This window comes from Lytechinus pictus, chromosome 9 (assembly GCF_037042905.1).
Source record: "Lytechinus pictus isolate F3 Inbred chromosome 9, Lp3.0, whole genome shotgun sequence".
Classification (NCBI taxonomy): Eukaryota; Metazoa; Echinodermata; class Echinoidea; order Temnopleuroida; family Toxopneustidae; genus Lytechinus; species Lytechinus pictus.
The window spans coordinates 27,472,524-27,544,612 of record NC_087253.1 but is presented as its reverse complement, the minus strand read 5'-3'; the positions used below and the strand labels follow the sequence as shown (position 1 = coordinate 27,544,612).

The following is a 72,089-nucleotide window of genomic DNA, read 5'->3' as shown; positions in this document are numbered from 1 at the left end:
GGTGTGATATGAACATGTTTTTTAGATAAGGTGACCAAACGTGCTGCAGCGTTCTGGAGCTTTTGGAGTTTAGACAACTGGGTGTTGGGTAAATTGTAAAGTAAGGCATTCCCGAAATCAAGTCGTGAAGAAATCAGAGCATGGACCAATTTTTCAGTAGCAGATTTAGACAAATATTTCCTGATGAACCCAATATTACGGAGCTGATACCTTACAGACCTACAAATGGTGGTTATTTGATTTGACATAGACATTCCACAATCTAACATGACCCCTAGGTTACGACACGTCTGGGACACATTAATGGTACATCCCGAAAAAGAGACCGATGACAACTTGACCTTACTAAGTTGAGCCCTTGAACCAAATAGAAGGAACTCAGTTTTGGACGGATTCAATTTCAATGAATGACTATCCAGCCAGGAGTGAATGTCAGCTAAACAATTCTCAAGAAGGGCGATTGCATTTGTTGCGTCAGCCTGGTTTGGTTTGAAGGAGAGATAGAGTTGGATGTCATCGGCATAGATATGATAATTTATGTTATGGCGTTGTAAGATATGTCCCAAACTAATCAGGTAAATCGAAAACAAAGTGGGCCCGCCCACAGAACCCTGCGGTACACCGTGAGAGAGAGGCATACTACTAGATTTACAGTCGTTGATACAGACAATCTGCGAATGACAGGAAAGATATGACTGAAACCATTCATATGCCTGACCTCTAACACCAAATGAACTGAGTGTATTAAGTAGAACAGTATGATTGACAGTATATATCAACAATTCTTATAAATAATTTATGCACATATACTTGCATTTTTATTCATAATTTGGCATATATCGTTAGTCTAAGATATCGTTCTATCTAGACATGATAATAATGTGTAAATGCATTTATTATCTTCATCAGATAAAGAAATGATCTGATCTGCTAATACTCCTCAATATTTTTTTTAGAAGTAGTTTAATATGAAAATGCAATTTTATATGGAATAACTCGGATGTGTAAAGCTAAAAAAAAACCACGTATTTGTATTTCAGAAAATCGGAAAAAATGGACAGAAAAGGCGTATTCAATGGATCTCATTTTTTTCATTTTGAACTTTGCTTATATCAAACATCATCTTTATCATGTTTATCCTATGTGAGGGAATTTTTATTTCTTGTATTTTAGACATAATGTCATTAGATTGTCATGAGAAATCAAATAATTCTCTGTTCATATATTTGACTAGTTATGACTATGGTGGCAGTTAGATTTTTACCATTGCTTTATTAAAGAGTGTGTATACTGTTTATGTACGTATGCTTGTATTTTAATGCATAGATGGGAATATATCGTGATTCTATGTTATGAATGTAGACATGACCATAATGAGTAAATATATATACATATTATATCATCTTCATCTGATACGGAAATGGTCGGATCTACACTCCTCGATATTTTTAGAAGTTGGTCAATTTGTTAAATGCAATTATATGGAATAATTCGAATGTGAAACACTAAAAAAGCTTGTATTGTATTTCAGACAATGGCACAAAAACATGTTTAGGAAAGGCATAGTCAATGGATGTTAATTTGTGTCATTATTTTATTCTAATTTTCTAGTTTGAAAATGATTTCTAAGCAAACGGTATTACATTTTGACAAGATACATTGGCATCTGCACAATAATATATAACTCAATTAATTTGTTTGGGAAATTATTCTATACTATAGTATAATTCAAATAACTTCATTGGATTTTTCTTTTAAAAGAGGATTCAATTAGGTAAAAGATCACGTCAGATATTTCTTGCTCTTAATGCGATAAAAAAAATCAAAAAATGAAATTTTCTATCATGCTTTTTGTATTTTCTAGAGGTAAAATTATTTTTGCATAAATTCTTTTTCATCAAGAACCATGCAGTATAACAAGAATATCCAGATTGAAGCAAAGATGTCACTAATTGGTGTTCCCATTGAGCAGGAAGATATGATCATTATGAATCTTTTATCTATAAACAAATATGATAAAAATAATGACGTACAAATCTCCTGAATATGATTTTGATCTTCATACAAATATGATCAAGAATAAAGATGTATAAATGTATAAATAATAGCATTTAACAATTCAATAACCAACACTATAGCTCTACAATACGATGCCGAATTTACACATAGAATCAGTTCAATAAAAAAAATCTATTATATCTTTTATCATTAATATTAAAAAAAAAATGTTCGTCAATTTGATGAATTCTAACCCTTTTCGTATGATATTTCTTGACTGTTAATGTAGAATTTTGTTTTATTTTTATAACTTATACCAAGATGCACGAAACGAAACATTATATTGCACACGATTTTAGTGGAAATTGCATAGAGGAAATGAAATTTTAAAATCTGGAAAAGAGTAACAACATCGAAGTAACAGAATATCATAAATTAAAAGCTTCTGTTTCATAAACACTGACGATTTATATTCAAAAGTCAAGTCTACCCAAGAAAAACAGATGATTTAAATAAAAAGTGATTTGAAATAAGAAAATTATGATATTGATAAATTTCGCTTATTTTCCACAAAACAGTTCTATGCTTAACTCAGTGATATGCAAATGAGAGAGTCGATGGTGTCACTCACTCACTCACTATTTCTTGTGCTTTTTATTGCTTTAATTATACAATATTTCCATTTTGATGAATTTTGCAATGGGGACCCCCTTGCTTGAACCACAAAATAATAACATAATGAAATTCGACGTATAAATTTATGGAGGGATGGAACTTTGTTTTCCATGAAAATGACGAGAAAATCAAAATATTTCATATTTCATGTAATAAAATACAAAATGAATATATATAGTTAGTGGGTTATATCATTGGTCCCTTCGTTTGCATACCGAACAGGGTGTGCATATTATTGTTTTGAGAAATTAAGTGAAACTTTAAATTGTTATATCTTTCTAATTTTACATCCGATTTTGATGAATTTGTTAGTGTTGTGCTTGTTTGATATTCCTTTTTATATTCAAATCAGCTTTTCGTTGGGTTGAACTTGTCCTTAAAGGATACATTCGAAGAATCAGAAGTATTTTATAATGACTTTATATGGTCATCATTGTAAAGGGGAAGTATTAATAATCAGATATATAACTTCACTTTTCAAAATAGTGATCAGAGTTTGCAGAAATCAGCTCTCAAAAATGATTTATTTTCATGCCATATTTCTGCCTTCCACCGGTCCTCTTGCGAGCTCCAGCTGAGTGACGTCACACAATGAGCGGTGAGCAGCTGAGCTGACAGTAGCCCATTGGAGAAGATCTTTCCAAACAGCGTTTTTTGCTCTTAGATTTGTTTATTCCTCATAAGATCGGTCTTGTTATATAGATAAATGTTTGAATTTACTGAACAGTGAAACGAAGTGCACATTTAACGTATTTTGGTAACCGATATTAAGCTTAACTTTAGTGGTAATTTTTTTCCTTTTTTTCAAGAAATATATGTGATTAAACAAAGCATATTTTCACTTAGAAATCACACTTGCGTCACATTAATATTATAATCGATATAAAGCATAGACATTCTTCTTCACGACTGAACAAAAATAATGAAATTTTATTGAGTAGCAAAGTCAGGAACCACAAAAAACAAGGCAATATCCATCGCGAAATGACTGAAACTGCAGTTGAATTGCCGCCGAAGCATTGTTAGGCAACAGCGGCGAGCAGACTTTGTTTTATATATCTTAAAAATCCTACATGTGTATGGGGATGGTCTGTAGCCAAATGCGTTGGCCATTGTTTTGTCGAGTGCGAGGACCCTGGTTCAAAACCACAACTCGGTAGACATCTGGGATTTTTTTTTATTCCGTCCCTACCCATCTTTTTTCTCTTTTATTTTCTTGTGAAATTCTATTCAGACCTGTATTTATCAAATCTTACTTCTTAATTGCTGCTTTTGATTTTCAAGTTCTTGATTCTACTCTTATTTGGGATGGGAGGGGTAGAGGATGAGTTAAAAGTCAAATCCACATAAACTAAAAATTATTTGAATAGAGTAATTTCCCTTGTTGTTTTTACTCAAAACAGTCATATACACAAAACAATCATATGCAAATTAGAGTTGTCACATCACATTCGTTTCTAATTTTTTGTGGCATTTTGTTTTTATTCTTTGCAGATTTGACGATAGGAAACTCTTCATCACAATAGGTTACATTTACAGAACTGTAACTCTAAATGTTATTTAGAGGAATTAAAATCCGTCCAAATTTTTTTTAAAGAAAATAATAAGAAAAATAAATATTTTATCTACATGTCATGTACATAAATCAAACAACAACATACAAAAGAACTTAGTGCGAGTGACATAATCGGTTAGTGTAATTTGCACATCGACACAGATGAAGCATATCATCATTTTATAAATTAGGCAAAATTGCTAAATGTTAAAATAGTAATTATATAAATTTGAATCAAAGTTTTTATGATATTTCTTGCACTATATTGTTATTTTTCTTTAAATTCAAATGATTTTCTGATTGTGTGGACTTCTCCTTTACTCTTAATGGAGGGAATGCATAGCAAAAATTATCCAGAAACAAAATTGTCTTAGAATATGCAAATCAGTAATTGGACACATGTTCACTTTTCTTTCATCCAGGCCACTTCCTCACATCCACCAGGCTTTCAGTCTTATAACAAAAATGATGAACCATCACACAACAGCACACAACATTCACAGTGCTTCACAATAAATATTTCACTTCTGTTCATACATGCAATAAATATTGTGGAAAACAAATAAAAGGCGTACTCATATTCAAATACCGTTTAAAAGGACAAATATATTATACCTGTCAAGAAAAATCAGCACGTTACATATCTGATAACAAAACATAATTATGGGGCACTGCAAGAAACTTATGTTCAATTGCAAATCAAGCGTAAGTCTCAAATTCAAGGGTAATAAGGTTGAGTTGCAATTGCAATTCAACTACTGTACATGTTTGTGTTTAATCAAAGGACTTACCCTTGATTTGGGACGTGTGATTGATTAGAAAATTTCTCGCAAAATGCCCTGGTAACATTAAAATTGTTCTTTCGTTTTAAGTTGTGTGTTCTTATTTTTGACAAGCTGTATTCCTGTCCAAGTCAAATTTCTTAGTTCTCTCCAAAACTAAGCTCAAAATTGTTTCCAAGATTAAGGACATGATGGAATCTCTCAGATTGAAGTAGCGTGCAGAGACCAGAAGTCACCAGCGTCAGCAAGTGTGCAGATCTGTGTGTAGAAGAGTGAGAAAAAGAAGAAGAAATAGTTTAAATAATCAAATCAAAGTATGAATTTTATTATCTTGATGATTGATGACATGCGGTGGCACGTCATTCCCGGTCAACAACAAATAATAGTAGGTTTAGACATCTGGGGCCCGTTGCAGAAAGAGTTGCAATCAATCGCAACTCTAAAAATCATGCGCAAGTCTCAAATGCGCGCTGTTGATTGGTTGAAAATCAAGTTGCGCGTGATTTTTAGAGTTGCGATTGATTGCAACTCTTTCTGCAACGGGCCCCAGAAATGTTCCACTAAGAACACTGGTGCTCTACCTCAAGTGATGTTTGTGTAGGCCCCACTCCACTTCACTACCGTACATGTACGCCACACCTAACCGAGTAGGTATGTAGCGTAGTGTAGGCTATACTTAGCGGTAGTGAAGTGGAGACTACACGAACATCACTTGAAGTTGAGGTACGGTGCTCTCTGTGTCATTACAAAGAGTGCATTTATCTTCATTGTTGAAGGCATTACGCATACATATGTAGCAGCACTCTAATCAGACTCTAATTTTGGCTAGGAATCAGCATGATCAGGGTAACCACTGCTAAAAATTTGTCTGGCTTCATGACATCGGCATTATGGTGATATAATTCTATAATTCCTCTGAAACTGCAGGTTTTCAGCCATGGTCCATGCTTCTAAATAATTTAATCGCCCAAGTCCTGACTAGCCTGGAGGCGTCTGGGGAGTAAAAGTCATACTCTACGTATGGTTACTCCCCTGATGCCTGGGAGCTATATTCACACATGTTTTAGGGCTAGATCTTTTAGAGGAAAAGTAGAAATCTCGGGGGCGAAAGTTTCAGGTTTTGTACCTGTGAATATAGCTTGGGCTCCCAGGCGTCAGGGGAGTAACCATACGTAGAGTATATGACTTTTACTCCCCAGACGCCTCCAGGCTAGTCCTGACCAGTTTTTGGAATCTGAAGAAAAAATCTGCTGGAATTGTGCAAAAACATTATTTCTAAAATAGACTTTTTAATTTTAATAGTAGTCATGCCAAAATGCGCATGATTCTAAAATTTTATCAGATCTGCCATCTGACCTGAATGCATCGTCAGAACAAGTAAGGTAAGAGCACCAGTATTCAAACCCGTTTGGAGAGTTTGCTCAAATATATAGAAATATAGAATTTACCTGAATTTCAGACCCGTCTTATTTCCAAGAGCAAATGCTGGTTATTATTTTTCCGTTATTTTTTCTTCAACCGGTTGACTGTGTGCGCGGGCGATCGAATTATCCGGCGACGGATTTTGGTACTAGTATTCAACCCGTCAGTACTAGTATTCAACCTAGCGATGAAAGATGGCCCTGTATCTCAATCTGCCCTTGTCCCATCCGACTATGGACTAGACATTTGAGATGAGACCAAACAGGGAATTAATCAAAGCCAGAGACTTACATAGATCTAGGCCTAGATCTAATTTAGCAATCTAAACACTTTTGAGATTTGCTATCAATCCTCACTAGGTTGAATATTAGTGCTATTCAGTGCAAAAGGCCATCGCCGCATAATTAGATCCTCCGCGCGTACAGTCGACAGATTGATAAAGAAAATACCGACAACAGATTACCCTGGAAATCTTTGACAAAGCAGGTTTGAAATTAAGAGAAATTCCCTTTTTCTAAATATTTTGGGGAATATGTCAAAATCTTTGAATTATGCCAGGTTGAATACTGGTACCCATACCGTACAGTTTCCAAACATGCTTACCTTGACTTTTGACTGGATCATACACTGAACAGCGTAACCTGCATCGGCAGCCAGTGAATGGGACCGTGCAGCTTGGAGTTTTTCAATAGGCTAGAGCAACACAACGAAGACTGTCGAGTGGACAAAATCGGCCTTTCCAGTTCACAATTCAATAAAAAACGGGCAAAGTAACACAGTTCTGGTTCCCTTATAGTCTGAAGTTGTCGAAAACGGAATTCGGATATCACAATACATGAAGAAACCGGCGGTAAATTCGAAGAAAAATAGAGACCAGGAAGGTGTATCAGTGTGTTATGCACAGAGAGATGATGTGCGAGTCGATCATGTGACGTCATCATTCTCGACTGTTTTCCACGGCGTTCTGGGGGCGGCTGGGGGGCTGAGAAGTGTCTCTATAAATTTCATTTCTTGCATTTCCACGACATCTGTAAGACTTTTTAGAGACATATTCGTGTATAAAAAGACAAGACCTTTCCATTCATATATAATTTGTCTATAATCATCACTTTCGTGAAATTTCTTTGTGTGTATCCTTTAAATGCTACTTGCTATTATTACTGTATTATTGATTTTTTCCCGATTTTAATGAAATAAATATGTCTGATGAGGACAAGATGAAGTTCTCTTTATCTACATTGTAGCATTCTGTATTATTCCATGTAAAGTGTTTGAAAAAAGAAAATCATCAATAGGACAGTTTAGTAATGACTTGTCTGTGATTGCATTCATGGCTTTGTGTGGTTTATGTGCATACATATACACCCCCCGACACATGCCCCCCCCCCCCCAATCGGCTGAACAAAAAAAAAACGGGGAAAGGAGAAAAAGAAGGAGAAGGAAGAGAAACGTAGTAGGAAAGAATAAATTGTTATTGTAATCGTACATAATTAACATTCTATCATAACTTTATGAAACATGATTTGCTCAGGGCCTATGTCTTCAGTGTTCCAGGTGCTAGCATTGTCTGTTTAGCGAGATATATAATCCTGTTGTACTAAAACCTCCCGTTTTCATTTGGTTAGTGAACTACGTATGGCCCTCGTGAATTCCTACAAACAAATGTTAATCATGATTACAAGTGCTTTATGTGCATGTTTAGATGTAATTCTAACAAAATCAGCAAGTGCTTATTGGCACTCGCATTAGATGACTATGGGAGATGTGGATACTCTTAATGGATTCCTAAAATTATAGTCCTTAAAATTTTAAGATCGCGCTCGCATTATTTGACCAGTGAGATACACATCCGTTTAATGGCCATGTCCTTAAAATGTCTCTAATCGGTCAGTATACCTTGCAACTGGGCTCGCTTCGCGCGCTCACTAAGTGACTCAATTTTTTTGCTGGTGCCCCCCCCCCCCCCATGTCGTGACCCACGGTACGCCACTGTCCACATTTACACACCCAGACACACATACACTCATTGAAAAAGTCATTGAAAAAGTTGAGTTTAGATCAGGAATGCCTTAAAAATTATCGCCCAATTTCGAATTTATCTTTCTTGAGTAAGTTGCTTGAAAGGGTTGTTTTTTCGCAACTGACTTCATATCTACAGGAACATGAATTGGTTGACCCACGCCAATCTGCCTATAGGCCTGGTCATAGTGTAGAAACTTTACTTGTCAATTTAACTGATAACATATTCAGGGAATTAGATTGTGACAATATAACTGCTCTTATCATGCTCGATATGAGCTCTGCTTTTGATAAATAGATCACGCTATTTTAATACACAGACTTACATCTTTAGGTATCTCTGGTACTGTTCTGGACTGGTTCACGTCATATCTCACTGATCGGTCCCAGTATGTCAGAATTGGTAATTTTGCATCCTGCAAAAGTTCTTTACAATATGGTGTACCACAGGGTTCAGTTGGAGGCCCCCTGCTTTTCTCTTTGTATATTCAACCTATCAGTCAAATACTTAAAGAACACAATATCAACTATCACTGTTATGCAGATGACATACAAATCTATCTATCATTTAAACCCTCTTTATCTTCTCTATCATTGGCTATAGGAAAACTTGAAGCATGTCTAAAAGATGTAAAATCATGGCTCACCTTGAATGGTCTTAAACTGAATGATGACAAGTCAGAGTTTTTACTTTTAGGTTCAAGAAAGATGTTAAGTAAGATCAATTATCGATCTTGTCGTCTCAATATTGGTAGCACCTCCATTACACCATCAGATCGAGCTCGTAATTTGGGAGTTATTTTCGATCAGGACATGTCTTTTCGCCATCATCTAACATATGTTCAACAAAGTGTCAGGTATCAACTTCGAAATCTAAGTTTCATAAGAAAGTGTCTTTCCAAACCTGCGGCTGAAATCCTCATTCACTCTTTAATTTCCTCCCGTTTAGATTTTGCCAACTCATTGTTCTGCAATTTACCTAAGAAGGACATAATAAAACTTCAAAGACTACAAAATTCTGCAGCACGCCTACTGACACTGACAAAGAAGTCTGATTCAATAACTCCCATTCTCCGATCTCTTCATTGGCTACCAGTTGATAAAAGAATTATATTCAAAATTTTGTTACTAGTTCATCACTCTGTCTACTCTGTTTCCCCCTTATACCTGTGCAACTCAATTTCTCGATATTGCCCGACACGAAGTCTTCGTTCTTCATCAGATACATTGTTGCTTCAGATACCAAGAACCAGACACACATGGGGGGATAGGGCTTTCTCTGTCATGGGTCCAAAACTCTGGAACGAACTCCCGCTACGAATTCGACAGTTGTCTTCTACAGAATCATTCAAATCCCAACTAAAAACCTATCTATTCCCCTGAAATGATTAATTCAATAATTTAATTTGCCTTGTCCAGGAGATATTTTATTTTATTATTCTCTCTTTTTCTCTTTCCTTTTTTTTCCTAAGCGCCATGAGCACCTTAATGTGGACCTGTGCGCTATACAAGTAACCACTAATAATACACAACACTACCTCACTCACCCAACCTTTCCCACACCCACACACGCATTAATATACATGGGTATATACATTTCATATTTCGTTTTCTTGTTTGCAGCACGTATTATTGAGGTTAAAAAAACAAGAGAAAGAGGGGGTGGGGATAGCAGAATAAGGGGAGAGGAAAATTTAAAAAAAGACAAAGTAGAAGAAGAAGAAGAAGAAGAAGAAGAAAGAGGAAAATAAGAAGAAAAAGAAAGAAGCAACGATAAATGAGTCACAAGAATAAGTAATTGTCAGAGAAGGAGTGAAAGTAAAAAAAAAACAGAAGAGAGGCTTGTGGGTGGGGATTAACAGGAACAAGAAAAAGAATAAAGACAAGAGAAAGGGTAAACAGGAGGAAGAAAGTCATTGAGAAAGAACCGTCACCAGGAGGTGACTAATTATTACAATGGTGAATCGTCTTATCGCCAAACGCTATTGATAATCGGTCCTTTCTTTTGTTGCTACAATGAAAATGTATTGCCTGTAAGTTATAACCATTCTGAATTTAGATTTAGATTAACACGAGGGGGACAAAATCTTAAGAAAAAAATTAATCATCTACAGTATTTTCCAAAGTCCTACCATTATAATTATATATATATATACGCAACAAAAAAGTAAGTCCCCCTAAATCAAATTGCTGTTTCTATTGAACTGAATTATTTTAGGCCATGATATTTCGTAGATGGTTTTCTACACTTATTAAGGAACTCATCGGGAAAAATGAGATTGATCAGTTGAGTCATGCATGAGTAATTAAAGACTGAATTAAAAATGACCATTTTTGAAAGTCACAAGAGTCGATTTTCAGATTGTGCAAATACAAAGTTGTTTTTAGGTGAATTTTATGGTGTTATGCTGTTTTACTATCCATCATTTAGCCACTCCACACACAATTTTGATATTATATGTTCATGGTCGAGTGAGCACAATGTATTGCAGGGGCCGCGGGAGCGAGGAGGGGGGGGGGGGAGGGGCTTCAGCCCCCACTTTTTTCCAAAAGCAAGTACAAAAATACCCAAATTTGAAATCCTTTCCGCGATCCTTCTATTGTGACGTATCATCATAGGGGTTTATGATATTATCCTCTACAACTTGTTAGATCATGTTAAAATTTGAAAATGGTGGTGGCTTCCCCGGTTATGGCCCCTCCCCCATTTTAAAATTCTGGATGCACCACTGATTTGTCCATAAATTAAACTGATCATGAGAAATTGTTAGGAAAAGAATACATTCATGCCGTATAAAGATTATTCATTCCTAAGTTTTCGAATGTGCTCGCTCAACCATGAAAAAGTTCGGAAAGTGTGTGTGATAGTAATGATGGATGATAAAAAACTCATTTGAAATGGAATTGCCCTCAATAGTCACTTTATTACCCTTTAAAATGAGTCTGTGACATTGAAAATACCAATTTTCCCACTTTGATGTGTGCTCACTCATCCAGAAACAAACATATCGATTTCATTTTTGCACAGAATTCTGCCCATATGTTGATAAACATTACTGCCAAATGACATTGCTAAAGACAGCCTTGAAAAAAAGTTCCACCATATTGAATAAGGGGATTTAACATATGCACTCATAATGCACCCAATTCTATGAGAGAGGAAGTCACAATTTTAATAAATATAAAATGAGGGTTTGTTTTATGGACGACTTTTGTTACTTCTGCCAAGGGTTGTTTCATGAAACTTCGCACATGGCTTCAGAGTAACACTATCAAAAAGGCACGCACACCAAAATAACCATTCAATACGACAAAGAGTGGGGCCAAGGCCTTTAACTTCTCTTCCCATTTGCATAATTTTCGAATATTGTTTGGTCACTGATGTATTAAACATTGGGATTTTCATAAAAATCAAATTAAATGATCTATGCAAGGAGGTTTGTGACAGATATCCATAGCTGCAAATTGCATTTTTTCCAATAACTTGAAAAAAGGCTGATCATAATCCGCATGTTCTTTAAGCGTGAATGTTTAATTAAACGCCTTTGAAACATTGAAGCATGTTAATTGGTCATGAACATAACGAAAAAGTAGAGAAAAGATCATTTTCAGTTACCAAAATGAAACAATACTTGCCTATGATATTTGAAAATCGTATTTTTTGTTTTCAATAAATGTGTATTGAACCGTGAAACGAGGAATATTGTTCAAGATACATATACTCTTCCCAAAAATAAGTGTCATCATATTCTATCATTTTTATTGATACAAAAATGTGTAAAAAATCAAATTATATCTAATCCGGACTTGTGTTTATTCAATCGTGAAATTTAGTAAAAAAAATTGCATCCTCTTTTAGAAAGTACCTTTTACAAGTCTTCTGTTTATTTTTCATGATGAGAATGTGGAATTAGGTCCAATAAAGTGAAACCAAAGTCATGATATTTGGCTTGTAACATTTTAAAAGTGACATTTTTGCCTTCTGACGGTGCTCATTGAAGCATGACGTAAAATACGTCCACGCTTATGTAAAAATATGTTAAAAACTCTCGTTGGTTTGGAAATTATTGACGTTTGTTTAAGGGGGACTTACTTTTTTTGTTGTGTATACTTTGTCACTTTCTTTCTTTCTTTATCGTTAATTATTGTGATCCATATTATCCAAAGGCGAACCAGTAATATTTTCAACATAATTACAATTTTTATTGTTATTATTATCATTATCATCATTATAATTTGCTTTGTAGTTTTATTGTTCTCAATATTGTTATTCCTCAATTAATTCATCTATTTATCTATATATTTCATTCTTTTGATCAATTCTCAATATCCGGGGGGGGGGGCGGGGACTGAGGTGTATTCATTTTATAAATCGATGCCTTAATTGGAATTACCAGTTAACTTGGTCCTCTGGTGGCTAATTTAGAATAATTCATGCTCTCTAGCAGTCAGGTCAAAGATTATCACTAAATCATCGTTCAGCTGGATTAGAGTATAAGTGAATACACAGTTTGTATATACATATCAAAGGTTGTTTTGAATTTCGAATCATTAAAATAGTCTGATATTGAACTCCAACTCGTTAACAACTGTAAATACCCACGCGATGCACGTACACCAATCATTAAGACCTGACGAAGCAACATAAATCGGCTAGAGCTAGACTACAAACCCGCAAAATATTATTGCTTTGTCTTTGATCAAACTGATCGTTTAAAACGGACGTGAAAAGATCAAAGTAAGTTGATTTTAACTGCACATACATTTTCAATATATTTTATATATCTGTTTTATACATTGAAAATGTCATTATATGAACCTGTTTGACATGTTTGATAAACGTGTTGAATTTGAAATCACACTCTGACTGATTATGACCAGTCTACAGGATTATCTTCAATATAACTTATTGTTTCTTTAATATCAAAGGCAAGAATTACGGGTGAGAAAATTATAATATCTCTCTGTATGATCAGACTATCAGCAATCGTTTTCTCGATAGCTTCCGGCAGAGTTCACTGGGAAAATAAAAAAAGTGGGAAAAGGAAGAGAAAGGGTAAGGAAAGGAAAAAGAGGAAAAAGGAAAAAGGAAAGGAAAAGGAAAAGAAAACTTACGAAAAAACATTAAAAGTGAAATAAATTGAACATGACAAAAATGTAAACAAATGTGGGAAATAATGGTAGAATGCAACGAGCTAAAATCTAAATTGGAAAATAAAGGGACAAGATAAAACTACCGGGCTGCCGATGATTGACGATAACGAGCGAGAACAAAGGTTGATGGTATATAGCATAATGTCGTATGAAAGTCTATCATAAACTTTCTAAATCTCCACAGCTACCGGGGGCTCTGTCCAAGACCCCATGCAGTGGGGGCTCTTCCTCTGTAACCTTTAAAGCGCGCTATAACGGCCCATGTACGGACCCTTCCAGCATTGAACTTTGCTTTGAAGCACGGATGATGTCATCCGATAACTATCCGATGGAATCATCCGATAACCATCCGATAGCCATCTGCAGTGCACATTTTTTATTTTGTTCATGGGACAGGATCAATCCCGTTAAATTTCATATAATTTGACGCCGATTTAGGGGTGATCAAACCCGGAATTAATTGAAAAAAAAGGTTTGATTATAATTTTGGAGACTCCTTGGAACATTATTTGGTAGCATATAGGGGAAGGCGGGGTAAGTTGAGCATAGGGGCAAGTTGAGCCACCACCCCAGGCCAATAATGAATGAGTCAGACATTGTGGTGGTGTCATTTATTGATGACCCATTAGAGGGAAAATACAACTTTCAGCCAAAAAAGTAAAAAAGGGAGTGAAATAGATATTAAAGTGCTTTTTACACGCACACGTCTTTAAATATAATAGAGACATAAGAACAATATTGTTAGTACAAGTATGGATCTTCATTTTTGTCGTAGTTTTTTACCTGATTGAAGCATAAGACATCCACTCATTGTGTGGATGCGAAATTATCGCATTAAGTTAGAACTTGGGTAAGTTGAGCAAACGAACATGGGGCAAGTTGAGCCATGGTAGTTCTTATGGTAATGTATATAAAAAACCTTAAAAAGCCATCGATATGGAGGCAGAAAGGAGCAAATATACATGACTGTTCTCATCCTTTTAGAGGATGTTGGTATTTATAGAGAATTTGCGAGTTAAAAGACTTAAAATAACAAAAAATTGACATGCTGGTTCTACCCCCATACATTTTGTACATAGTTTTTTGTGGCTCAACTTACCCCAGAAGGTGGCTCACCTTACCCCACAGATGGGGCAAGTTGAGCCATTTGACATCTCTTTTTTCAAAGTGACTTAAAGTGTGGGGGCAGAACGTTATATATAGGTGAAATATATTTTAGAAGAATTAGATTTTAAGGCCAGGTTATTTTTTTATACAAGATCTGTTGAAAAGCTGTACTTTTTCTAATGTAAACTAATAATAATAATAATAATAATAATAATAATAATAATAATAATAATAATGGGTATTTAGAGGCGCTAAAAACAAAAAGTACCATAGCGCGTACAATGTATGTGTATGCTGCCTGTTTTTTCTTTTCTTATTTGTTTATTCTGTTATATTTTAAATTACTCGTATTAATTATATGTGATTTGTTTTACAAAATTATGAAAACCCAATAAAAACTTAAGAAAAAAAAATCGTATAAAAACCATTTGGTCCAATCATCACTTTGTCTAATCACCAGTTCGTCTATTACCATTTCGTCTCATAACCAGTTGGTCTAATTAAATATCCATTTCATTTTTATTCATTTTTCCAATTAACACTAAGTCCAGTTAGACCAGATTTTGGACGTATTTGCTATTAGCCCAACTGGCTATTATATAAACTGGTGAGTGAAAGAAATTGCAATTAGACCATGTGGATAGTGGATTAGCTTATGTTAGACCAAATGATAGTAAAGGAGTTTGGTAATTGGATGAAATTGTATTAAGCTAATTAGAAATAAACTTATAAAAAATATATTCTTTTTAAAGCAATATAATTCCTAATACTCTTCTTTTCTTTTCACTCCTTTCCTTTCACCTTCCCAATTTATTCTCATCGTACCAAGCTCCTCTTCCCATTCCCCTTTCTCCTCTCCCCCTCATTTTATCATTCCCAATTTCCCCTTCCTCCTCCCCTTCCTTTCCCTATTCTAAAACCCAACGTGATCCTTTTATGACTCAGTGATGTAAGTCAAATGGCAGATTCTATGGTCCTTGCGTGTTTATTATTCTTCATTGTGTTTTGTAATAATTATTTTTCAGTCTTCTATTAATCCAACCATGGCTGAAGCATTAAAGACTGTCATCTCCCAGAGTACAGAGTGTCCAGTGTGTCTTTCTACCTTCACCGATCCCAAGATCCTGTCTTGTTCTCACACTTTCTGCAAGACTTGCCTGGACAACCTCTTAGAGTGCCAAGGTAACTGTCAGATCCGATGCCCTGTCTGCAGAGCTGTGACCCAGGTCCCAAACGAAGATGTCGGCAAACTACAGGTAAATCTTGCTTTGAAGAGTCTGATAGAGGATATGGAGGGCCATCCTCAGATTTGCACGAATTGTAAATCAAATGACAAGCCCCATGCTGCTGTCTACTGCCAAGACTGTGGCAAGTATCTTTGCACCTCTTGTCTTAATAAGCACTCTCAGTGGGAAGACTTTATCGATCATGAAGTCATTGCCATGAGTGAGATCTCATCAGGGAAGGTGTCTGTACGTAGATACCGGAAATGCAGGAAACACCCGAAAGAAGACGAGGATTACTTCTGTTCCACCTGCAGGAGATTCACATGCTTCAGATGTGGTGTGATGGAACATAAAGACGAGGGACACCAGGTCGTTGAGGGAGCTGCTTATGAGGACAAACACGTGAAGATCATCGGAGACCTGAAATCAAAGGTTGTCAAGCAACAGTCTTGCTTTCAGAAGTACATTGATTTCATAGATGAACAGACCAAGAGTGTTGACAATGCCAAGAAACAGTGTACAAGTGACATCAACAAAGCATATGATGATGTAGTCCGGCAGTTGTCAGAGAAGAGAGAAAGCTTACTAAGAGAAGTCAAGGAAACGACTGAAGGAGTAAAGAAAGAACTGGAAAGCATGAAGACCACGGCTCAGAAGCACATCAATCGGTTGGCGACCATGGCTGAAATGGTGATTAACAAAACAAAGATTCCATTAGATATGGATACTTTGGCTTCACAGGACACTCTGTGTGAAGAGTTACGAGAGGTCTGTGATCAAGAGGATCCTGACTACGAGCAGCCGAAGAAATCGGGCATAAAGGGGAAAACTGTCAATTTCGAGAGAAATGCTGGAGTTGATGAGCTAGGCCTTGGAAAGATTGTGCATGTAGTTGAAAAGAACGTCGCCTTACCCACTAATAAAACCTTTGATTTAAAGGACGTTTCTTTGTACACTAATCGGATTGTTAATGTAAAGAACGTTGCTTTGCCAGCTGAGAGTAGCATGAATGCCATGGTTAGTACACCAGACGGTAGGATGGCATTAGGATATAGTACAGGTGGCATCTCCATCTTCTCTCCTGATGGTCAGCTTCAGCAGACAGTTCTGAAGGATGTTAACGTGTTGGGGGTAGGGTTCCTCTCTGATGGTCGATGTGTTGTGATGGATACTTCAAACAACATCACACTGTACACACCAGAGTACACACAATTGAATGTAATGTTTAAGACTCTGAGTCGAGTTGAAGGTTGGGTTTCTGATCTCACTGTTGATGGTGGTGATCTGATCTATGTGGGCTACTGGAATGTCAGCAAGATCCAGGTATTTCCAGCATCAGGTGGGCAAGCAATCAGGGAGATACCATGCAACGGATATGAACCTCGGCGAATCACTAGTTACCATGGTTCTCTGATCACTTCATCATTTGATGCTATCAGATTGATAGACAAACAAGGTGCTGTGCAACATAACTTAAAGAAACCGGGTAGTCTCCTTTTCACTGCTCTATCTCAATGGAATACAATCCTGATAGCCAAGGTGAAGCATGATGAAGGTTTGGTGAGCATTGACGAGTATACAAATGAACTAAGGCACATCCGAAACATTGTTAATGGTTACAAGACTGAGAAGACTTGGATATGGTGTTACCTCCAGCAGTACCGATCAGGAGAGATCGCTTTCTGCACTCGGGAAAGACTCTATATATTCCGCTCGAAATAATTGATGCCATGATATCATAATTATTATCGCAGAATATGGGGGGGGGGGGAGTGTGATACCCACTTAGTTGCCATTTTCTGCTAAAGTAAGCTGCTATAATGTAGAAATACATGAAACAATTGTTGGATCATTTCTCTCTTGTTTCTCACCCATAAAAAGATTTTGGCTGCTTACATCTTTTTTTATTTCCAGCTTTGCATCTATCAAGCATCATCTTTATCATGTTTATCCTCTGTGTGGGGAAATTATCGCACTATGTTATGCTATTACATTAAGTTATTAAATATTTTATGACAAACCAAATGTTTCTCTATTCATATACATAACTGTACATAATATTTGACTAGTAATGATTATGGTGGTCGTGAGATTTTTACTATTGATTTTAAAACGTGTATGGTATAACTGTTCATGCGTGTATACTTGAAAGTTTATTCATAAATTGGAAGATATCGTGATTCTATGCTGTGAATCTAGACATTATAATAACGTGTGAATATATAAATATTATTTTCATGGAGATGGTCTGATCATCACTCTCCGATATTTTTTGAAGTGTGAAACACTTAACAAGAACTTATTTCATTTATGAAAATTGCACGGAAAATGCATCAAACAGCATAGAGTCAATGAATCTTAATTTTTATTTTCAGCTTTCCACTTATCAAGCATCATCTTTATCATGTGTATCCTATGTGAGGGAATTTCTCGTGCTTAAATATTAGACATAATGTTAAATATACATATTGTAACAGTATCCTGTTTATGTGATTTGTTCAACTGATAACCTATAATGTTTATTCAGTTAGAGGGCGCACTCTTGCTAAGTAATAAAGTACCCATTTCCTCCTGTAAGAAATCTCTAACTACTCTCTGATGTTCGAGTCAAGTAAAACAACTTAACAACCCAACCACAACTTGAAACATATATTTTATGGGAAACCAAATGTTTCTCTATGTCATATGCATGTATATAATATTTGTATAGCAATGACTATCGTGGCAACGTGATATTTACCATTGATATTAATGAGTGTTTGCTATACTGTTTATGGTTTTATGCATAAATTGGAATATATCGTTATTCTATGCTATTATTCTATCTAGACATGATTACACTGTGTGAATATATAAATATTATCTTCATGGAAATGGTCTGATCTACGCTTTTCAATATTTTTCGAAGTATTTCAATTTCCAAATGCAATTATTATTATTACTTGAATGTGAAACAAAACAAACAAATATTGCCGGCATTTAAGAAAATGGCACGAAAGTGCATAAAAAGCAACGTCAATGGATTATATTTTTATTTTGAGCTTTGCTATTATCAAGCATCATCTTCATTATGTTTATCCTGTGTGGGGAAATATCTAGTTCTTGTATTTTAGACATAATGTTATTAGATATATAATGATAAATCAAATAATTCTCTATTCATATACATATACTTAATATTTAACTAGTAATAACCATGGTGGAAGTGTAATATTTACCATCCATTTTAAAGATGGTATGCTGTACTATGTATGTATTTACTTGTAATATTTTTCATCAAATTTGCTTTTTGGTCTCAATGTATATAATTTTAGTAGCTCTATAAGATGATAACAAAGAAAAATTGAAATTCCCATTAAAAAGTAAGCTAAACTGGCAAAGAAAAATCACCTTTTTTCAAAAGGGGTTAGGTCCAATTCAGTTTTGTTGCAAAAGGGGTTAGGTCCACACATAATTTTTTTTGGAAAAGAATATCAAAAAAAATATGAAGACAGGTGGATTTCTTTTATACCCAATTTTATGTTCACATGATAGGGTAGTACATCACGGCAATTTAGGTTCTCATGAGAGTATTGCAGTAAGTGAGAATAAAAAACATGGTTTTTCTCGGAATGGTAAAAAGTGGACCTAACCCCTTTTGCAACTAAACTCTTCATATATTCGAAGAAATTTACTTTGAAAAAGCAATTATATGGAATAACTCGAACGTGAAATAGAATAGCTTTAAGGAGAATAGCTTATTGTATTTCAGGCAATGGCACGAAATTTATAGTAAAAGCACAGTTGTAATGAGTCAATGGATGTCGATATCTGCCATCCATAGAAGTCTGACGAACTTTTCATTGGTCAATCACTATATTAAATCTATATTTTTATATTATTTTGCATATATTATAACTTTGTAAAAATAAACGAAATCAAATGGAGCGAAATGAAAATTTTTGAGGGGGCAAAATTCCTAAAAAGCTGGGAGCGAGCAAAACAGTGCAAACATGTAATTTTGTGATAGATTTCGACATAATATTCCGACAATGATATGTTTAGCCTTTTAGTTTCATTTACTTTTCTTCTTTTCCCCTTGGTCGTGAAAATCTTGAGGAAAGAACAATACGTGTATAACTCAATCAAATTGTTACATTCTATCTAAGTTTGGAAAATTATTCAATAATATAATTTCAAATTTCTGCTTCAGATTTTGCCTTTTAAAAAGGATTCAATTCGATAGAAGATCACATCAGATATGACTTGCTATTACCGTGGAAAAAAATTAAACTATAATATCATAAGTAGTTGTATTTTCTACAGGTATACATGTACTTATTTTAGCAGAAATTCTCTTTCATTAAGAATCATGCAGTATATCCAGAATGAAGAGAAAACATCATTAATTAATTATACAATTGAGAAGGAAAGTATGATCACTATGAATGCAATTGTTTATATTTGCACAAATATGATCGAGAACAGTGATGTGCAAATGTATAAATATAATAACATTTCAGTATTTAAGAACCAAGTTCACACTATACATATACAGCTCTACAATAGGATATGTCGAGTTTACAAGTAGAATCAGTTTATCAAAAGGTAAATCAATTATGCTCTTCATTTTTAGGAATTATAAAAGATTTGATCATCAATTTGATCTTAGTATACATAATAATTTTTAGAAATTTTCTTGAAATGTACGAAACCAAACATTATAATGTCAACGTTGGAAAGTGAATAAAGAAAAAGCAATTTCAAAATCTGTAAAAGAGTAATAATATAATAATAATAGAATATCATAATTCATATTTGCTGTAATTTGGCAGATATTATTACTGTTATTGTTTTTTTTTCTTTTAGCGATTTAATGAAACAAAAGGCTTTGATGACGAGAAGACAAATTCTTCGTATATAGTCTATTAATCAATAAAAGTTTTTAAAAAATAGTAATTTGTATGTCACTGGTATAGTATTGACATGTTCAGAAAAAAGAATAGAACAAAAAAAGGGAGAAAGAAAGGAATGAAGGAAAGAAGGATGGAGATTTTTCATTAGATAAATATGGACAGGAGGAAACGCTTTCTGGAACTTTGATAATCTATTGAAAATGCCTGTCAAATTACAATGGACAGACTAGAGGTCATTGTCGAAAGTTGGTGGACCGTGACAGTAGGCCTACATCGTCTTAAGACTCGGACCGGACGAAATATGACTAATGTGCCGTTTGCCTAGTCAGAGTCCAGTACGACACTGTTGATTTGATTCACCTATTTTCGACAAAGGCTGTTTTGTTATGAAGAGCTATGGTCAAAAGATTGTCTTTGTTATAGAAAGCGTCTGTGAAGTGATAGCGAGAATGACCTAATCAGGCGCGCCATAGAGAAGGATGAACGCCTCATTTGCTATCTCGTCTTTCTCCAATCCAACATGTCCAATGGCATTTCTTCTTACAAATATAGTTTGATTTGCTATACTTTGTTTTCCTTCTTTTATATCATCTTTCTCTCTCTCTCTCTTTAGTTTCTATTTCTTGCCCTTTTCTCACTTATTTTATCCTGTTTTACTTAATCCCTTCGTGTTTTACCTCTTCCCTCCTATTCATCTTCCCCTCTTCAGTCTTTACTTTGTTTTCTCTTTGTTTGTTACTCATCTATCTCTATCAACTTACTATCCTTTCTACTACTACCCTGACTATCTTACAAAATAAACCTAAATCAGGATTCAATCTAATTGTTAACATTCTTGGATTAAAACATAAAATATTTCATATATTGAAAAAAATACACAAATTCGGAAAGGTGATGTCATCGGCTTGCTCATTGCACAAGACGACATGCATTAATAAACTGTTTCACCGAAATACTACAGACTTTAAAATGTCATGACGTTGTATTTCCTTGTACGTTTTTTATAAGATTTTCAGTATGTTCTTTTGTCTAATTTACTTTCTAATCATTGTATTTCAATCCTAGAGTATTACCCATTTAAGAATGTTGTAGTCATCAGTTGATCAGGGGCGGATCCAAGGGGAAGGGGCCCCATCCAGCCTCAGCCCCCTATTTGGGGGCAACCTGCAGAAAAAGGTGTCCTTTTTAAGTAGAGAGAAATGTTTAAAACAGAAAGAATGAAGTATCATACCCATGTTTAATTTACGACCTCGTAACGGCCGGCCCGATCCCACAGGCATACATGCACTGGGACCGCATTCCATTGGTTAACATGAACGCAAACCACGCTACCGGACACGTTTTAGCTGATATAAAAACACAACTTACTCATCACTAAAAAACGTATTTTTTTAGAATTAGTGACATTATATATGACATGTCTATATTGTATTTATTGCATTGGAATATTTCATTGGTTGACATCATGCATCCGATGTAAAGAAGAAGACTTGATAAGTCACGCCTACTCTACTATATCTACATTAATTAATGCGTACCACAATCTCACTTTTCTATTTCAGTCATCAAGCCCCTAGCGTCAACTTTAGGTCATAAAAACGATTTTTACTTCACGAAATCGATAATTTTTCACATAGAGAGAATAACGTCAGAAACGCTGAAATCGCAAACACTCTAAAAACACTGAGTAAAATCTTACCCAATATTGAGTAAAAAGGGAACATGCATGTTTGCTGGGTATTTTGTTTAACCCCATATTGGGCTATTTCAATGCAACATTGCGTAAAATATTTTTACCCAACCAGCATGCATGTTCCCAATTTACCCAATATTGTGTAAACCTTTTTTAGTGTGTACGATGAGGGGTTTAATTTTAACAAAATTTTCTTTGGGAGGGCCCCCAACGATCCCCCAACAGGACGTACCTGTGGTGCGTGTTACGCCCCCCCCCCCATTTAAAAATTCCCGGGATTCGCCCCTGATAATATCACCTTGAAAAGACGAAATGTCAAATCAGGATTAGTTTCCAGCCAAGTAAGATCAATTTCTGTTTTTTTTTACATTTCTCTTTTCTTTTCTTCTCCTTTCTTATATTCTTCCTCCATATTTTGCCTATTGTTTTCCTCTGGTCTCCTTTTATCTCTCACTTTCCTTTTTTTACTATCACGTTTTTCTTACTTTGATCTTTTGTTCCTTTCTCTTCTCGTTTTTTTTTTTTATTTGTTTCTTCTTTTCGGGCCCTCGTTTCTTTATCGATGTCTACTTTGTTTTTTCCTTTTTCATATTCTAGTTTTTCCTGCCTTTTCTTCTTTTCATCTTCTCTAAATTCTTTCTTTCTTTCTTTCTTCCTTTCTTTCTTCCTTTGTTTATTTATTTCTTTCTTCCTTCCTTTCTTTTTCTTTCTTTCTTTCTTTTTTTTTCTTTTTTTTCTTTCTTTCTTTCTTCCTTTCTTTCCTCCTTTGTTTATTCATTTCTTCCTTGCTTTGATTCTTTCTTCCTTTATTTCTTTCTTCCTTCCTTTCTTTTTCTTTCTTTCTTTCTTTCTATCTTTCTTTCGTTCTTTCTTTTTTCTTTCTTTCTTCATTTCTTTCTTTATTTATTCATTTTATCCATTCCTTCCTTTTTATTTTATTCTTTCTTTCTACCTTCCTTTCTTTCTTTCATTCAATCTTTCCTTTTTTTCTTCCTTTCTGTATGTTCGTTATATTTCCTTTCTTTCTTTTTATGTTCCCTTTTTGGTGCCAGGTAAAAATGGCAGAGGTAAAAATGGCAGACGTAAGAATGGCAGAGGTAATAATGGCAGAGGTAAAAATGACAAGTTAAAAGGTAAAAATGGCATAGGCAATAATGGCAGAGGTAAAAATGGCAAGTTAAAAGGTAAAAATGGCAGAGGTAATAATGGCAGAGGTAAAAATGACAAGTTAAAAGGTAAAAATGGCAGAGGTAAAAATGGCAGAGGTAATAATGGCAGAGGTAAAAATGACAAGTTAAAAGGTAAAAATGGCATAGGCAATAATGGCAGAGGTAATAATGGCAGAGGTAAAAATGACAAGTTAAAAGGTAAAAATGGCATAGGCAATAATGGCAGAGATAATAATGGCAGAGGTAAAAATGGCAAGTTAAAAGGTAAAAATGGCATAGGCAATAATGGCAGAGGTAAAAATGACAGAGGTAAAAATGACAAGTTAAAAGGTAAAAATGGCATAGGCAATAATGGCAGAGGTAAAAATGACAGAGGTAAAAATGACAAGTTAAAAGGTAAAAATGGCATAGGCAATAATGGCATAGGCAATAATGACAGAGGTAAAAATGACAGAGGCAAACATGAGGTAAAGATCAGGACGATTAGAAAGATCAGAAAGAGCCTTTCCGGTTAATATTAGTCATAATCATTGACCTTGAATGGACCCCTATCGTCGAAATGAGTATTATGAATTGATTAGATATTATTTAGATATTTTCATCATTTTCATCAATTAGTGAGTGATAAAAGGATTTATCTTGGTCAGTTCGTAGTAGAACCGCACTTCATCTCATACATACCAAACTAATGTGCGCCACCATTTACATGCTGAAATATACAATTCCGGGATTTCTCCGAACCACTTGCATATACTTTTATAACAGAAAAATAACAAAACGTTCTTTAATAAAAGACACTTTTCACATTTCAACATGATAGTGGATTCGAATAGATATTAGTATGATAAGTATATGGCGTAGGCGGATCCAGGGGGTGCCACCCCCCCCCCCCCCCCCCCCCCGCTATTGGCGGACCCCAAAAAATGAAAAAGGGGGAAGAAAGAGCAAAAGAAAGAGAAGGGGAAAGAACGAAAATGGAAAAGGAAAAAGAAGAGAGAGAAGAGGGAATAATAAGGTCAGGGAAAGACTTGGAAAATGATTTTTAAAAAATTATTTCATGTCACTTTATTAAATTTCCGGTCGCGCTTTGCGCTCGCATTGCTTGTTCGACTAGATACATATCTTGCTCAATAGGCTGAAATGTAGCTTAAAATATCAGGTTTTGAAGTCAATATACAAAACATATTTCAGCTCGGACATCGAACTTTCATTATTTTGTTTGATTTACAAATTGATTTTTTTTAAGTGCTCTGTAAAATATGTCCATTTTATGGTATGAATATCATTTGAAGCTTTTTGTGCTTTGCGCTCGCATTATGTGATTTGCCAAGTAGACCTACATATTGTCTGTGTTTCCATAAGATAATGACAAACTAATTAAAATCACCCTTTTATGACAGTTTATAAAAAATTCGTGTCGCGATTTGCGCTCTCATTAATTGTTGAAATATCAACTCAATTACTCAATCATTAGGCTTATTACATTAATAAATATGATAATAAAATTTTCAGAAATTCCTTATAACTAAATTGTCCCTTTTTCAAAAAGGAATATCGACAAGATTGTTTGTTTGTTTGTTTGTATGTTTGTATTTATTTCCATATAAAACAAATTATATACATAATAAAATTACAAAAAGAAAAAGAAAAATCGTCAAATGAAATATGGAGGATTGCCCATTTCAGCGGCATTAACATAAAGCCGCTGTTCTTCCATGGGGTCATGGGGTCCAAGATTCATATCGGTCTTAGGACTAGGAAGATAGTCATCATCATCATCACAAAATGTCCTTAGGCCTAGAATGCCCAGGTCCTATAGGCCAAAATAATAATTAAAATATTAGCTCTTGCATTGATTTTTATGATAAAAATGAAATGTATTCAGAATACCCAGATTTGATGGATTCCCTAAAAGCCTTATCAGTATCATTTTAATCATTTTCTGTTATTTTTACCATAACTTTATGTCAAAGTGAATTTCCCCTTTAATGAATTAAGTACAAATTAAGTACAAAATTTGAATATTAGAAGAGCGATGTGACATAAGAGTGTAAGTCCAGGAAAAAAATAAGAAAATACCAACTCAAGTGTTATTAATTTGTTGCAGAAGATCTTAAGTACATGTATGATTTAGAAGTCCAACATTATAATTTTTTATTTTCTTCTCAGAACGTTTCTTATTTAATCTAATGTACATGGAGGGGCTTTTGGATTTTTCGACATGGGGGTTTCAGACTGGATACCTCTGTCATTTTTTTCTCTGCCATTTTTACACCGAGCCCCTTTTTCCTTCCTACCATTTATTTCATTATTTCTTACTTTCCTTCCTACCATTTCTTTCTTTATTTTCTTCTTTCTCTATCTTTTTTTCGTTCTTTTCATTTTTCTCTCTAAACAAGTCAATAATATACTACAAACATTTCGATCATTTTCAATCAGGTAAAAAGAAAACCCGTGAATCAACCGTTACGCTGAATTGAAGTTCATGAATGCACATTTGAAACATGTCAAAGGTTACTGGGAATTCCCAATCACTAACAATAGTTTGATATTGAACTAGAATTCGTAAACAACTGTAAATTTGCACACGATTCAGTACGCACCACCATTGTGAATTGATGTAGACTAAATATCTAATACTGCTACTACTAGACCCCGTATAATATCATTGCTTTGATCAAACTGAGAAACATATCGTTTATAATGGACATAAGCAGTTTGATGTAAGTATATTGAATAATTCATGTATTTTCAAATGATATTCTGTATATATTTTACACATTCAAATGCCATATGTATCAGAAACGTGTCGAATTTGAAATCATACTCTGATTGATATGGCTTGTTTAATGATTGTATCTTTAATATCATTTGATTCCCTTTTTTCTTTAATAATAAGCAATTGTTACCAGTGAGAAATTGTAACATCACCATCTTTGAACAGACAGGATCGAAGCAACTAAATTATATATATATAAATATCGTTGTTTTAGGGGTGATCAGACTTATTGCCTACTCGTCTAATGCCAATTATTCCACTCACCACATGGTCTACCTTAATCTAGTCTAATGCCATTTGGTCCATCAACATCAATTTTTGTAACTGAAGAAAACGTAATATGCCTTTTTAGGATGGAATTTGTTAATCTTTAATAGTAGGTAAATCAAATGATTGTATTCCTCTGTTCTTGACTTTACTATACTATAGGGGATGAGGAATACAGAAAAGATACAAAGTCACTGCTTTTACTACATGTTTATCAAGTATTATCTGTTGATAAGCTGTACTTTTTCTAATGTAAACTAATAATGTGTATGCTGCCTGTTTTTCTTTTCTTATTTGTTTATTCTGTTATATTTTAAATTACTCGTATTAATTACTCGTATAAAATTATGAAAACCCGATAAAAACCTGAGAAAAAAAAACATTTCGTCTAAAAACCATTTGGTTCAATCATCACTACGTCCTATCACCAGTTCGTCTATTACCATTTCGTCTCATAACCAGTTGGTCTAAATGAATATCAATTTCATTTTTATTTATTTTGTCCAATTAACACTAAGTCTAGTTAGACCAGATTTTGGACTTAATTGCTATTAGCCCAACTGGTTATTATATAAACTGGTGAGTGAAAGAAATTACAATTAGACCATGTGGATAGTGGATTAGCTTATGTTAGACCAAATGATAGTAAAGGAGTTTGGTAATTGGATGAAATTGCATTAAGCTAATTGGAAATAAACCTGTACTCTTTTCAAAGCAATATAATTCCTAATACTCTTCTTTTATTTTCATTCCTTTCCTTTCACCTTCCCAATTTATTCTCATCGTACCAAGCTCCTCTTCCCATTCCCCTTTCTCCTCTCCCCCTCATTTTATCATTCCCAATTTCCCCTTCCTCCTCCCCTTTCTTTCCCTATTCTAAAACCCAACGTGATCATTTTATTACTCAGTGATGTAAGTCAAATGACATATTCTATGGTTCTTACGTGTTTATTATTCTTTATCTTGTTTTGTAATAATTATTTTTCAGTCTTCTATAAACCCAACCATGGCTGAAGCATTAAAGACTGTCATCTCCCAGAGTACAGAGTGTCCAGTCTGCCTTTCTACATTCACCGATCCCAAGATCCTGTCTTGTTCTCACACTTTCTGCAAGACTTGCCTAGACAACCTCTTAGAGTGCCAAGATAACTGTCAGATCCGATGCCCTGTCTGCAGAGCTGTGACCCAGGTCCCAAACGAAGATGTCGGCAAACTACAGGTAAATCTTGCTTTGAAGAGTCTGATAGAGGATATGGAGGGCAATCCTCAGATTTGCACAAATTGTAAATCAAATGACAAGCCCCGTGCTGCTGTCTACTGTCATGACTGTGGCAAGTATCTTTGCACCTCTTGTCTTAATAAGCACTCTCAGTGGGAAGACTTTATCGATCATGAAGTCATTGCCATGAGTGAGATCTCATCAGGAAAGGTGTCTGTACGTAGATACCGGAAATGCAGGAAACACGCGAAAGAAGACGAGGATTACTTCTGTTCCACCTGCAGGAGATTCACATGCTTCAGATGCGGAATGATGGAACATAAAGACGAGGGACACCAGGTCGTTGAGGGAGCTGCTTATGAGGACAAACACGTGAAGAACATCGAAGACCTGAAATCAAAGGTTGACAAGCAACAGTCATGCTTTCAGAAGTACATTGATTTCATTAATGAGCAGAGGAAGAGTGTTGACAATGCCAAGAAACAGTGTACAAGTGACATCAACAAAGCATATGATGATGCAGTCCGGCACTTGACAGAGAAGAGAGAAAGCCTGCTAAGAGAAGTCAATGAAACGACTGACGGAGCAGAGAAAGAACTGGAAAGCATGAAGACCACGGCTAAGAAGCACATCAATCAGTTGACAACCATGGCTGAAATGGTAACTAACAAAACAAAGATTCCATTAGATATGGATACTTTGGCTGCACACGACACTCTTTGTGAAGCGTTACGAGAGGTCTTTGATCAAAGGGATCCTGACTACGAGCAGCCGAAGAAATCGGGCATAAAGGGGAAAAGTGTCAAGTTCAAGAGAAATGTTGGAGTGGATGAGCTAGGTCTTGGAAAGGTTGTGCATGTAGTTGAAAGAAACGTCGCCTTACCCACTAATAAAACCTTTAATGAAAAGGACGTTTCTTTGCCTACTTATAATATTGATAATGTAAAGAACGTTGCTTTACCTGCTAAGAGTAGCATGGAGGCCATGGTTAGTACACCAGACGGTAGGATGGCAGTAGGATGTTGTAAAGGTGGCATCTCCATCTTCTCTCCTGATGGTCAGCTTCAGCAGACAGTTTTGAAGGATGTTAAGATTGATGGGGTAGGGTTCCTCTCTGATGGTCGATGTGTTGTGACTGATACTTCAAACAACATCAAACTGTACACACCTGAGTACACACAATTGAATGTAATGTTTAAGACTCTGAGTCGAGATGAAAGTGGGGATACTGATCTCACTGTTGATGGTGATGATCAGATCTATGTGAGCTACTGGGATGCCAATAAGATCCAGGTATTTCCAACAGCAGGTGGGCGAGCAGTCAGGGAGATACCATGCAACGGGTATGAACCTTGGCAAATCACTAGTTACCATGGTTCTATGATCACTAAATCATTGGATGCTATCAGATTGATAGACAAACAGGGTGCTGAACAACATGAATTAAAGAAACCTAGTAGGGACCTTTACGCTGCTGTATCTCAAGGGAATACAATCCTGATAGCCAAGGTGGAGGAGGATGAAGGTTTGGTGAACATTGACGAGTATACAAATGAACTAAGGCACATCCGAAACCTTGTTAATGATTACAAGATTGAGAAGTCGGGGATACATTGGTGTTACCTCCAGCAGTACAGATCAGGAGAGATCGCCTTCTGCACTTCGGATAGACTCTATATATTCCGCTTAAAATAGTAGATGACATGATATCATAATTATTATCGCAGAAGATGGGGGGGGGTGATACCCAATGAGTTGCCATTTTCTGCTAAAGTAAGCTGCTATAATGTAAAAATACATAAAACAATTGTTGGATCATTTCTTTCTCGCTTCTTACCCATAAAAAGCATTTCGCTGCTTACAACTTTTTGTTTTCAACTTTGCATGTACCAACCATCATATTTATCATGTTTATCCTCTGTGTGGGGAAATTCTAGACTATACTTGTATGTTTTCATAAATTGGAAGATATCGTGATTCTATGCTGTGAATCTAGACATTATCATAACGTGTGAATATTAAAATATTATTTTTATGGAGATGGTCTGATCATTACTCTTCTTTTCGGAATGTTAAACACTTAAAAAGAACTTATTTCATTTATGAAAATATCACGAAAAATGCATAAAACAGCATATAGTCAATGATCCCAATTTTATATTCAGCTTTGCACTTATCCAGCATCATCTTTATCATGTGTATCCTATGTGAGGGAATTTCTCGTCGTAAAATATAAGACATAATGTTAAATATACACATTGTAACAGTATCCTGTTTATGTGATTTGTTCAACTGATAACCTATTATGTTTATTCAGTTAGAGGGCGCACTCTTGCTAAGTAATAAAGTTACCTTTTCCTCCTGTAAGAAATCTCTAACTACTCTCTGATGTTCGAGTCAAGTAAAACCACGTAACAACCCAACCACAACTTGAAACACATATTTTATGGGAAACCAAATGTTTCTCTATGTCATATGCATGTATATAATATTTGTCTAGCAATGACTATCGTGGCAACGTGATATTTACCATTGATATTAATAAGTGTTTGCTATACTGTTTATGGTTTTATGCATAAATTGGAATATGTCGTTATTCTATGCTATTATTCTATATAGACATGATTACACTGTGTAAATATATAAATATTATCTTCATGGAAATTGTCTGATCTACGCTCTTTAATATTTTTCGAAGTATTTTAATTTCAAAATGCAATTATATATGATTATTTGAATGTGAAACATATCAAACAAATATTGGCGGCATTTAAGAAAATGGAACGAAAATGCATGAAAATCAACGTCAGAGATTTCATTTTTATTTTGAGCTTTGCTATTATCAAGCATCATCTTTATTATATTTATCCTGTGTGGGGAAATTTCTAGTTCTTGTGTTTTAGACATAATGTTATTAGATATATCATGAGAAATCAAATAATTCTCTATTTATAAACATGTATTTTATTTAACTACGTAGTAATGACCATGGTGGAAGTGTAATATTTACCATTCATTTTAAAGATGGTATGCTATACTATGTATGTATTTACTTGTAATATATATTTTTTATGCATTGATCAGGTAGATAAAAAGTGAGATAATGATCTTTACGGTAAAAACAACGTTCTCATTTATAGAACATGCTTATACCGTGTATTTTTTTTACCTGTATTTGATATAGAACCGATGGAATAACTCGAAAGTGAAATAGAAGAGCTTTACGGAGAATAGCTTATTGTATTTCAGGCAATGGCACGAAATGTATAGTAAAAGCGCAATTGTAATGAGTCAATGGATGTCGATATTTGCCATCCATAGAAGTCTGACGAACTTTTCATTGGTCTATAACTATATTAAATCTATATTTATATATTGTTTTGCATATATTATAACTTTGTAAAAATAAACGAAATCAAATGGAGCGAAATGAAAATTTTTGAGGGGGCAAAATTCCTAAAAAGCTGGGAGCGAGCAAAACAGTGCAAACATCTAATTTTGTGATAGATTTCGACATAATATTCAGACAATGACATGTTCAGCCTTTTAGTTTCATTTACTTTTCTTCTTTTCCCCTTGGTCGTGAAAATCTTGAGGAAAGAACAATACGTGTATAACTCAATCAAATTGTTACATTCTATCTAAGTTTGGAAAATTATTCAATAATATAATTTCAAATTTCTGCTTCGGATTTTGCCTTTTAAAATGATTCAATTCGATAGAAGATCACGTCAGATATGACTTGCTATTACTGTGGAAAAAAATGAAACTGTAATATCATAATTAATTATATTGTCTACATGTAAACTTATTTTAGCAGAAATTCTCTTTCATTAAATAATCATGATTTTGACATTTTTCCTCATTTCGGAATATTAAGTCTATAACGAGGATACCTCATATCTCTTAGTTTCTTCTGCTGAATTTCGCTGCACCACGAATAAATGCATAGACAACCACCGTAATAATCGAGGTCATTTTTCTGGCCTGAGTGCGCCGAGTCTGGCCCGGTCGCGCAGCTAGCTAGTGACGCTGATGATGCGCTGGGGCTTCAGGCGACTCGTCATAGATCTTCTAGCAACTTAGACAATGACGTCTAATTTGCCTGGCCTGATTTGAAGTGTAATGGCTTCAGGGCTGATGTTTATCAACGATGATTGTTCAAGGTTAGATTTCAAATTCTAAATGTCATTTGACTTTTAAGTCTATAAATCTGAAATAAAGGCGCTGTATCCCCGAAATCCGGGTCTAAATTTCAACTCCGAGTCCGAGACCATGGCATGGACGACGAAAAAACCCTTGCATCGGATGCATTGCATTGGCTGCGCGCTGCGCTGCAGCCGCACTACTATGATGATGGGTTCAGCGAAGAGCTCAGAGCAAATAAGGTGGGTATATTCAATCCCGAAATGCTTTGCGAGTGGTAACAAAATCGTCTCGGCGCAAATCACCGAATACAGCCGTCTGGTGAAATCGCTGAAAACAACAATCACCGATTTGGTAATGATTTTAGTTTCCTGAAACTTATATTTGTAAAGTTTTAAATATCAAAGTATGTTTTAATATGTATGTTTATCCCTCAACATATTTTTTAATGTTACCTTTGATATCGTTGTAGTCATATTCTTTCATATTCGTTTCTTGATCGCTACTAATTTGTTGTTGTATTTGATCAGCATTTGATTTCGTTGGTATGAACAATAAAATATGCGCGTACCTCAGCTGCATGCGCGTATCGAGTTGACCTTCCTTAGAGCAACACGCTTGTGTGTTGCTGCCCTCTACGTTCGTTGGGATACGCCCTTCCTTGTCACGGGGCCTTCCTATTGGCTAGAATGGCTCCCACTGGGAACTAACGATGATTTTGATTGGTTTGCTTCCGAAAAGATGGGCGGGAATTTATAGAGATATGACAGGGAAAAGACAATGTTCAGAATACCGATTTGTGACAATCATAGCAGTGTCACATCTCGGAGAGAAATGACAAAATTTATGACCAAAGTTATGACAGTGTTCCAGAATACCACCCCAGGATCCGCGCCTGGCTCCCTGTCACATAATTCTAGCAGGGCCTACTCTGATGAGAAGTTAAGCGAGATTGAAAGCATCAAAAGATTAAAATAGAAATCGCTCGCACTTCGCGCACGCATTGATTCCTTTTTTTTTAAGTGATATTACATTTATTCATGAACACATCATTATAAAACCATTATTCAATTGCTTCTTCTTTATGTGTCTATGAAATAAGATAATTTAACATGCATTTAAGGCACTTATGATTGCCTGGGGAAGGAGGGGCCGCCATTTTTTTCAGAAAAGTACACAGGGGCGCCAAATGAGGTCGAATTCGGGCCCCCCTCCCTACAAAATCCTGGATCCGCGCCTGCATGTAACTATGATTTGCCATCTACAACACCATTCTAGTTGTAATTCTTATTATTTAGCCAACATACCTGTGTCCTTGGGTACCCTATGGCATGCCCAGCTACCAGCGATCAGCTGCCCTCTCATCTAGTCTCCAAGTAGTTCCATCCCCAGCAACAAAGTGCGGTCTTCTTTTAACTGGCCTATGGCCTGTGGACGGGCAGTCAACCTCCTGAATACGAAAAGTCAACCTGCCCGAAACGTCGAGTCTCTCTACTACTCATCATCTCTACTCGCCGACTCAAGCCAGCATCTCCTCATTAGCTCTACTACTCAAGCTGTTCTCAACTCAACAATCTTTCCTGGTTTACAGTCCTTTTCAGGACTACTTTCAAGAAAGAATACTCTACTCTCAAATCTCCACTTTCTCGCCTATCCATTTCTTCTCTTCTTCTATCTACTGTTTATATAACACTTCACATGGTGTCCCGTAAACCATATAAGCGATTGTACATACCACCTTGCAAACCTTCAAACAACATCAGACTTCAGAAAGGCATTCGATCGAATTGATCACACCATAGCGTTACAGAAGTTAATAGCCTATGGAGTAGCTCCTGATCTTGTGCAATGGGTCATGGATTTTCTAACCAACCGGAAGCAGTGAGTTCGCTACAAGGGTTTTGTCTCAGATTGGACTACATTACACGCTGGTGTACCTCAAGGAACATTGTTGGGGCCGATACTCTTCCTTACTGTCATCAACGATGCTTGTGAAGGTGACCATCCATTACACTGGAAGTATGTACATGTAGATGATATGAGTATCATTAACACAAGATTTGCATATGATTCCCCGGAGCTCACTGTGAATGCCTTACGGAAGTTACAAGATTGGTCCCACCTTAACGGAATGACCCTCAACCCATTCAAATGTGAAGCAATGCAAATATGTTTCATGAAGTATCCTCCTGACCCCCCAGTGTTCAGAATTAATGGCCAGTCATTGAAAACTCTGGACACTGTTAAAGTTCTTCGAGTGAGACTTCAAAGTGATCTTAAGTGGCAGTGTCATGTAGACTACATGTTCCAGCGAGCGAATAGGAGAATGTACATGATCAGGATATTGAGGAGCCACGGTCTTTGTGTGGATGATCTGTGTGCAATCTACGTTGGTTATTTGAGACCCCTCCTGGAATATACGTGCCCTGTGTGGAACGGCGGACTCACAAAACAACAGACTGCTTCCCTAGAACGAATTCAGAGGAGAACTGTAAGAATTTTTTTATGTCCCCGCTTCACATCATATGACTCTGCACTAGAATCACTTCACTTAAAAACTCTTGCAGCTCGAAGAAAAGATTTATGTCTTTCCTTTGCACAGAAACTGGAAAAGAATGAAAGACTATCACACCTGATCCCTAAGCCGAAGGGTGTGGGCAGAACCCTAAGAAACAGTAGGGTCATGCAACAATTGAGATGTAGGACTCAAAGACTTCGACAAAGTACCATCCCTTACCTTATCGACTTATTGAATTCTATGTAACTGAAAATTTTCATAATTTTTGTTAAGATTTTGATTACTTTGCCTTTAGATAATTACTTTTCCCACACCGAACTGAGCTTAGATTTTTTTCTCTCTCTGTGGTTTAATTTTTCTTTAATGTTCATAACAACTGCATTAACGCACGTTTGCTAATCGTTCTTATATATCTAATAATGCATGAGTTCTCACAAAGTATTTTTTCATTGTCAAGCCTTCCGTAATTTTAAATACATCTGTTAGCCTTCCTACCCAATTATAGCATTAATTTTCCAGTTACTTTGACCTATAACTACTCACATTGCAACAATATGTAAACTGGTAGACTATGAACGAACATTTTTTTTATGAGTGTGAAAGCGTCAATGTTTCTCTTTGTGCAATACTTAATTTCGTATGATGATAATGTGAATAATAAAAGGATAGTAAAATGATATTAATAGTAATGATAAAAATACAATAATAAAATCTTAGATTAATCATGATAATGAATCATATAATAATTGGATATAGAATGAATGTATTACAATGATGATTGATTTCGCAATAACGTATGTATGTATTATTTACCTTAGGCATGTGATTATTTTTTTCTTCACGTATTTGATTGTGTTTCTAATTCTTGTTTTTCATTATGTTGTAATTTTTATGTATATTTGTGTATTTGCTTTTATGTCTGAAAATCTGTAATTCGGCCTTCGGGCCGCGAATGATTTTTTTGTTCAAATAAACCATTTCTATTTCTATAATATTTTGTATTGCCCATTCACATTATGTGACATGTGCCATCAGTATGTTCCATAATAATCTCAGCGATGATAAACATCCCACTGCACATTACATTACTTAATACGAATTCAGTGTATGGAACAAAACTGGAAATGTGTATACCTGTGTATACAGCACTGTGAAATGACTATGAATTTGATCAATGTTTGTGCAAACAAAACCTGAGCGAAGACCTTCCTTTGCATAAAAGGGGCGGCCGGCTATTGTCATCGCATACAATGCTTCGAGCCAGAGTTATTCTAGTGATTGTGTGATAATGTATAGAAATCTGCACAATGAACCAATAATTTCAACCCATCAAATTTATGGAGCTTTACCATGTGTGAGCCGTGAACACAGACAAATTTCAAACCTACTGCTCAACTTCATTATATAACACTTTATGAAAGCTCATTTTCGAGATATCCTCTATATCATTCCCGACAATTTTAATTGGCAAATTATTGGTGAAGGAGACAATACCTTTTGTATTGCATCATTTTTTTTAAATCCTACTCATCCCCCGCCCCCATTTCACAATTCCTTTCAGCCATAATAAGCATCGAAACTCATTGTTGCCAGCTTAATCAAAGTAATGACTCTCTGCGACTACTAGCTGAAAGCACTATTCGTTCCCTGACTTTGTTAATGATTAAATAGTGTTTGTGAGCAATTTTCGATCTGACATGTACATGAAGTCTTGTAAGTACGCATGAGAACGTGTCCGGTGTGTGCTCACATGCCCCCAATGGAGAGAGTGGCAGGAGCAAAGGCGTCGATCATGCGGGGGGGGGGGGGGGTGCAGGGGGGGGGTGATCGCCCCACCAATGAAAATATTGGGGGGCAAACATATCGTTTTGTCCCCTCTTCCAATAATTCCGCATGTGCAAAAAATAAAATAAGATTGTAATGTTACACAGAAGTCAGCAAGCGAGATTGAGATACACAACTCGTTCTTCATCTAAAATCGTGCTCAAAATGTCCGCTTTTCAGATTAGAATATAAAAAAAATTCAGCTCGCGTTTCGCACTCGCATCATTTCTGTAGCAAAAACCCATACTTTTCATGATTGAATAGGTGAATAGAATGCCCCGTTTTCAGTTCTAAACCTCAAAAGAACTCCCACTTCGATTTGCAATAATCTTTTGTTGGATATATATCTTGTTCTTTATTAAAAACGTCCATTAAACTCATTTTTTTCAGATCAAAATATCAAAATTTTCAGCTCGCGCTTCGCGCTCGCATCTATTTATTTTTTGATACCCATCTTAATCATTGGTACCAAAAATGCTTAGAATATCAAGCTTTCAGGTCAGAATATAAAGAAATTTCAGCTCGCGCTCGCATTAATTTGTTGGTGAGATATGTGTGTGTGTGTGTGTGTATATATATATATATATATATAAACGAAAAAATTACAAGACGATTTGACGTTGCTGAAAGACCACAATTTAATCGAGCTTTCGGCCTTAGGCCTTCTTCATGGGTTCTATAAACAAAAACGAACGAAACATAATCAATACTACAAAGGGAGGAACAGATGGACATATGGACATATAATACTGATATAATAACATATGTAACATAATCAATTGTACAGAGGGAGGGACAGATGGACTTATGGACATATAATACAGGTGTAATAACATATGTAACAATGACGTCGTACGTATACAATATATGCAAATACATACATATACAGAATACATGCACATAAACATCTACATATATATATATATACATACATATGTACATATACACATACATACACATATGATGTACAAACATGACGAATCTAATGTGGGGTAATTTTACCTGGGTCTTTGGGGTCTTTCGGGCTGACTCGGAGGTGTGTAGTGTCGTGCGTTCGGTTTCTGGTGTGTATATATATATGTGTGTGTGTGTGTATATATATATATATATATATATATATATGTGTGTGTGTGTGTGAGTGTGTGTATATATATATATAAGATTATTAAAATTGTGTATATATATATAAAAGATTATTACAATTTTTGAATAAATATAATATAATTTCTGACTTTCAATTTGGATTTCGCCAAAAACATAGTACATCTCATGCCGCTCTCTCATTTATTGACAAAATCACAAAAGCTATTGACAACTTTGAACTACAATAGGTGTTTTTCTGGACCTCTCGAAGGCTTTTGACACTATAAACCATGAAATACTGCTCTACAAACTTGAAAATTACGGAGTTCGCGGGAAGGCCTTGGAGTGGTTCAGAAACTACCTCGTAAATCGTAAACAATTCGTAAGCATAAATGAACAAAATTCGTCTCTACAAAATGTTAACTGGGGTGTTCCCCAAGGAAGCCTCCTAGGCCCTCTTTTATTTATAATCTATATAAATGACATCCAGAACTCCTCTGAAATATTATCTTATGTTCTTTTTGCAGATGATTCAAATGTACTCTACTCTCATTCTAACCCCGATATTTTAATTAATGTAGTGAACACTGAACTGGATAAATTGGTACAATGGATTAGGGCTAACAAATTGTCAATTAATGTACAAAAAACGAAATGCATGCTTTTTAGCAATTCTTTGGAACAATTGCCATTTAATATTAAATTAGACAATATAGACATTGAAGTTGTTACTACAACAAATATTTTAGGTCTCATAATAGACAACAAATTATCTTGGAAAACACACATTGACTTTATATGTCGTACAATTTCAAGCAATATTGGTGTTATCAACAAAGTTAAGTTTTTTCTTCCAACTTCCTCTCTACAAATGCTTTATTCAACATTAATTTTACCATATTTAAATTATGGAGCAATTGTTTGGGGAAATACACACTCAACCTACCTAGATAGAATATTGCTTTTACAAAAGAAGGAATTGCGTGTCATTTTCAACTTGTCCTGGAGATCTCACACAGATGAGTTGTTTTTTAACAATAACATTCTAAAAATAAAAACACTGTACCAATATAACTTAGGTCAATTCATGTATCAGTTAAACAATAATATGTTACCACCCATATTTGATTCTTCATTTAACAAAAACAAAACTCTTCACAAATATCCCACACGTCAATCAGATGAATTTCATTTACCACTACCCCGGACCATCCTTGCAAAATCAATTTTTACTTTTGAAGGCCCTAGACTCTGGGGGACCATTAATAATAACATCAAAGAATCACCAAGCTTTAATTCTTTCAAATATCAGTTCAAAAAATTTCTCCAAGATAACCATTGAATTTAACTCTTCATCACTCAAATTTTTGTATTTGTTTTAATTATTTATTTTAATCGAACATGATTATCATGTCACGTACACTTTTTCCATCTCTTTCGTTTTCCTGTTGATCGACGAGGTCCGTCTGTGAGTGCTGGGGCTGGATTCTGGAGACCTAATCTCTCTTATTTCTTTTTCTATTTTTATTTTAATTTCCCCTATTTCCTTTTAATTTAACTGGTTCATGCTCAAGTTGTAATTTTAATTTTTATATGCTATGTAACTGCAAGATTGTTTATTAGGAGGCTGCACTCTACAAGCTCCGCTTTTTAGCAGCCTCCTCCATTTCCAACCTGATATGTAATATTGAATATAATTTTTGTACAAGGATACTTGAAATATGTTTTGTTATTTATATGTCAAAATGTACAATGGAAACTGTAATTGTTGAAAATGGAAATAAACGAAATGAAATGAAATATATGTGTGGAGGTGCCGTGGCCGAGTGGTCTAAGACGCCTGGCTATACATAGAAAAGTCCGGGGTTCGATCCCCGCCCGCGGCAGCTATGCCCGTGAGCAAGGCATTTAATCTGCAATGCTTTTTACCTGCTTTAAAATAAATGGAAATGCTATATGCATTGTTGGTAACTAGGTGTTAACTTGATTTTTTTTTAAAGTGTATGTGCGTGTGTGAGTGAGTTTGTTTTGTGTGATCCAGCGCCTTTGTAAAGTTGATTCATGATTTTGCCCCCCCAATCTGAAAAATGGATCGACGCCCCTGGGCAAGAGTAGTGCCTCTTTTACTTTTGTGTCGTATTAAACTTTTTTTCTTATTAGTCAATCTAATCGTAGAAATCTTTTTTTTAACTGTCATATATTCATCATTATTTCTAACACTTCAAAGACTTCATTGTCTCATGTTCGCCTTGGTGGGGGGAATCCTGGTCTAGTGGTCATGACGTCCACCCTGCAATCTGAGGATGTGGCACAATTTAAACCATTGCGTGCCCCTTCTCAGCAGAAATTGCTGAGCTGCACCAAACCCAGGTGAGGCTAATAAAGCATGAGAATCTACATGTATTTATTAATACACAGAGCGCATAACAATCGCTCTGCAAAAGCCAGGGTGATTTTGCTACCTTACTACATTTCACTTAGACTCCCCATAAGATAGGCCCAAGTCTTAAGCGGTATATAAGCCAATATAATTATTTCATTAATCTGTTTATTTTAGTTTGTTTTATTGTCGATTCATAATTGTATCATTGTTAATAATATCATCTTGAGGAAAGGACAATACGTGGATAACTCAATCAAATTGTTACATTCTATCTAAGTTTGGAAAGTTATTCAATAATATAATTTCAAATTTCTGCTTCGGATTTTGCCTTTTAAAAACGATTCAATTCGATAGATCACGTCAGATATGACTTGATATTACCGTGGAAAAAAAATGAAACTGTAATATCATAAGTAGTTGTATTTTCTTCAGGTATACTTATTTTAGCAGAAATTCTCTTTCATCAAGAATCATGCACTATATCCAGAATGAAGAGAAAACGTCATTAATTAATTAAACAATTGAGAAGGATAGTATGATCACTATGAATGCATTTGTTTATATTTGCACAAATATGATCGAGAACAGTGATGTGCAAATGTATAAATATAATAACATTTAAGTATTTAAGAACCAAGTTCACACTATACAGCTCTACAATACAATATTTCGAGTTTACAAGTAGAATCAGTTTATCAATAGGTAAATCGAATCAATTATGCTCTTCATTTTCAGGAACTATACAAGATTTGATCATCAATTTGAACATAGTATACATAATAACTTTTAGAAATTTTCTTAAAATGTACGAAACCAAACATTATAATGTAAACGTTGGAAAGTGAATACAGGAAATGCAATTTCAAAATCTGTAAAAGAGTAGTAATATAATAAGAACAGAATATCATAATTAATAATTATTTGCTGTAATTTGGCTGATATTATTACTGTTATTTTTTTTCTACAATACAATATTTCGAGTTTACAAGTAGAATCAGTTTATCAATAGGTATATCGAATCAATTATGCTCTTCATTTTCAGGAACTATACAAGATTTGATCATCAATTTGAACATAGTATACATAATAACTTTTAGAAATTTTCTTAAAATGTACGAAACCAAACATTATAATGTAAACGTTGGAAAGTGAATACAGGAAATGCAATTTCAAAATCTGTAAAAGAGTAGTAATATAATAAGAACAGAATATCATAATTAATAATTATTTGCTGTAATTTGGCTGATATTATTACTGTTATTTTTTTTCTTTTAGCGATTTAATGAAACAAAATACTTTGATGACGGCAAGACAAATTCTTCGTATATAGTTGATAAATCAATAAAAGTTAAAAAAAATAGTAATCTGTTTGTCACTGGTATAATATTGATATGTTCAGAAAAAAAATTATAATAATAAAACATTGCTTATATAGCGCATATAACGATGATAAAATCATGTCTCTATGCGCTTAGAAAGAAGAATAGAAAGAATGGAGAAGAAAGAAAAGCCTGTTCACAGAGGAGCAAATATATAATCAATTAATAGGTACATGTATATCTTATTTTACAAAAAGGAATGTCTTCAAAAGGGACTTATAGGATTCTACATTATTAGTATGTTTAACAATATCAGGTAATTTATTCCAAACTTCAGCAGAGGACATTTTGAATGAACGAGCACCGTAGAATTGAGTGTTAATTTTGGGAACTACAAGGAGAGATTTGTTTTTTTACCTTAATTTTCTTTGGGGTACATACTATTAAATGAGTTCTTTGAGATAGAGAGACGATTGACCTTGTAAGCATTGATAGGTTAGGAGTAATATCTTGTATTCAATACGGGAATAGAAAAAAAAGGGAGAAAGATAGAAGGAAAGAAAGGCATAAATAAAGAAATAAAGGGAAGAAGAAAGGAATGAAGGAAAGAAGGATGGAGATTTTTCAATAGACAAATATGGAAAAGATGAAACGCTTTCTGGAAATTTGGGAATCTATTGAAAATGCCTGTCAAATTACAAAGGACAGACTAGAGGTCATTGTCGAAAGTTGGTGGACCGTGAAAGTAGTCCTACATCGTCTTAAGACTCGGACCAGATGAAATATAACTAATGTGTCATTTGCCTAGTCAGAGTCTAGGACGACACTGTTGATTTGATTCACCAATTTTCAACAAAGACTGTTTTGTTATGAAGAGCTATGGTCAAAAGATTATCTGTGTTATAGAAAGCGGCTGTGAAATAATTGCAAGAATGCCCTAATCAGGTGCGCCAGGGAGAAGTAGGAGGTACATATTATTTGTTTGCTTTTGTTTTCCATCTTTTCTTCTTTTATCATCTCTCTCTCTCTCTCTCTTTAGTATCTGTTTCTTGCTTTTTTCTCACTCATTTGCTCCTGTTCTACTTTACCCCTTTCTGTTTTATTTCTTCCCTCCTATCATCCTTTCCTCTTTAGTCTTTTCTTTGTTTTCTCTTTGTTTGTTACTCCGCTATCTCTATCCACTTACTATCCTTACTACCCTGGCTATTTAACAAAATAAGCCTAATCTAATTTTTAACATCCCTTGGATTACAAAATATAATATTTCTTATATTTGAAAAAAAATAAACAAAAGCGGAAAGACGATATCATCGGCTTCTCTTTGCGCAAGACGACATGTATTAAATTAAAAAACCTGTTTCACCGAAATCAGTGGCGTACCGTGGGTCACCAGCAAAAAATTGGAGTCCTTTAGCTCAGTTGCCATGTATACTGACCTAATAGAGACATGTTAAGGACAGTGCCATTGAACGGATACATGTATCTCATTGGTCAACTAATGCAAGCGCGAAGCGCGAGCTGAAAATGTTTGATATACAGACCTAAAAAGGGACATTATAATCAAATTTTTGTAATCATGATACGTATGACTCGCTAAACAACGCGAGCGTGAAGTGCGAGCAGAAATTTTTGTATTTATTGACCCCACACAGGGAGATTTTAAGGACTATAATTTAAGAATCCATTAAGAGTATACATATCTCACCAGTTATCTAATGCGAGTGCCAAGCGCTTGCTGATTTTGTTAGAAATACATCTAAACACATGAAGTACTTTTTGTAGTCATTGTAATCATGATTATCATACGCATCTCACTAATCAAATGTTGCGGGCGCGAAGCGCGAGCTGAAAATTTAGATAATTCAGACCTCGAGTGGGGCATTCTAGGGCTTGCTTGTAGGAATTCACTAAGAACCGATGTGAAGTACACTACTTCGATATATTCGAAGAAATTTAATTTGAAAATGGAATTATATGGAATAACTCGAACGTGAAATAGAATAGCTTTACGGAGAATAGCTTATTGTATTTCAGGCAATGGCACGTAAAAGTAAAAGCGCAGTTGTAATGAGTCAATGGATGTAGATATTTGCCATCCATAGAAGTCTGACGAACTTTTCATTGGTCAATCACTACATTAAATCTATATTTATACATTGTTTTGCATATATTATAACTTTGTAAAAATAAACGAAATCAAATGGAGCGAAATGAAAATTTTTGAGGGGGCAAAATTCCTAAAAAGCTTGGAGCGAGCAAAACAGTGCAAACGTCTAATTTTGTGATAGATCTCGACATAATATTCAGACAATGATATGTTCAGCATTTTAGTTTCATTTACTTTTCTTCTTTTCCCCTTGGTCGTGAAAATCTTGAGGAAAGAACAATATGTGTATAACTCAATCAAATTGTTACATTCTATCTAAGTTTGGAAAATTATTCAATAATATAATTTCAAATTTCTGCTTCGAATTTTGCCTTTTAAAAAAGATTCAATATGATAGAAGATCACTTCAGATATGACATGCTATTACCGTGGAAAAAAAATGAAACTGTAATATCATAAGTAGTTGTATTTTTTACAGGCATACTTATTTTACCAGAAATTCTCTTTTGAAAAGAAAATAAGTGTACAAATAATTTGCCATTGCTTGCCATTTAATTACATACGAGGCATCAAAACACATAGGCATTATGCCTAAATAACATAAAAGGTAACAGACATCAACACAATCTGAATAATGTCGTGAGACATAACAAAAGATGCATTAGAACTGTGGCGTACTGAAAGATATGGTCACGTGAACACCAGGAGGGTAGTAACTCCTCCCTGGGGATGTTGATCACGTGACCCATCCGCAGGATAGTAGTTCCCAAGGATATTTCCCCTAAATCTTGGTAATCAACATCTTTGGAACATGTACTTTGATATTAATATTGGTGATCTGTCAGGTTTCAAACAATTTGTTTCTGAACACAAACCTTCCACCCATTTTTCCCCCTTTGTATGTTACAGGAATTTGAGGCATACATCAGTTTGTCATGTTTGCAAATAAAGCTGCCCAATATATTGGCGTGGAGTTGCTTATTCCCAGCTCCCCGTATCCAAACATAAATTTACAGGAGTGCCCTATGCATTAATACAAACGGCTTGTAAGAGAACATTCCATATAATTTAACATTATCAAATTCCACCTGATACAATTATCTCAGGATTAAACACATGTAGTAAATTTGGAGGAACTGAACAAAATAGCTTGGAAAAAGCTTAACACAACATTCACAATCGTTTTCATGCATCCTTTAGGAGCGAGATTCTTCCAAGAAAATCAGTATCTTCACAAAAGGTATGTCCAAAAACAGTGTATTTTGTTCTCCTGTCTTAGTAGAAGTCCACGTTTTCTTTATTTTTAAATTATGCATGTCACCACAGGGACAGCCGCGCCTGGCGACTTCTGATTCTGTTTTTTTTTTTCATTTTTATAATTTCACTGGTAATATCCAGTGGTTAGTGGACATTTGGGCTAAGACATATTTGCTTGATTAATCCTAGAATAGATAGGGTTGTAATCACCCTAGGTGCATCCCCACTTATATGGAAAGTGGGGGAATCGGTGGACAAATGTCCTCCGCAATGGGAGGACACGTGGCACTGGGGCACGGAGGAGATAAGGGCAAAAACCAACCGGACTCACTTGGAGGGGTTATGCTGGATAAATTCCCTTATGGCCCACCTGTGTTATGGTAGGTGCGACCGAGACTTGCTCCACCACCGAACTACAGACCACTGTCCTACCCGGGGAATAATTGGATTCACTATATTGCACTTGTGTATTTGCAGATGATCTCTATTCTGAACTATGTTATATATGTACAAAACTACCAATTCTATGACCACATTCGAGGCCTTACAGAGATCCAAATTATGATATCTGACCTTTATTCGAACAAATAAATGCTATCTCTTGCTAGAGTTATGGTTGGTTCTGTGAATGGTAAGTTAGGTTACAGAACAGCCATTTTAAAAATGAAATGGGTACCTCAAGGAATGTCTCGTGAAAGGCCATGTCGGACGTTTCATCCGACCGAATCCTGTTTATCTAATTGTAGTCAAAGTAAATAAGGTTTCTTTTAGCTAAGCTTACTCAAGAGAAGTTGTTAAATTGGACCACATTTGGACCGCACTGTTGATGGGACACACCCCAAAACCTCCAATTCCGAATTTCATCAATCAATAAAAAATGTGACATTTCGGCTAAAGAAACAAATTCAAATTGGATGTTTCTCATTACCGTCCCGACCCATGGCTAATGGGTCCAATTCTCAGAGGATCAGACTAGCCCCAAAAATTATATTAGTGCTTACATGTAACTATGATTTGCCATCTACAACACCATTCTAGTTGTAATTCTTATTATTTAGCCAACATACCTGTGTCCTCGGGTACCCTATGGCATGCCCAGCTACCAGCGATCAGCTACCCTCTCATCTAGTCTCCAAGTAATTCCATCCCCAGCAACAAAGTGCGGTCTTCTTGTAACTGGCCTATGGCCTGTGGACGGGCAGTCAACCTCCTGAAGACGGAAAGTCAACCTGCCCCAAACGTCGAGTCTCTCTACTACTCATCATCTCTACTCGCCGACTCAAGCCAGCATCTCCTCATTAGCTCTACTACTCAAGCTGTTCTCAACTCAACAATCTTTCCTGGTTTACAGTCCTTTTCGGGACTACTTTCAAAAATGAATACTCTACTCTCAAATCTCCCTTTTCTCGCCTATCCATTTCTTCTCTTCTTCTATCCACTGTTTATATAACACTTCACATGGTGTCCCGTAAACCACATAAGCGATTGTACATACCACCATGCAAACCTTCAAACAACATCAGACTTCAGAAAGGCATTCGATCGAATTGATCACACCATAGCGTTACAGAAGTTAATAGCCTACGGAGTAGCTCCTGATCTTGTGCAATGGGTCATGGATTTTCTAACCAACCGGAAGCAGTGTGTTCGCTACAAGGGTTTTGTCTCAGATTGGACTACCCTACACACTGGTGTACCTCAAGGAACATTGTTGGGGCCGATACTCTTCCTTACTGTCATCAACGATGCTTGTGAAGGTGACCATCCATTACACTGGAAGTATGTAGATGATATGAGTATCATTAACACAAGGTTTGCATATGATTCCCCGGAGCTCACTGTGAATGCCTTACGGAAGTTACAAGATTGGTCCCACCTTAACGGAATGACCCTCAACCCATTCAAATGTGAAGCAATGCAAATATGTTTCATGAAGTATCCTCCTGACCCCCCCCCCCCCGTGTTCAGAATTAATGGCCAGTCATTGAAAACTCTGGACACTGTTAAAGTTCTTGGAGTGAGACTTCAAAGTGATCTTAAGTGGCAGTGTCATGTAGACTACATGCTCCAGTGATCGAATGGGAGAATGTACAAGATCAGGATATTGAGGAGCCACGGTCTTTGTGTAGATGATCTGTGTACAATCTACGTTGGTTATTTGAGACCCCTCCTGGAATATGCGTGCCCTGTGTGGAACGGCGGACTCACAAAATAACAGATTGCTTCCCTAGAACGAATTCAGAGGAGAACTGTAAGAATTATTCTCGGTCCCCGCTTCACATCATATGACTCTGCACTAGAATCACTTCACTTAAAGTTTCTTGCAGATCGAAGGAAAGATTTATGTCTTTCCTTTGAACAGAAACTGGAAAAGAATGAAAGACTATCACACCTGATTCCTAAGCCGATTGGTGTAGGCAGAACCCTAAGAAACAGTAAGGTCAGGCAACAATTGAGATGTAGGACTCAAAGACTTCGACAAAGTGCCATCCCTTACCTTATTGACTTATTGAATTCTATGTAACTGAAAATTATCATAATTTTTGTTAAGATTTTGATTACTTTGCCTTTAGATGATTACTTTTCTTACACCGAACTGAGCTTAGATTTTTTTTCTCTCTCTGTGGTTTAATTTTTTTTTAATGTTCATAACAACTGCATAAACGCACGTTTGCTAATCGTTCTTATATATCTAATAATGTATGAGTTCTCACAAAGTGTTTTTTTTTTATTGTCAATCCTTCCGGATTTAAATACATCTGTTAGCCTCCCTACACAATTATAGCATTAATTTTCCAGTTACTTTGACCTATAACTACTCACATTGTAACAATATGTAAACTGGTAGACTATGAACGAACATCTTTTTTATGAGTGTAATACAAAGCTTCAATGTTTCTCTATGTGCAATACTTAATTTCTTATGATGATAATGTGAATAATAAAAGGATAGTAATATGATATTAATAGTAATGATAAAAATATAATAATAAATTTTCGATTAATTATGATAATGAATCAAATAATAAATGGATATAGAATGATTGTATTACAATGATAATTGATTTCGCAATAACGTATGTATGTATTATTTACCTCAGGCATGTGACTTTTTTTCACGTATTTGTTTGTGTTTCTAATTCCTGTTTTTCATTATGTTGTAATTTTTATGTATATTTGTGTATTTGCTTTAATGTCTGAAAATCTGTAATTAGGCCTTCGGGCCGCGAATGATTTTTTGTTCAAATAAACCATTTCTATTTCTATTTCTATAATTTTTTGTATTGCCCATTCACATTGTGTGACATATGCCATCAGTCTGTTCCATAATAATCTCAGCGATGATAAACATCCCGGTGCACATTACATATGAATTCAGTGTGTGGAACAAAACTTGAAATGTGTATACTTGTGTATACAGCACTGAGAAATGACTATGAATTTGATCGATGTTTGTGCAAACAAAACCTAAGGAAAGACCTTCCTTTGCATAAGAGGGGTGGCCGGCTATTGTTATCGCATGCAATGCTTCGAGCCAGAGTTATTCTAGTGATTGTGTGATAATGTATAGAAATCTGCTCAATGAACCAATAATTTCAACCCATCAAATTTATGGAGCTTTACCATGTGTGAGCCGTGAACACAGACAATTTTCAAACCTACTGCTCAACTTCATTACATAACACTTTATGAAAGCTCATTTTCGAGATATCCTCTATATCATTCCCGACAATTGTAATTTGCAAATTCTTGGTGCAGGAGACAATACCTTTTGTATTGCATCATTTTTTTTTAAATCCTACTCATCCCCCGCCCCCATTTCACAATTCCTTTCAGCCATAATAAGCATCGAAACTCATTGTTGCCAGCTTAATCAAAGTAATGACTCTCTGCGACTACTAGCTGAAAGCACCATTCGTTCCCTGACTTTTTTAATGATGAAATAGTGTTTGTGAACAATTTTCGATCTGACATGTACATGAAGTCCTGTAAGTACGCATGAGAACGTGTCAGGTGTGTGCTCACATTCCCCCAATGGAGAGAGTGGCAGGAGTAGTGCCTCTATTACTTTTGTGTCCTATTAAACTTTTTTCTCATTTATTAGTCAATCTAATCGTAGAAATTTTTTTTTTAACTGTCATATATTCATCATTATTTCTAACACTTCAAAGGCTTCATTGTCTTATGTTCGCCATGGTGGGGGCATCCTGTCTAGTGGTCATGACTTCCACCATGCAATCTGAGGATGTGGCACAATTTAAACCATTCCGTGCCCCTTCTCAGCAGAAAATGCTGAGCTGCACCAAACCCAGGTGAGGCTAATAAAGCATAAGAATCTACATGTATTTATTAATACACAGAGCGCATAACAATCGCTCTGCAAAAGCCAGGGTGATTTTGCTACCTTACTACATATCACTTAGACCCCCATAAGATAGGCCCAAGTCTTAAGCGGTATATAAGCCAATATAACTATTTCATTAATCTGTTTATTTTATTGTTTTATTGTCGATATCATAATTGTATCATTGTTAATAATATCATCTTGAGGAAAGAACAATACGTGGATAACTCAATCAAATTGTTACATTCTTTCTAAGTTTGGAAAATTATTCAACAATATAATTTCAAATTTCTGCTTCGGATTTTGCCTTTTAAAAAGGATTCACTTCGATAGAAGATCACGTCAGATATGACTTTCTATTACCGTGGAAAAAAATGAAACTGTAATATCATAAGTAGTTGTATTTTCTACAGGTAAACTTATTTTAGCAGAAATTCTCTTTCATTAAGAATCATGCAGTATATCCAGAATGAAGAGAAAACGTCATTAATTAATTATACAATTGAGAAGGATAGTATGATCACTATGAATGCAATTGTTTATATTTGCACAAATATGATCGAGAACAGTGATGTGCAATTGTATAAATATAATAACATTTAAGCATTTAAAAACCAAGTTCACACTATACAACTCTTCAATACAATATGTAGAGTTTACAAGTAAAATCAGTTTATTAATAGGTAAATCAGATCAATTATGCTCTTCATTTTCAGGAACTATACAAGATATGATCATCAATTTGAACATAGTCTTAAGACTCGGATCGGATGAAATAATAACTAATGTGTCGTTTGCCTAGTCAGAGTCCAGTACGACACTGTTGATGATTTGATTCACCAATTTTCGACAAAGGCTGTTTTGTTATGAAGAGCTATGGTCAAAAGATCATCTGTGTTATAAAAAGCGTCTGGGAAATGATTGCAAGAATGCCTTAATCAGGTGCGCCAGGGAAAAGAAGGAGGAACATATTATTTGTTTTCTTTTGTTTTCCATATTTTCTTCTTTTATCATCTCTCTCTATCTCTTTATAGTATCTGTTTCTTGCTTTTTTCTCACTCATTTTCTCCTGTTCTACTTTACCCCTTTTTGTTTTATTTCTTCCCTCCTATCATCCTTTCCTCTTCAGTCTTTTCTTTGTTTTCTCTTTGTTTGTTACTCCGCTATCTATATCCACTTACTATCCTTACTACCCTGGCTATTTTACAAAGTAAGCCTTATCTAATTTTTAACATCCCTTGGATAAAAAAATTATTTCTTATATTGAAAAAAAATACACAAAAGCGGAAAGACGATATCATCGGCTTCTCATTGCGCAAGACAAAATGTATAAAATTAAAAAAAACCTGTTTTACCGAAATACTGCAGAATCTAAAATGTCATAACGTTGTTTGTCCTTTTACGTTTTTGATGAGATTTGCAGCATGTTCTTTGTCTAATTTTCCCTTATTATTATTTGTTCCAATCATTCTATTTCAATTCTGGAGTATCTCCCCCTTTTAGAAATGTGAAATATGTTGTAGTCACCTGTTAATCAGGGGTGAATCCAAGGGGGCATGCCAAGCCCGGGGGGCACTCATAGTGGGTATGTCCCGCGGAGGGGACCCCATTTTTACACTCAAATTTCCGTTCCAAGGCATAGCATTTTGTCTTATTGAGAAAAAGAACAAAGAAAGCCCCTCCAAAGCATGGCATTTTCTTATCATCGACAAAAAAAGAAGAAAGAAATCTGCTCCAAAAGCTTCGCATGTTTCTGTTATGCCGTTTCGGTTGCGTTGATCTGCTACAATGAGCCGCAATTTTGGTGAAAAGCGGTCGCAGAGCGCTGTCCGAACACTGCCTCCTCGCAAGCGCACCCGGCGCGCCTGCCACTTGCTACCACCGGGCTAGCTGCATGCATGTTCCATAGGGATGCATAGCCTACGCACTCTAGTTCTGAAGCCCGCTCCGAGGACCCTCCTTTTTACAATAAGCCCGCTCTAATTAGGCCCCCGTTTTTTGTCTCGCCCGCGGCACATACATGTTCCTACTGTTCCTACTACTTTTTTGTCGAGAACGGGGGGGGGGGGGGGGGGGGCAGCCAGCCCGAGCCCCTATTTTGGGGCAACCTGTAGAAAAAAGGTGTTCTTTTTAAGGAGAGAGAAACGTTTAAAACAGAAGAATGAGGTTTCATACCCATGTTTAATTTACGACCTCGTAACGCCCGGTCCGACCCCACAGGTCTACCCGCAATCTCGCAATGGGACCGCATTCAGTTGGTTCACATGAAGGCAAACTACGCTACCGGACACGTTTTAGCTATTATACAAACACAACTTACTGAAAGCATATTTTTTTTTTTTAGAATTAGTGATATTATATATGACATGTCTATATTGGGCCCCCAGCTAGATCCCCCCGACAGGACGTACCTTTGGTGCGTGTTACCCTTGAAAAGACGAGATGTCAAATCAGAATTTTCCTACAGCCAAGTAAGATCAATTTCTGCTTTTTCATTTCTCTTTTCTTTTCTTTTCTTCTCCTTTCTTATATTTTTTTCCTCCATATTTTGCCTATTGTTTTCCTCTGGTCTCATTTCATCTCTCACTTTACCTTTTTTACAATCACGTTTTTCTTACTTTGATCTTTTGTTCCTTTCTCTTCCCATTTTTTTCTTATTTGTTTTTTTTTCTTTTCCGGCCCTCTTTTCTTTATCAACGTCTACTTTGTTTTTCCCTTTTTCATATTCTAATTGTTCCTGCCTTTTCTTCTTTCCATCTTCTCTAAATTATTCCTTTTTTTCTTTGTTCCTTTCTTTCATTCTTTCCTTTTTCATTCATTTTTTCTTTTTCCTTTTTCTTTCTTTCTTTCCTTCTATCTTTTTTCCTTTCTTTATTCATTTCTTTCTTGCTTTGATTCGTTCTTTCTGTCTGTCGTTCTTTTCTTCTTTCTTTCTCTCTTTCTTTAATCATTTCTTCCTTTCTTTATTCATTTCTTTCTTGCTTTGTTTGTTTGTTTCTTTCTTCCTTTCCTCATTCATTTCTTTCTTGCTTTGTTTCTTTCTGTCTGTCTTTCTTTTCTTCTTTCTTTCTTTCTTTAATCATTTGTTTCTTTCTTTATTTCTTTCTTTTTTTCTTGCTTTCTTTCTACCTTTCCTTTCTTTCATTCTTTCTTTCCTTTTTTTCTTCCTTTCTGTATTTTCTTTATATTTTCTTTCTTTCTTCCTACCTTTTTTCTCATGTTCTCTATTTGGTGCCAGGTAATAATGGCAGAGGTAAAAATGGCAGAGGTAAAAATGGCAGAGGTAAAAAAGGCAGAGGTAAAAATGGCAGAGGTAATAATGGCAGAGGTAAAAATGGCAGAGGTAAACATGAGGTAAAGATCAAGACATGCTACATCAACAAGGAAAAAAGAGAGCCTTTCCGGTTAGTATTAGTCATATCGTCGAAATGAGTATTATGAATTGATTAGATATTATTTGGATTTTTTTTCATAATTTTAGGTCTAAACTTTATCGTTGATATGATGATTTTAATTAGTGAGTGATAAAAGGATTTATCTTGGCCAGTTCGTAGTAGAACCGCAGTTCATCACATATGTGTACATACCAAACTAATATGCGCTACCATTTACACGCTGAAATATTCAATTCCGGGATTTCTTCGAAACACTTGCATAGGCCTACACTTTTATTAACAGAAAAAAATACGTTCTGTGATAAAAGACACTTTTAACATTTTAACATGATAGTGGATCCGAATAGATATTAATATGATAAGTATATGGCGTAGGCGGATCGTAGGCGCCCCCCCACTATTGGCTGACCCCCAAAAAATGAAAAAGAGCAAAAGAAAGAGAAGGTGAAAGAACGAAAACAGAAAAGGAAAAAAGAGACAGAGACGAGGGAATAATTAGGTCAGGGAAAGACTTGGAAAATGATTTAAAAAAACTATTTCATGTCACTTTATTAAATTTCCGGTCGCGCTTTGCGCTTGCATAGCTTGTTCGACTAAATATCTTGCTCAATAGGCTGATATGTAGCTTAAATCATCAAGTTTTGAAGTCAATATACAAAACACATTTCAGCTCGGACATCGAACCTTCATTATTTTGTTTTATTTACAAATTGATTTTTTTTAAGTGCTCTGTAAAATCTGACCGTTTTATAGTGTGAATATCATTTGAAGCTTTTTGTGCTTTGCGCTCGCATTATGTGATTTGCCAAGTAGACCTACATATCATATTGTCTGTGTTTTGTCCATAAGATAATGACAAATTACTTAAAATCCCCCTTTTATGACAGTTCATAAAAAAATTCGTCTCGCGATTTGCGCTCTCATTAATTGTTGAAATATCAACTCAATTACTCAATCATTAGGCCTATTACATTAATGAATATGAGAATAAAATTTTCAGGAATTCCTTATAACTAAATTGTCCCTTTTTCAAAAAAGGAATATCGACAAGATTCATATCGCGCTTAGGACTAGGAAAATAGTCATCCTCATCATAATAAAAATGTCCTTAGGCCTAGAATGCCCAGGTCCTATAGGCCAAAATAATAATAAAAATATTAGCTCTGGCATTGACTTTTATGATAAAAATGAAATGTATTCAGAATCCCCAGATTTGATGGATTCCCTAAAAGCCTTATCAGTATCATTATAATCATATTCTGTTACTTTTACAATAAACTTTGTCAAAGTGAATTTCCCCTTTAATGAATTAAGTAGAAATTAAGTACAAAATTTAAATATTAGAAGAGCGATGTGACATGAGAATGCTATGAGTGTAAGTCCAGGAGAAAATAAGGAAATACCAACTCAAGTGTTATCAATTTGGTGCAGAAGATCTTAAGTACATGTATGATTTAAAATACCCTTTCCATTAGTCCAACATTATAATTTTTTTTATTTTCTTCTCAGAATCTTTCTTATTTAATCTACTGTACATGGAGGGCCTTTTGGATTTTTTCGACATGAGGGGTTTAAGACTGATACCTCTGTCATTTTTATTTCTGCCACTTTTACACCGAGCCCCCTTTTCCGTCCTACCATTTATTTCATTATTTCCTACTTTCCTTCCTACCATTTCTTTCTTTATTTCTTTATTTTCTCCTATCTTTTTTTTCGTTCTTTTCATTTTTCTCTCTAAACAAGTCGATGATATACTTCAAATATTTCGATTATTTTCAATCAGGTAAAAAGAAAACCCGTGAATGAACCGTTACGCTGAATTGAAGTTCATGAATGCACATTTGAAACATGTCAAAGGTTACTGGGAATTCCCAATCACTAAAAATAGTTTGATATTGAACTAGAATTCGTAAACAATTGTAAATTTGCACACGATTCAGTACGCACCACCATTGTGAATTGATGTAGACTAAATATCTAATACGGCTACTACTAGACCCCGTATAATATCATTGCTTTGATCAAACTGAGAAACATATCGTTTAGAATGGACAAATAATGGACATAAGCAGTCTGATGTAAGTATATTGAATAATTCATGTATTTTCAAAATATATTCTGTATCTATTTTACACATTCAAATGCCATATGTATCAGAAACGTGTCGAATTTGAAATCACACTCTGATTGATATGGCTTGTTTAATGATTGTATCTTTAATATCATTGGATTGCCATTTTTCTTTAATAATAAGCGATTGTTACCAGTGAGAACTTGTAACATCACCATCTTTGAACAGACAGGATCGGAACAATTTTTATATATAAAGATCGTTGTTTAGGGGTGATCAGACTATTTTCCAACCCGGAAGTAATGTGGAAAATGAAAAGGTAAATTGCCTATTCGTCTAGTGCCAATTCTTCCACTCACCACATGATCTACCTTAATTTAGTCTAATGCCATTCGGTCCATCAACATCAATTTTTGTAACTGAAGAAAACTTAATATGCCTTTTTAGGATGGAATTTGTTAATCTTTAATAATAGGTGAATCAAATGATTTTATTCCTCTGTTTTTTACTTTACTATACTATAGGGGATGAGGATCCAGAAAAAAGACAAAGTGACTGTTTTTTTACTACAAGTTTATCAAGTATTATCTGTTGATAAGCTGTACTTTTTCTAATGTAAACTAATAATGTGTATGCTGCCTGTTTTTCTTTTCTTAATTGTTTATTCTGTTATATTTTAAATTACTCGTATTAATTACTCGTATAAAATTATGAAAACCCGATAAAAACCTGAGAAAAAAAAACATTTCGTCTAAAAACCATTTGGTCCAATCATCACTTCGTCTAATCACCAGTTCGTCTATTACCATTTCGTCTCATAACCAGTTGGTCTAAATGAATATCCATTTCATTTTTATTTATTTTGTCCAATTAACACTAAGTCCAGTTAGACCATATTTTGGACTTAATTGCTATTAGCCCAATTGGTTATTATATAAACTGGTGAGTGAAAGAAATTGCAATTAGACCATGTGGATAGTGGATTAACTTATGTTAGACCAAATGATTGTAAAGGAGTTTGGTAATTGGACGAAATGGCATTAGACTAATTTGAAATAAACTTATAAAAATAATCAAAGCAATATAATTCCTAATACTCTTCTTTTCTTTTCACTTCTTTCCTTTCACCATCCCAATTTATTCCCATCGTACCAAGCTCCTCTTCCCATTCCCCTTTCTCCTCTCCACCTCATTTTATCAATCCCATTTCCCCTTCATCCTCCGCTTCCTTTTCCTATTCTAAAACCCCAGGTGATCCTTTTATGACTCAGTGATGCAAGTCAAATGGCAGATTCTATGGTCCTATGGTCTTGTTTTTTAATAATTATTTTTCAGTCTTCTATAAACCCAACCATGGCTGAAGCATTAAAGACTGTCATCTCCCAGAGTACAGAGTGTCCAGTATGTCTTTCTACATTCAACGATCCCAAGATCCTGTCTTGTTCTCACACTTTCTGCAAGACTTGCCTGGACAACCTCTTAGAGTGTCATGGTAACTGTCAGATCCGATGCCCTGTCTGCAGAGCTGTGACCCAGGTCCCAAACAAAGATGTCGGCAAACTACAGGTAAATCTTGCTTTGAAGAGTCTGATAGAGGATATGGAGGGCCATCCTCAGATTTGCACAAATTGTAAATCAAATGGCAAGCCCCATGCTGATGTCTACTGCCAAGACTGTGGCAAGTATCTCTGCACCTCTTGTCTTAATAAGCATTCTCAGTGGGAAGGCTTTATCGATCATGAAGTCATTGCCATGAGTGAGATCTCATCAGGGAAGGTGTCTGTACGTAGATACCGGAAATGCAGGAAACACCCGAAAGAAGACGAGGATTACTTCTGTTGCACCTGCAGGAGATTCACATGCTTCAGATGCGGTATGATGGAATATAAAGACGACGGACACCAGGTCGTCGAGGGAGCTGTTTATGAGGACAAACACATGAAGAGTATCAAAGACCTTAAATCTAAGGTGGACAAGAAACAATCATGCTTTCAGAAGTACATTGATTTCATTGATGAGCAGAGGAAGAGTGTTGACAATGCTAAGAAACAGTGTACAGGTGACATCAACAAAGCATATGATGATGCTGTCCGGCAGTTGACAGAAAAGAGAGAAAGCCTGCTGAGAGAAGTTAAGGAAACGACCGAAGGAGTAGAGAAAGAACTGGAAAGCATGAAGACCACGGCTAAGAAGTACATCAATCAGCTGACGACCATGGCTGAAATGGTAACTAACAAAATAAAGATTCCATTAGATATGGATACTTTGGCTGCACACGACACTCTGTGTGAAGAGTTACAAGAGGTCTTTGATCAAAAGGATCCTGACTACGAGCAGCCGAAGAAATCGGGCATAAAGGGGAAAAGTGTCAAGTTCAAGAGAAATGTTGGAGTGGATGAGCTAGGCCTTGGAAAGATCGTTAATGCAGTTGAAAGAAACGTCGCCTTACCCACTAATAAAACATTTGATGAAAGGGACGTTTCTTTGTACACTAATAAGATAGTTAATGTAAAGAACGTTGCTTTGCTAACTAGCATGCATGCCATGGTTAGTACACCAGACGGTAGAATGGCAGTAGGATGTGATTCAGGTGGCATCATCATTTTCTCTCCTGATGGTCAGCTTCAGCAGACAGTTCTTAGGAATGTTAAGATTAATGGGATAGGGTTCCTCTCTGATGGTCGATGTGTTGTGATTGATACTTCAAACAACATCACACTGTACACACCGGAGTACACACAATTGAATGTAATGTTTAAGACTCTGAGTCAAGATGAAGGTTGGGATTCTGATCTCACTGTTGATGGTGGTGATCAGATCTATGTGAGCTACAGGAAAGCCAGGAAGATCTTGGTATTTTCAACAGCAGGTGGGCAAGCAATCAGGGAGATACCATGCAACGGGTATGTACCACAGCATATCACTAGTTACCGTGGTTCTCTGATCATTTCATCAGATGATACTATCAGATTGATAGACAAACAGGGTGCTGTACAACATGAATTAAAGAAACCGGGAAGCAAACTTTACGCTGCTGTATCTCAATGGAATACCATCCTGATAGCCAAGGTGAAGCGAGTTGAAGGTTTGGTGAGCATTGACGAGTATACATATGAACTAAGGCACATTCGAAACCTTGTTACTCATTACAAGATTGAGAAGACTAATATACGTTGGTATAATTGGTATTGGTATTACCTCCAGCAATACCGATCAGGAGAGATCGCTTTCTGCACTCGGGATAGACTCTGTATATTCCGCTGAAAATAATTGATGACAGGATATCATAATTATTATCGCAGAAGATGGGGGGGTTATACCCACTGAGTTACCATTTTCTGCTAAAGTAAGCTGCTATAATGTAGAAATACATAAAACAATTGTTGGATCATTTCTTTCTCGTTTCTCACCCATGAAAAAGTATTTCGCTGATTACGACTTTTTATTTTCATCTTTGCATGTATCGACCATCATCTTTAACATGTTTATCCTCTATGTGGGGAAATTATCGCACTATGTTATGCTATTACATTAAGTTATTAAATATTTTATGACAAACCAAATGTTTCTCTATTCATATACATAACTGTACATAATATTTGACTCGTAATGACTATGGTGGCCGTGAGATTTTTACTATTGATTTTAAAACGTGTATGGTATAACTGTTCATGCGTGTATACTTGAAAGTTTATTCATAAATTGGAAGATATCGTGATTCTACGCTGTGAATCTAGACATTATTATAACTTGTGAATATATAAATATTATTTTCATGGAGATGGTCTGATCATCACTCTTCCATATTTTTCGGAGTGTGAAACATTAAAAAAAAATTATTTCATTTATGAAAATATCACGAAAAATGCATAAATCAGCATATAGTCAATGGATCTCAATTTTTAATTTCAGCTTTCCACTTAATATCAAGCATCATCTTGTATCCTATGTGAGGGAATTTCTCGTGCTTAGATATTAGACATAATGTTAAATATGCATATGTAACAGTATCCTGTTTATGTGATTTGTTCAACTGATAACCTATAATGTTTATTCAGTTAGAGGGCGCACTCTTACTAAGTAATAAAGTACCCCTTTCCTCCTGTAAGAAATCCCTAACTACTCTCTGATGTTCGAGTCAAGTAAAACCACTTAACAACCCAACCACAACTTGAAACACATATTTTATGGGAAACTAAATGTTTCTCTTTTCATACATGTCATATGCATGCCTATAATATTTGTCTAGCAATGACTATCGTGGCAATGTGATATTTACCATTTATATTAATGAGTGTATGCTATACTGTTTATGGTTTTATGCATAAATTGGTATATGTCGTTATTCTATGCTATTATTCTATCTAGACATGATTACACTGTGTAAATGTATATACTATCTTCATGGAAATGGTCTGATCTACGCTCTTTAATATTTTTCGAAGTATTTCAATTTCAAAATGCAATTATATATATAATTACTTGAATGTGAAAATAAACAAACGAATATTGCCGGCATTTAAGAAAATGGCACGAAAATGCATAAAAATCAACGTCAAGGATTTCATTTTTATTTTGAGCTTTGCAATCATCAAGCATCCTCTTCATTATGTTTATCCTGAAATTTCTAGTTCTTGTGTTTTAGACATAATGTTATTAGATATATCATGAGAAATCAAATAATTCTCTATTCATAAACATATACTTCATATTTAACTAGTGATAACCATGGTGGAAGTGTAATATTTACTATTCATTTTAAAGATGGTATGCTATACTATGTATGTATGTACTTGTAATATATATTTTTATGCATTGATCAGGTAGATAGGAAGTGAGACCATGATCTTTATGGTAAAAACAACGTTCTCCGTTATAGAACATGCTTAAACTGTGTAGTTTTGTTTGTTTACCTGTATTTGATATATAACCGATGGGAAGTACACTACTTTGATATATTCGAAGAAATTTAATTTGAAAATGCAATTATATGGAATAACTCGAACGTGAAATAGAATAGCTTTACGGAGAATAGCTTATTATATTTCAGGCAATAGCACGAAATGTATAGTAAAATCGCAGTTGTAATGAGTTAATGGATGTCAATATTTGCCATCCATAGAAGTCTGACGAACTTTTCATTGGTCCATAACTATATTAAATCTATATTTATATATTGTTTTGCATATATTATAACTTTGTAAAAATAAAAGAAATCAAATGGAGCGAAATGAAAATTTTTGAGGGGGCAAAGTTCCTAAAAAACAGTGCAAACACCTAATTTTGTGATAGATTTCGACATAATATTCAGATAATGATATATGTTTCATTTACTTTTCTTCTTTTCCCCCTTGGTCGTGAAAATCTTGAGGAAAGAACAATACGTGTATAACTCAATCAAATTGTTACATTCTATCTAAGTTTGGAAAATTATTCAATAATATAATTTCAAATTTCTGCTTCGGATTTTGCCTTTTAAAAAGGATTCAATTCGATAGAAGATCACGTCAGATATGACTTGCTATTACCGTGGAAAAAATGAAACTGTAATATCATAAGAAGTTGTATTTTCTAGAGGTATACTTATTTTAGCAGAAATTATCTTTCATTAAGAATCATGCAGTATATCCAGAATGAAGAGAAAACGTCATTAATTGATTATACAATTGAGAAGGAAAGTATGATCACTATGAATGCAATTGTTTATGTTTGCACAAATATGATCGAGAACAGTGATGTGCAAATGTATAAATATAATAACATGTAAGTATTTAAGAACCAAGTTCACACCATACAGCTCTACAATACGATATGTCGAGTTTACAAGTAGAATGAGTTTATTAAAAGGTAAAATCAATAATGCTCTTCATTTTCAGGAACTTTAAAAGATTTGATCATTAATTTGATCATAATATACATAACTTTTAGAAATTTTCTTAAAATGTACGAAACCAAACAATATAATGTAAACGTTGGAAAGTGAATAAAGGAAATGCAATTTCAAAATCTGTAAAAGAGTAATAATATAAAAATAATAGAATATCATAATTTATATTTGCTGTATATAATTTGGCTGATAATATAACTGTTATTGTTTTTTTTTCTTTTAGTGATTTAATGAAACAAAATACTTTGATGACGACAAGAAAAATTCTTCGTATATAGTTGATTAATCAATAAAAGTTTAGAAAATAAAAATCTGTATGTCACTGTATAGTATTGACTTGTTCAGAAAAAAAGAATAGAACATAAAGTGAGAAAGATTGAAGGAAAGAAAGGCATATATAAAGAAATAAAGTGAGGAAGAAAGGAATGAATGAAAGAAGGATGGAGATTTTTCAATAGATAAATATGGAAAGGAGGAAACGCTTTCTGGAACGTTGATAATCTATTGAAAATGCCTGTCAATTACAATGGAAAGACTAGAGGTCATTGTCGAAAGTTGGTGAACCGTGATAGTAGGCCTACATAGTCTTAAGACTCGGATCGGAGGAAATATAACTAATGTGTCGTTTGCCTAGTCAGAGTCCAGGACGACACTGTTGATTTGATTCACCAATTTTCGACAAAGGCTGTTTTGAGTAGAAGAATTAACCAGTTGTCTCACGATGTAGCAAACGTAGTGTGAAGGCGACGTTTCGTCTGCAAGCTGCTAGACTTCGTCAGGCAATGAGCAAAGACGCTGCTGCGCACGGGTTATATAGCGTCGGGAGCTATTGTCTGGCTCCACTCGGGCGTGAGCCGCGCTGTGATTGGCCGAAGCCGCTGGCCAATCAGGGTCCGCGCTGGTGCTTGGTGCCCGCTGGAGCGTGCACCGCGCGCTGTGATTGGCCGATGCGGCCGGCCAATCAGCATCTGCGCTGGTGTCAGGCACCCGCTGGTGCGGGCGCCGTGCGCTGTGAACGGTGGATGCAGTATGCCGTCGGATGGCCGGTAACCATGCATCAGGGATCTCAATGCCGCTGTCCCTATTGATATTGCTCGGGTGCAAACGGATCTGAATCGCTTCCTTAACGCGCCGCGTATACCAATGCTTATCATGAGCAACGCAGCTGACCTCATCCCAGTTAGGTGGATGATCGGAGTCCCAAGCATGTTCTGCAACAGCAGAGCTATCAGTGCGCCTAAGCCGAACATCACGGCGATGTTCCTTCATGCGTTCCCCCACAGGTCTACCAGTCTCACCGATGTAGACTTTGTCGCAAGTCGAGCATGGGATCTTATAAACAACCCCATCGCGTCTGTCGGGGATCGGGCGGTCTTTCGGACGGACCAGCTGGCTGCGGATGCTGTCGGACTTGAATATAACTCCGAGTTATATTCAAGTCCGACAGCATTATTTCTTATATTGAAAAAAAATAAACAAAAGCGGAAAGATGATATCATCGGCTTCTCATTGCGCAAGACGACATGTATTAAATTAAAAAACCTGTTTCACCGAAATCAGACGGGGACGAATAATTTTGGTGACGAGCACGTACGCGCGCGCAAAAGGCCTGATCACGTGACATGTTCGGATCACGTGATTTGATCCATATCGTACACCAACATCTTTTCTGCAAGATCGTCACGTAATAAGCTACGCGTTTATTCACCATTTTCGTCTTATTATTTGTTTCATCAAGGAGATTTCACTCTAGAATGATATCTCCTCGGTTTCATCGATCGATTGTGTTTTCAGAAAAACACAAAAAGCTTGTATGAGAGTAATGTCTTAGTACTTTGAGCTGATCTCGGTACACTTTTGAACTTTTTCACTCCCCATAATACGATCATCTCTCTTCTTCTCATTATTTTTGTCTACTATTCTGTAAAAAAAAGAGAAAAGAAAGCAGTTTAGCGCACCATTCATCTTATGCTCTTTTCAAAAGGGAAACGCCCATGTTTTTCATGATATCCGCACTACCCGAACAAAAGAAGGTCAGGGCAGTCACTCAAACAAAATCCTTCCGAAAAGAGCAGGATACAGATGGTCAACGCCCCGAACAAAAGGAAGATTAGTGTTCATCGAGAGGATGACTTATTGAATGCTTTACGTAATTAGCAATACAAAAAGCTTTTATGAATACTTTTTTTCTATTTCGACCAATATACCGGAACTAAAAACAACAAACTTTGTCTCATTTACCAACAACTCGTAGGTGCTTATGACATCCGTCAGTGATTCAAAGCGCTTTCCCTTGGTGATGATGCATATTATAGGATGAAAGAAGAACCATTTAGGGAAATTGTAGAAAAAAATGTTCAGATGTCACGGAGAACGAGAGGGAAAGAGAGACAGAGAATAAAAGGGTTAATAGACAAGTGCGTTTTGCTAAAATCCAGTGAATATCCACTTAAACGAATAACAACATGACTTTATTTTTGCTTATAGATTACTAAAAAAAATCCCACAACGTTTGTTTGTCGCAACTCGGTCCTCAGACCCTTGTCAAACTGATGACTTTTTTTTTATTATTCTTGTTTGACATACCCCTCCCCCCTCCAGATAGAAATGTTCTGACCTGCACTCTAATATTGCTTGTTTGTCTCCTCTCTCCGATTTTCTGCTTTTTTTCGCCAATTTCTTATTTTTTTAACCGGCGAAAATCGTGGTAGAAAAGATTCATTTAGAAAAAATCCGACCCACCCCTTTTTGTTCCCGTTACTGCACACAAACATTTGGGTCACTTACCCTGGTTAGCGTCAAAACCAAAATGTCTTATTTCTTACATAAAAAACGTGGGCCGCTGAGCGTTTTTGATAATAGAGGGGTTGAGCCGATAGTTGGAGGGAGTGGACCGGCCAAAAGAAAAATTACAAATTTATATAGACTTCGGATTTTTTTGTACATGTTTGCTGAAGGGGAGATGACTGAAACTTCCTACCAACTCCGCCGCTTCTGTACTATTAGATTGAACGATTAAAACGATAGAGGCAAATGTGAATTATATAATAATAATATGCAACATTTATATAGCGCTTAATATAAATGTTTCTAAGCGCTGCATACTATTACTATTATGATTTGTTTTAATGATTTATTTATTACCATTATTACTTCATGTGTTTTTGGTTGTGAAATCAAGGAGACAAATAAAAAATAGAACAAATAAAAAACACTTTTAATTGCAGATTAAAGGTAATTTCTCTTACTTTTAGTAGTTGCTAGCATGGCTCTTTTTGAGGGAAAAGTAAAATAAAGAAAGAAACATAGAAAGTGACAAGGAGTCGGGAAACATGATTTCAGATTTTCAATTTTAGTCACTCGTACTCGTGTAACTTTGAAATAATTTCAAGATATTACCAATCGAATACTGGTGCCCAAACTTCAGGAAGAAAATTATTTTACTATTACAATAGCTGCGTGGCAAATCGAATTAAATGAGACATATATTTTACGAAAAAATCTTTAAAAAAATGACTTTTAGTGAAAGATGGAGGCCTCTGTCTTGCCATATCCCTAAGCCCCAAGTTCACAAAAAATAGATTAGTCGTGCATTTTCTTTTGCGATAGACATCTACCCACGTTATTGGAAATGGAAGATGATATAGAATTTATTGTGAAATGACAGTTACAATATTGTAGTAGTTTTAAAAGGTTTTTCGGGACTTTTTTTTTGAATCTGGGAGAAAACCCCCCTAAATTTTCGACATGATGACCACGATGCAATAGGATGAGAGGCTCACAAATGCAACAATCTCTGATCAATACAAGTTGGCAAAATCGAGGCATACTCTCGAAACGATTTCCGATGAAGAGAGAGAAAGGGAGAGAGGGGGGGGGGGGTAGAAGTAATGTAAAATGACAGGTACTGAGAAGAAATAAATCAGAGAGAATTGATAGAGGGGGATGGGGCGGGTATATACCTCGTAATCCAAATCGGGGAGAAGGAAGACGATACATATATCATTTAAATGAGAAGAACTAAGAGTGGAAAAAAGGTGTAGAAAGGAGGGGATATAGAAATACATTAGATTTAGGAAAGGGAATGAAAGCGGTAGATAATACATTCAGTTACAGGTTAGAAACCAGGGAAAGGGAAAACTAAAAAAAATCCCTTGGTACCGTTTTTAAATACATGTAGACTACTACACTTTATATTGACAAATGCGCAATAACCCCCCCCCCCCAAAAAAAAAAAAAAAAAAAAAAAACATCCGCCAGTCACATAGAATGATTTCAGTAGCTTTCCAGTGCCCCTGGTGCACTTTGAAACCCACCCCCTGCGTTCTTTCATTCTCTCATCTTATTGCTATTATTTTTGTCTTCTTTATATTTCAAAGGAAATAAACAGAGAATAAAGCAATTTAGAACACCGTTTATCCTCTTCTCTTTCGAAAATGAAAACGTCCTTGTAGTTCTTGATCTCGGCACTCCCCAAACAAAAGAAAGTCATGTGGACGCTAAAACAAATCCCTTATAAAAAGAGCAGGGAACAAATAGCCATCGCCCTGAATAAAATGAAGATTAGTGATTTCGTCAGGATGACCTACTGCTTTTCGTATTTAGCAGTACAAAAAGCTCTTAGGAATACTGCTTTTCATATTACGACAGTAACATTTAAACAATGTAAATGTCTACTTGTTTATTGACAAACCATGCAGGTGCTTAAGAAATGGCAAGAACGTTTTTTTCTTGAGCATGACAGCACTTTATAAAAAAAGAAATACTTCCCCTTTTTGTATACGTTTCCTGAAGGAGGGGGGTGGACCCCCGCCTCCTACCAACTCCAACACCCCTGTACTGTTTTAATTGAACGATTAAAAAGAGACAAAAAGTGATACAAATCTTCCATGATTTATTTATTAATTTTGTTTTCGATTGTGAAAAAACCCAGAACGGTTAAAAAAACATGGAGGACCATAATAAAACACTTTCAATTTAGATGTAACAATTTCATTAGATGAAAATAATTTACTTTCTCTCATTGTGACGAACAGTAGTCGGTAGCATGGTTATTTTGGAGGGAAAAAGAAGATAAAGAAAAATGAAATGCAGAACGAGACGAGGAGAGCGTTGGGAGGTATGATTTCAGATCCACTATATAATTTGAAACTTCACTCTTTGAAATTGCAACGGAAAACATTTTGATTATTGGTATGTATATTCAGGAACATTTTTTTAAATACAAACCATAACCTATGAAAAGATACCAAAGACGATATTTAGTGAAACGTTGAGGCCACCGTCTTGAAGTCCCCAAAAATCACAAAATAGTTTCGGACTTTCATTGCGCGGTGTTAAATCATCATCATCGCACTTGCAAGGAAAAATTAGCGCGTTTTTGTTCATTCTGGAAAATAAAGGTATTTAGTATGCTGTGATTTCACCCAAAACGGATTATCTTTGTAATTATACACTTTGCAAATTATCTGAATACAAGGTGGTAAAGAGACAATTCATGAGTAGCGGGACAATAGGCAATGAAAACAAAAGCACTATAGAGCAGACAACAAAGCGGTATCGATCGAACCCGACCTGTCCGCGCGTGCTGATTGCCCTTACGCATTTTTGTACACAGTGCCTATTGACTTGGGGAAAAGCGAAGATTTTACAAAATAACACAACTTTTTCCTCATAAATTTCTTAACTATTCTGTTGATTTGAGAAGCGAAACCTGTATTTCTAGAAAGAAAAATGTCTGATCTTTCATCTTTACATTTACTAAAAATCCTGAAAATACATCAGTTTGGCGAAATTAGCAATTGATTGGGAAAACACCGCCACAGATCCAAATACCAGCAATGTCCCAAAACGGCTCCGCCGCAGGGAGAGGTATCGGGATTCGCGGGTCCGCACGCAAAGGGTTAACTAACTAGACTTGTCTCCACTCCTGCGGGATAGAAAATTCAAGCAGGTGGTGAATAAACCAACAAGAGAAGACAGAACCTTGGACAAAATTAAAACGAACTGTCCAATACCAAGAACCGCTGATCACATGCCCTCTTGGTGCAAGTGATCACAATGCTATTCTCTGGACACCTACCATACCATGTAACCATCATGATAAAGTAGTGAAGAGAGTCACAAGACCATTGCCAGATTCAAGACTACGAGAATTCGGATCTTTTATCACGGGCTGTGATTGGTCTTCGGTCCTCGAGACATCATCTGTCAATGAAAAGAATGACTTGTTCTACAAAACGATGAATGGTATGATTGATCTTTCTTACCGACACGAGTTGTAAAGATGCACAGCTGTGATAAACCCTGGATGACTCCTGCAATTAAAGCACTAATCCAGGACCGTCAGCGAGCTTTCCATAAGAACGACATAGCACTGTCTAAAGCTATTGGGAACCGTGTCAGCAGAGAGATCAATAAAGCTAAACAGAATCACTATGTTGAGAGAATCAAAATCCACAAGAAGTCAAATCCTGCAGAATGGTATAAGCAGATTAAAGTTTTGACAAATACAGGGTCAAGTAATACTAGCATTCGAGTTCCATGAGTTGACGACAATAAGCAGATTGCTGATAAGATCAATGAAATGTTCACTTCAACCGCCAGTGACGTTCCTCCTATGAAAAGGGAAGATCTGCCTGCATTCCCACCTTCACCGTCACCCCCTCCACGAATCGAACAATGGGAAGTGTTTAGGCAGCTGAAGAAAATAAATGTCATCAAAGCAGTTGGCCCTGACTCGATGCCTCCTCGTATCATAAAATAATTCGCATGTGAAATAGCGAACCGCTTTCAGATATATATTCCGCATCAATAGCCGAAGGCTGCCCACCAGAAGTGTGGAAAAGGCAATGGTAATACCTGTGCCTAAGAGTACCCCTGCAGTGATTGAGAATTTAAGGCCAATATCCTTGACGGATTCTTTTGTAAAGGTCTCCGAATGATATGTTGTCAAATGGTTCTTGAAAACCCTATCGCCTCATCTCGACAGGAAACAATACGGGAACATGTAAGGGCTTTCAACATGTCATTACCTCGTAAATATGTTGTACACATTGTATATGCATGGAGAGAAAAATAAATCAGTATCTGACCTTATCCTAACAAACTTCAGTAAGGCATTCGATCGAATTGATCACACCATAGCGTCACAGAAGTTAATAGCCTACGGAGTAGCTCCTGATCTTGTGCAATGGGTCATGTATTTTCTAACCAACCGGAAGCAGTGTGTTCGCTACAAGGGCTTTGTCTCAGATTGGACTACACTACACGCTCGTGTATCTCAATGAACATTGTTGGGGCCGATACTCTTCCTTACTGTCATCAACGATGCTTGTGAAGGTGACCATCCATTACACTGGAAGTATGTAGATGATATGAGTATCATTAACACAAGATTTGCATATGAATCCCCAGAGCCCGGGGGGGGGGGCACTCGACCCCAAAAGTGGTGGGTTGTGCCGCGGGCGAGACAAAAAAAAACGGGGGCCTTGGAGCGGGCTTATTGTAAAAAGGAAGGTCCTCGGAACGGGCTTCGGAACTACAAATGTTTGTGAAAACGTGGGTCCTTGGAACGGGTCGCCTGCGTGCGAGTGCGTGTGCATCCCTATGGAACGTGCATGCAGCTGGGCTGCGGCACTACTGCAGGGCGCGGGTGTGGGAGGGGGGTGTCCCCCCTCCCACGGTAGGGAGATTTTGCAATTTTGAACTTGAAATCGTGCAATCTGATGCATAATATGCATAATATGCAAAGATTGGTGGGTGAACGTGAACAGTAGTGTGACCAAAGTGTGAACAAAATTCGGCTTTTCTGTTGGATATATATCAGGATTTGTCATTTTCAACTTATATATCATACTTATTACTACCGCAATGAGTGTTCCTACCACTTCAAAGATGAAAATGCGGTCCAAATCTCGGATTGAGAAAGGTAACTTTGAAGCCACTGAACTACCACCGAAAGGGGACTCTGAAGTACGAGGCCAGATCCAACAAACGCCCGGGGCGCACCCGATGGATTCAGCCAACAGATCTCCAACGATTTCAGGTGACCATTCAACTGTGGACGTATTGAATGACCCCACATTGCTACGCAATATTCGCACTCAGGTTGACAAAGCGATCAGCGAAGAAACACATTCTCGTCTCATCCAAGCAATTATCGAGGCAGTGAAAGAGGAGGTGACGAAGCAAGTTTACGAGTCCATTCAACTGGATCTTCACAAATTCTCGGAAGAAATCGCGACTCTTCGATCTTCAGTTGATGATCTCTCCAGACAAGTGAAGGAAATCCGACGATTGAGTGACGACCAAGAGCAATATTCACGTAGGCAGTGTCTTCGTTTCCATGGAATCGCTGAGAATCAAGAGGAAAACACAGATCAGCTGATCATCGATGTTGTTCGTCGCAATCATGGGATCAATCTTGATCCCGTGCATATCGACCGTAGCCATCGGATCACACCAAGATCTAGGAGCAACACATCGCAGAAACCTCGTCCGATCATCATTAAGTTCACCCGATACAACACCCGACAAGAGATCTACAAAGCTCGATCTAAACTCAAGGGCACTAATATCTTCATTCATGAAGATCTTACTGCGAGCAGACAAGCCATCATCAACAAACTTCGCTCGAATAAGAACGTCAAAAAAGTCTGGACACTTGATGGGAGGATCACGGTTGTTAATGCTCGTGGAACGAAGATCTCGATCACAAGTCTAGCTGACATTGACTCAAAACTGTAAGCTTGCTTCCTTGTTGATTGAAAAACTTTTTAAAGTGTTACCCTCAATACCCCAAAACACTTGAGTAACATTTTTAGCACTTTTTGTTATATGTTGTTTACTTCTTTATTGTAATTGCCTATCACTATGCCTAAAAAATATCCATGTATTTATTGTAAGAAAACAGTTAGAAATAATCAGAATGCTATGCTTTGTATTAACTGTAAAAACTGGGGACATTTAGATTGCTCTAGCATGTCATTACCATTTTTCAGATCAAACACTGACTGGAAATGCGATTGTTGTCTGTGGAAAGAGCTACCCTTTCATGAATGTTCGAATCAATCTATGACAATGAACTTGAATAATTCTACTTTAGATCAGACAGACTTAAATCTAACAGACAATACAGTGAACATATCAACCCATAATGAGATTGAGTCGGAACCCGAATCACTTATATTTCCAGATAGAAAGGGACTTAAAGTTGCTCATTTAAACATTAGAAGTCTTCGCAATAAAATGGTTGATTTACGATATCTTCTTAAACGCTGTCCATATCATCTAATGTCATTATCTGAAACCTGGTTAGATGAGACTGTTGGCAATAATGAATGCTATGTTGAAGGTTATTATTTGGAGAGAAAAGACAGAGGTTGTTTAGGGGGCGGAGTTTGCTGTTATATTCAACAGGGTGTACCTTATATAAGGAGGCACGATCTTGAAAGTGAAAATTTAGAATTGATCTGGATTGAAATAAAGCCTAAAAATGAAGCCAGTTTGTATGTGGGCATTATTTATCGAAAACCAAATTCCACCACATCCTTCTTTGATGAATTAGATAACAATCTTGATCAAGTATTTTCATTCTCAGATAGAATGATATTACTAGGCGACTTTAACTGCAACATGCTCACAGTTAACTCACTATCAAACAAATTAATAGAAATTAGTCAATCACTAGGTTTAAACCAACTCATCAGAGACCCAACTCGTGTGACCCCTTTTAGTAAAAGCCTCATAGATCTGATTTATGTTTCAAACTCATTAGGTGAGCTATATTCAGGTGTGCAGTCTATTGGGTTTAGTGACCATTCCCTAATCTATGTTGTTACAAAATTGAAAACACAGAGATCACCTCCTCAGATCTCACGATTTCGATCTTTCAAGTTTTTCAATGAAAATGCATTTCTTAGTGACGTTGAGAGTATCGATTGGAATGATTGTTTTATGAATGAAATTGATGTTGACGTCATGTGGAACAAATTCAAGAAAGCTTTTGTTGAACTTGCAAATAAACATGCGCCATATGTATCAGTGCGTAAAAAAATCAAAGGATCTCCTTGGATTACGTCGGCTTATAAACAATTAGCAAGAGACAGAGACTACTATAAAAGGCAGTTCTATAAGATGAAATATGATAGAAATAAAAATGAATATGAAAGTACTGCTATGTGGGAGAAATATATTTCACTCAGAAACAAAACTAATACTCTCAACAAAAAATTGAAAAGGTCATATTATCGTAGTAAGATAGAGGGAACCAGTGATATAAAAGAAACCTGGGATATTGTTAAAGGGTTGTTGCCTAACAACAACTCGAGCGAAGGCTCTCATCTGGTCATTGACGGAACTATTGAATCGGATCCTTTTAAAATAGCAACAGAGTTTAACACAATGTTTAGTAAAGTTTTTGAATCGATTCATGGTAAAGACCCGAGCGAAATAAAAGACAAGAGTGATGACGTTATCAAAAGACTTCGTGAAGTACATTCACGCTTTACTTTTAGAGAGATAACCGTTGACTTTGTAAGAAAGGAATTGAATGATATCAATTGTACAAAATCTGTAGGCCTTGACGACGTCCATCCGAGATTGTTGAAACTCAGCGCACAATCGGTTGCCATTCCTCTTGTGCGCATTTTCAATCAGTCCCTACAATCTGGACAAGTTCCCAATGATTTTAAGCTGGCTAAAGTAGTCCCTATCCCCAAAACAAAGACTGCTAACGAACTTAACCATTTTCGCCCTATTTCCCTTCTCTCGATCGTTTCCAAAATTTTAGAAAGAGCGGTCCACTCTCAATTAATGGAATATCTTCACCACGAAGAATTGATGTCTCATCGGCAGTCAGGTTTTAGAAGTAAACATTCCACCTCGACGTGCCTAACAGAGTTTACTGATATGTTATACGATAACCTTGACAAAGGCCGAGTAGTAGGTGCTCTGTTTTTGGACTTTAGAAAGGCCTTTGATATTATCCCTCACGATATCCTTATCAAGAAATTATATTATTTTGGCATAAGAAATATAGAGTTAACATGGTTTGAATCATATTTAATTAGAAGAAAGCAATGTGTGTCTTATAAGGGAACTACTAGCGATTTTCTGCCTGTTCATTCAGGGGTACCGCAAGGTTCAATTTTGGGCCCTCTACTGTTTTGTATGTACATTAATGACATTAGCAATTTAACTATGCATTCCAATACTAATATTTCTCTGTATGCAGATGATACTGCAATATTTTCTTCTGGATTTGGAGTTGAAGCTGTTCAAACACAGTTGCAAAGTGATGTTTATGTTTTAGGTAAATGGCTAAAAGAAAATGGTTTAGTTGTTAATACAGATAAAACGAAAGTTATGTTATTTTCAAGTCGGAGGAAGGTACACCCAGTCAAGATGCAGATATACATGAATGGTAAACCCATAGAAAATGTAACTCGGTTTAAATATTTGGGTGTCACTTTCAGTCATATTCTGGACTGGTCTTTTCACATCAATTCCATTATTAAAAAGATCATGAATTCTATAATATGCATGCGGAGAATCAGGCACTGTCTGACAAAAGACATACTCAAACATTTGTATTTTTCTTTAATCCTTCCTCATATCGACTATTGTTCAACTGTTTGGGGATCATTAAAAGTGAAAGATTTGCAGCGACTACAGAAGTGTCAAAACAAATATTGTCGTTTGGTATTAGATGCAGACTACTATACCCCAGTCCAGAATATGTTACGCTCTCTGAATTTACAATCTGTCAAGAAAAGAGTGGATTATAATTACC

The 72,089-nt window shown here is 35.8% G+C and overlaps 3 protein-coding genes across 3 annotated transcripts; all 3 read left to right on the top strand.

Moving 5' to 3' along the window:
- The first annotated feature begins 15,755 nt into the window (after nt 1-15,755).
- LOC135155459 (tripartite motif-containing protein 2-like) lies at nt 15,756-17,660 on the top strand. Its single transcript, XM_064104435.1, has one exon. The coding sequence runs from the start codon at nt 15,756-15,758 to the stop codon at nt 17,658-17,660; it is 1,905 nt and encodes a 634-aa protein (XP_063960505.1).
- An 8,666-nt stretch (nt 17,661-26,326) lies between these two features.
- Nucleotides 26,327-31,077, top strand: LOC129268611 (tripartite motif-containing protein 2-like). Its single transcript, XM_064104355.1, has 2 exons — nt 26,327-26,418; nt 27,730-31,077. The coding sequence occupies exon 2, from the start codon at nt 27,748-27,750 to the stop codon at nt 29,653-29,655; it is 1,908 nt and encodes a 635-aa protein (XP_063960425.1). The 5' UTR covers nt 26,327-26,418; nt 27,730-27,747; the 3' UTR covers nt 29,656-31,077.
- Nucleotides 31,078-54,313: 23,236 nt separating this feature from the next.
- Nucleotides 54,314-59,032, top strand: LOC129268484 (uncharacterized). Its single transcript, XM_064104354.1, has 2 exons — nt 54,314-54,415; nt 55,744-59,032. The coding sequence occupies exon 2, from the start codon at nt 55,762-55,764 to the stop codon at nt 57,670-57,672; it is 1,911 nt and encodes a 636-aa protein (XP_063960424.1). The 5' UTR covers nt 54,314-54,415; nt 55,744-55,761; the 3' UTR covers nt 57,673-59,032.
- The last annotated feature ends 13,057 nt before the right edge of the window (nt 59,033-72,089 follow it).

Bases quoted from the DNA above. Each gene is read 5' to 3' on its own strand.
- LOC129268484 (XM_064104354.1), top strand. From the start codon at position 55,762: ATGGCTGAAGCATTAAAGACTGTCATCTCCCAGAGTACAGAGTGTCCA.
- LOC135155459 (XM_064104435.1), top strand. From the start codon at position 15,756: ATGGCTGAAGCATTAAAGACTGTCATCTCCCAGAGTACAGAGTGTCCA.
- LOC129268611 (XM_064104355.1), top strand. From the start codon at position 27,748: ATGGCTGAAGCATTAAAGACTGTCATCTCCCAGAGTACAGAGTGTCCA.